We start from the raw sequence: 60,948 nt of genomic DNA on the forward strand, positions 1-60,948 counted from the left end.
GGCTTCTCTCGGAGGGTGGGGCCGGGGAGACTCGGACTCCGCTTGGCAGGGACGGACTCGGGGCCCCAGGGACGCCCCCTCGCCCCGCAGAGAGCAGGCCCCTCCCTTGGCGAGCATGCTGCACTTTATCTGAGTGTGGTGACTGCTGGGACAGCACAGAGGGGAGGCCCCCAGCCCTCCTTCCGCCTCCAGGTCCCTCCTGGGACTTGCTTTCCAGGCGCCTCCTGCTCGGCCGCTCTCGGTGCCCAGAGCCCAGGGAAGGGGCAGGTCATTCCGGGCAGCACGGGGCCCGTCCTGGCAGCGGACAAGGGCGAGCAGTCTGAGGGAGGTGGCGCCCGGCCAGACGGCAGCAGCCTAGCCCACCTGGCACCGTGCACCCCCGCGGGGCCACAAGCTCTGGGCACGAACCTGCGCCCACCCCCGGCCCACCCTCCTGCCATGCGAACCCCTGCCAGGCGCTCTCCTGGCCCCTCCACATGTGCCCCCAGGCTTGCTGGGCCCCCCAAGGCCCAGGACGCCCCCCACTGGTGTTTTCGTCCCACGCTGCTTCACCAGCTCCGGAAACCTCTGTCGCTGCCGCACCACCACCCCACAGCTGCCCCCCAGGAGCTCCCCTCCCCAAAGCGGGGGCTCACCCGTTCCTCCCCGGGGTCCTGGAGCCCGGCTCCCTTCCGGCCGAGGGCTGCTCATCGGACCAAGGGCTCCGGGCTCGCCTGAGCAGAAGGGGGTGCCAGAACCGGGGGTGTGTGTGGTAACGTTTCCCTTCTCGGGGGCCCTGCTCTAAGGGGAAGGTGGGCACCTGAGCCCCAAACAGGCTTGTGTTGTCGGGTCAGTGGCCAAGGTTAACTGTGGCGGGGGCCCTCACCATGACCTTGGCCAGCCTTATCCAGGTGCCTGGGCACAAAAAAGGGCATTTATCCCAAAGGCAGCGTCTGGGGGGCTCCGATGGGCCGCGGTGGGCAGGGTTCCCTGCAGGGGGCCCCCACTCCCCTGCCCGATGCCCTGCCCATGGCCGGCCTCCCCCCAGGCACTTGGCTCTGTCTCCCCCGATCAGCCTCCCATCCGGCTCAGCACCTGAGCCGTGCCCAGTGCCACAGCCCCAGTCAGATGGGGGGCGCGTGACAAGGTCAGTAGACCAGGCCTCCTGCTGAAGGAGGGAGGGGGCACGCGGGAGGGACAGGAGGGGGGGACACAGGGCAGGGGGCCCTGGTCTTGGGCTTCCGGGGAGAACGGGGCCCCTTGAGGACCCGGGGACCCCAGGCCGTGTCCGGACCTGCCCTGGTGGCCTCTGCGTCCCGGCCCCGGGGACGGGGAGCTGCAGTGCCCTCGCCAGGGGGCCAGTACCTCTGTCCTCAGGGTGGGGCCCATCTTGTCCTCCTCTTCCAGGGAGCCAGGCCTCACCGTGGGTGCTGGGGTGCAAGATGGGCCTGGGGGGCCTGGCGCTCTCATGGTGGAACTTCAGCACGTGAGCTGGGGGGAGGGGGGAGTCAGCAGGGCAGGGCGTGCTGGGGGGTCAGCAGGGCGGGGCGTGGGGCGGGGCTCCCTGCTTGTTACCCCCCCATTCACTGGTGCACAGCCAACGGGAAGGGCTCCATCCGGCTAGTGACGGGCACCCGCGGTTCCCTCCGGCCCGGCTGGGGTGGGACAGAGGCTGCACAGGGGTCCCGGGGCGAGGCGGGGCGGGGGTGGGGGGGCTCCGGGGCCCTCACAAGGAAGCCGCACCACTCACTCTGGATGGCCGACTCGCAGGCCTGGCTCACGAGCTGGTAGATGGTGGCCAGGGACTGGGGCTCCCCCTGCAGGGGAGATGGGCCACATGGCCAAGTGCTGTGCCCAGCGGCCTCCCGCACGCCCCCCAGGAGGCGCCTCACTCACCTTCTCTCCTCGCTCCCCTTTGGGCCCTGGCAGCCCCTGAAACGGAGGAAAAAAAGGAAAGTGGGTCAGCACAGAGAATCAACGTGCCTGGACCCTGTCCTGGGCCGGGTGAGGGCTGCATGCCTGGGGCGGCGGCAGAGGCTCCTGACTCTCAGAAGATGGGGGGCAGAGCCTGGTCCTGGGGTGCTGACAGCACCGAGTCCCCTGCAGCTGGGACTGGGCCTGCCCCCCACTCTCTCATGCCCGTAGCCCCTCCCCCTGTTCCCCGAAAACCTACAAAGGGGCCCTGATTGGGCGGGAAGGAGGTGGTTACTCACATTTGCTCCCCCCTCCCCCGCCTCCCGCCTTTGCCGTCTGGCTGGTAGGAGGGAAGGGGACTTACCGTGAGCCCCACAGCCCCCGGGGGTCCTCGCTGCCCTCCGGTGCCCCTGGCCCCCGCTGTACCCTGGAAGCCCTGCAGGGGTGCAGAGGGTGTGGCTCCTCCCCACCTGCCCTGGGGCTTGTCCAGGCCCCGTACCCAGGGCAGAGGCCCCTCCAGGCAGTGAGTCATCACTAAAGCGTCTCTTGCCCTGAGTGTGAACACTGTTGCCCCCTGAGCGGTGGCAGCTCCCAGCACTGAGCCCAGCATGGCCCCCGGGGAACCACAGGCCGGGGCTGGGAGGTGCTTCCGAGAGAGGCCGCAGGGAAGGAGAAGCTGGTCCCGATCCTGTCGCCAGCCTCACCCATCCACCCTCCCTCGGCTACCCGGACCCACAAGGATCGAGGTGCAGGGGTGACTGGGGCCGTGCCAGCATGGCGTTTCCAACCTGCCCAGCAGGGGTGAGGAAGACCCTCGCTTGGTGTAGCCTCACGCCCATGGGCACAGGGCACTCACACACTCCTGGGCACAGGGCACGCGCACGCCTGGAGGAGCCCCACCAGGTTCCAACCCAGGAGGGAGAGGCCTCCCCAGGTCGCCTGCAGGGGCGGGGCTGCAGCCACAGAGCAGAGCCTGGTCTGTTCAGCCCTAGGAGGTGGGGGGGCCTCTCAGGAGGACCTACCCTCGGGCCCGGAGGTCCAGGCAGGCCAGCACTCCCCTCCAGACCCCTCATTCCCTGAGGACAGAGGACGGGGTGGGCTGGCGTGGGGGGTGGCCTGGCACCCCCACACGCCCCTCCCCATGGTGGCCCATGTCACCCCCATGGGCAGAACTCAGCACCCAGCGACCCACACCCGTGAAGGGGGCCAAGGCCAGCCAAGCTCAGGGCCTCCCCTCCCGGCTGGCCAGGCCCCTGTCCCCCCAGCCTCTCAGACCCCCCCAGCCTCTCAGACCCCCCAGCCTCTCAGACCCCCTCAGCCTCTCAGACCCCCCAGCCTCTCAGATGCCCCCCCCCCCACCACAGGCTTCTCTCCCACCTTAGGTCCCTGGAGGCCGACCTTCCCAGGGGGGCCCTGGTGACCAGGATGGCCCTAGAAGAGAACAGAGACAGCTGGCCAGGCTGAGGCCCCTTCCCCGAGACCCAGGTCCCCAGCCCGTGCCCTCCCTGCGCACGCAACCCTGAGCGGCGCCTCATCCCTCTACCTGCAAGCCCGGGGGTCCGTGGTCCCCCTTCTCTCCTTTGACCCCTGGCGGACCCTGTAGAGGAAAAGGACTCAATCTGTCCCAGAGGAAGGGGGGATGCAGCCGGGGCAGGGGGAGGGGAGGCAGCACCTACCACAGGTCCTTGCACAGTTCGGCCCTGGGTCCCTGGCGACCCCTGCTGACCCCCAGGACCCTCAGGTCCCATCTGTCCCGGTGGCCCGGGCTCCCCCTGCAGACACAGGTGAGGGCGGGGCTGAGAAAGCCTCCATCCTGCCCTCAGGGGCCCCCCTGGCAGCGGACCCGGGGCCCCTACAGAGATGTCCTCATCTCACTGCCCACCCTGGGGGGGGGGGGAGGGGGTGTCCTGCTGGCACCTGCCCTACAGCCCGGGACTGACCGAGGCCACGTCTCCAGGTCACAGAGCCAGTGACCCGTTCTCCCTTCGCGACCGGGAGGGGGACAGAAAGCCCTGTGGCAGAGCCGACCTGGACAGGCCGGTCACAGCTCTGATGCCCCAGCACCAGGCTCCATCCCCGCTGGAGCGCACTACCCGGTCCCTAAGGGCCCGGGTCTCTCGCTCTTTCCACCGTCTGAGATTCCAGGGGAAAATCGATGCTTTCAAAGAATTTTTGTGATTTAAGCATATAATGTACCAAACTCCATAAAGGAAACTGCAGACATTCTCATGTATGAATATCAATGAGAAAATCCTAAGGCATCAGCAAATCGAACCCTGCAGCACGTTAACGGGTGATAGGTGCCTGGTTTACTGGGTTCAAGTATAGTTCAGTGCCAGGAACACACGAAAATCACCCCAAGTGAGCCCCAGGAAAAATAATTCTTTGGCTGGGTCCAGCTCAGGCAGCCCCAGAGCTTAATATGTGCCTTTGATTTTCGAATGTCCTAATAAAATAGGAATATGCACAGGTGACTATCAGACAGCAAAACGTATCTCTCTCCACGCCAGCGGGGGCAACCTGGTCACAGTGCAGGTCACAGACATGCGGCTAGCTTCCATAATCTATGGAGTGCTCCCAAGAACTAATATGAAAAATAACCCTGTGGCAAGGATTCCTGGGATATTTGTCCAACCAGAGAAGTCCAGCAAATTCCAGCAACTTCCACAGGGTATTGGAGCTGCTGTAGGAGAAATGCCAACGCATTCCACCTGTCCGATCGCTCAAGGTCAATGACGTTTGCGATTTCTGGGATCTGGGGTGGGAAGCTGGCCCCTCACTGGGCAGGGCACTTGGCTTCTGGTCGTGGGCCCCCACCCTCTGGCCCCATGGGACCCCCCACAACTCACCCTGGGGCCTGGGAAGCCCTGCTCTCCTGGGACCCCATTCCTTCCGGGGAGGCCCTGCAAGGTCACAGACCGGGCTGAGCCGCAGGGGCCGCCGAGGGCCTGGAAGCATTGCTCCCCAGGACCTCAGTCCCCCAGTTCAGGTGGAGGAGGGGAAGGGTCCAGGGCGGGGTCTGGCCCACCCTTCCCTGCCACAGCCTCCGGGTACAGCCGTCTCCAGTTCTGGCTGGTCTTCGTTCAAATCCCGGCCCCGTCTGGCGAGGTCTGCCGACGGCCAGGCCAGGGCCGCCGCGTGCTGAGCGACATTCCCACCGCACGGGCTCCGGAGCCTCGGGACTGGCAGAGGCGCCGGCCCCGCTCCATGGTGGGGGCCCCACAGCCACGGTACCCAGGACAGAGGCCGCCCACGTGGCTGTGACTCCCTGCCAGGCCACGTCACGCCCGCCAGCCACCACCAGCACGGTCCGGGGCCCCCACCAGCAGGGCTGGTTCAGGGGAGGGAAGCCGGAGGGAAGGAGAGGCTTCCGGGGGGGGTCTCACGAGGCAGGAGGGTGAGGCGGTGGGGGGGGCTTGCGAGCGCGTCCCGTCTTTGCGGCAGGCTGGGTCAGCTGCTCGGTGGTGCGAGGCAGCAGGATGTTGCCAGGAGCCCAGGTTGCCCCGGGGGAGCGGAGGATGGACTCACCGGAGGTCCTTGGGGGCCCGGGGGCCCCGGGGTCTGTGAGGAGCAGGCGCAGGAGGAGGAGAAGGCAGGGCAGGTGTCTCCAGCCTTCTGGGAGAAAGGGGACCCCACTCATTAAGTGGACCCTTACCTGTTCTTGTCTGACCTAGAGCTTGGACAGCCACAGACACTGGGGTTCCAGGGCCAGGGTGGCTGGGAGTGAGGGGCGGGGACCGGATCGTGGTGCCCACCCCCAGGTGCCCTGCGTGGGCCCTCTCCCAGTCCCTCCCAGTCCCCAGGCTGCCCAAGCGCAGTGTGGGCACAGTGTGAGGACCCCTGCCCACGGCTTCACGGTGCGGAGGCCGCCTGAGTCTCTGGCAGTCCCTCTGGCTTTGCTGGCTAAGCCCCTTCCTGGCCAGCCCTCTACACCCCAACTGTGCCCACAAAGAAGGGAAGTGGCCCCTTAGTACACGCCAGTGGCCACCCCTGCAGCTGTGGGCTTTCTGACACACTCCAGCCTGCCTTTGCCCCCAGGGTCTCCAGGACACTTGCATGCAGCTGCCCAGGGCTCTGGCTCTGGCCCAGAGGCAACCTCCTCCGGGAAGCCTGCCCTGATTTCTCCCTGCACCGTGCTGATGCACATCCTGTCTACTCCGGACTCTGCGCCCTTGGCAGGCACGGGCCCACCTACCGAGGCAGGGAGCTCACAGCATGTGTCCTCCTCTGCCCAGGAGTCACTGCACACAATCTGCAGCGTCTGGAGCTGGAACTACAATGCAGAGCGGGTCAGCCAGACGAGCTCGTGGCTGCTGCGGCGCCCCCTCCAGCCCGCTCCAGCAGGACTAGGCCCATGCTCACGGGGGCTGAGGTGCTCCGGGGGCCGCGGGCCTTGGCCAACCTCCCCAGCATGACGAAGCCGGCCACAGGTGGGCTGCCTGCCTCTCCCACGGGCCTCTCGGCCACCTTCCGGCAGTCCACGTAGAGCCTGACCTTGGAGCGGCCCACGGCCACGTGCACCTGCCAGACACCACCAGGGGTGGGCACCGGTCTGTGCCCGCAAGGCCAGGCCAGATGGGGGAAGAAAGGGCCCATTACCTGGGGGCCAGGATCCCGACTCCATCCCGGGTCTAGTGGGACACCCCCTCCCTGGGCCTCAGTTTCCCCTTTATAAAATGGAGCAGATTACACCTGTTGCAGACCCCTCCCAGGGATTCCTGGGGCCCGGGAAGGGCTGGGGCGCTCTCTGACCCAGATTAAGACATCTGTCAGAGGGGAGCAGAGGGGCAGAGGCCTGGACCGGACAACATGACGTCCAAGGAAAACGGGAGGGAGTGGGGGCACGAGGCAGCCTACAGTTGGGAGGCAGGCACGTCTTCTGGGACCTGTCGGGGGGGCCTGCTCCAGAGCCTGGGGAGCAGGGGACGGTCTCAGGGGAAGTACACTTCGGTCTTTCGGGAACCTTCCCGGACCTTGTGGAAGCTTCCAAAGAATATCCTCCTCACTTCAGGCTGGTCAAAGGTGACCTCTTGCAAGGTGGCCCTGGGGTCGTGGTTGAAGTAGGTCAGAGACTTCCTGCCGGCTGCAGGGGAGGGGTGAGGAGCCCATGAGGCCCCCAGGGCGGAACGGACAGCTGGTGCCAGGGCAGCACGGAGTCACATGCACCCCAGCCTCAGGGCCCCTGTTTGGGACTCCTGTCTCCCAGTGCGGGCGGCCCCCAGCCTGGCCTGGAGGCAGGGTTCCTCGGACCCGAAGCCGCAGGCCCCCACCCTGCCCCCGGGCTGACCGTCCAGCAGGACCCCCAGGACGGGCTGGAGGTCCTCGGCCGTCATCTGCCACAGCGCAAAGGGCTCGCGGGGCGTCTCGGGCAGCAGGCGCAGGAGGAAGACAACGGTGTGCTCCGGCGGGAGGGCGGCCAGCTGGGTGTCACTGTCGGGGCACAGGCGGGGGCCACTGCAGGCCTGGGAGGAGGCGGGGTCCCGCCGTCGCCCAGACCCGGGGCTGCAGAGAGGGGTCCGTGACCACGCTGGGCCCCTCCTGCCTCCATCCCCAGTAGTAACAAGTGGTACATAAGGGACAGAAGTGCCCCGGGCTGGTGGGGGTTCAACAAGACGTGCCCTGAGGACGCAGCCCACCGCCCCCTGCCCCCTGAGGCCTGGCCGGGACCCAAGGCTGCCCTGCCCCAGCCAGTGTTCACGACAGTCCTGGGCAGCGTCCCCCAAGACCGCATTCTCTAGGGTCTCTGCGTGGGGGCAGAGGGGACAGGTCAGGGAGGCTCAGCAGGCTGCGGTCAGGAGCCCATAGGCAGCCCTGCCCTCCGGAGTCGCTCCCACAGTCCCGAGCCTGTTGGAGTGCTCAGGGCTGGGCCCCCAGGGGGCGCTGAGGGCTGGGAAGGGCAGGGAGCAGGGTCTTCGATCACCCAGTGAAACTGCTGCTAGAGGCCTACGGCCGTGCTCTCTGCCCTTCATTTCCTCTTAAGATAAGCAAGAGACCCAGCCCTGCCCATTCCTGTGGTTCTTTAAACAGACTGACCCCAGGGCCTTGGTACAGGCTGCTCCTTCTTCCTGAGGTTCTTCCCTTCCCATCGTCTCCCTGCCCTTATTTGTCTGCCACTTTCTTGGGGAGCCTTCCTGACCCCATTACAGGGGGGGACGCTTTCTACTCTTAGGAGCCCCGAGCCCCATTTGCAGCAGCTATCATGGGGGGGAGCTGTGCTGGGTGACCTCACCTGGGGTGGACGATCACATCTGAAGTGGGGGCCACCCGGGCAGAGCCTCCTGCCCCCACCTCTTGGGCAGCGAGCACCAGAGGGCAGAGAAACATGAAGTGCCCAGTGCGGGGGCCCCGGGACAAGACTGTCACATGCAGAAAAGGGGTAATCCCGGGGGAGCGGCCCCCACAGCGATAACGACAGTGGTGGCATCCAGGTAGGGTTTGCCCTGAGAGTCGGAGCGTAAGCTGCGGGGCTTGAACCCCACGCTAGAGCTTGGATGAGAGGAGAGGCCACCGAGAAAGAGACAGGCTTCAGCCCCCCGCGCAAAAGTGAGACCTGCCCACCGCCTAAAGGAGAAGTTAACCCAGGAAGAGGCGCGGCCAGGACCCCTGAGGCCGGCGGTGAGGCTGCCCTGCTGTCTGCTGACCCGGAGGAGGTCCTGCATCTAAGCAGTGCTGGCTGCGTTCTGTAAAATTACCTATTTTGCATTTTTCAAATTTCCATTACAGGGCGTATGACTGCGTTGATAACTTACAACATATTAACTTAAGAAGAGGTTTTGCTGTGCATATCACAGTTCCAGTTTCGATTCACGATCTCCCCACAAACGGGGGGTGGGGGTGTCAGATGTGGTCACAGAGCAGCCGCTGGGGCAAACCAGGTATTTGCAGATTGGCCTGATCAGAGCCCACCCGGGAGACAGCGGGGGCCTCTGTGCGTAAGTCTGCAAGTCTGATCGGTGCTTGGGCCACATGGACACGGACCCACACGTGGCCTCGTTCCACCCATGCAAGATTTATTCCTCTGGAAAACCCTGCTCTCCGGGGAGGTCCGCCCGGTCGGCTCTGGGGGACAGAGCGGTGGGGCCTCCCCAGGAGCCACCCCCACTGCACAGCTGCCCCCTCTCGGGCCACGGTCCGTCCCCGGCCCTCCCACCTGGCCCGGCGTGTCAGCTGGGCGTCCTTGAAGAGCGTGAAGGTCTTGGAGCGGCCGAGCGCCGAGGGCTCCATGGCGACACCGCGGATGGACGCGTACTCCTTTTCCACCAGACCGAAGGCTGCCATGAGGTCAAAGCCTGGGACAGGCAGCAACGCCAGGGGATAATCAGCGACACGAGATGAGGGCCGGGGGCAGGACACGAAGAGACAGCAGGAGTCAGGGGACAGGAGAGGGGGTGCGTCGATGGGGAGAAGGTGAACGTGGGGACCACAGGGGATGCGTACTCGGGGCGCCCACCCGCCGGCCTCCCCCTCTGCTGCACAGCCCTCGGCCTCCCACACCCCTCCGTGTGCGACCCCACGCCTGGCAGAGGCCAGGGTGCTCAGCGGCCGGTCACAGCGTGCGCCCCGGCCCAGAGGGCTCAAAGCGTCTGCCCCCTTCTGTGACGCACAAAGCCAATGAGGAGTCCTATACTGGGCACCCAGCTGGGAGTGGCCCTGCCTCACCACCCGTGGGGGCCCGAGGGACACTGGGCCCCGGAGACTCAGGCCTGCGCACATCTGCCTGACCACGGGCGGCTCTCATATCAGCCCTGAGTCTGGGAGCGTCTCAGACCCACGAAGCCCTAAAGATGCTGGGTGAACCCTGTGCTGGGCCCCCCACCCGGCTGCCAGTCAGCAGGGAGCCTCGAGGAGGCCTTAGGGGGCCCAGGGCTTTGTCTCTGCTCTGCCGTGTCCAGCTGGGACCGTGGACAAGCCTCAGTAACCTCGACTGTGAGGCGAGAATAAAGCACTGGCAGCCTCATTCCACTCTCACCTCCTGCACAGGTGAGTCCTGACTGGTGCCTCCGACGACCACAGGACCTTGGTTCCCTGTCACTGCCCCTTCGCGGTGGGTGGGGGTCCCAGGGCACCCTCCCCAGAGGAGGGGGGGACAGGTGGGGGTGTGGGGTGGGCTCAGCTGTCACACAGGGCAGGCCTACCTGGGAGGGAGCCGTCTGGGCTGAGGGCGGGGCAGGCAGCTGGGAGGCCAGAGGGAGTCGGTCAGGGGCCCGGGCACGGGGCTGCGCCCCCACCCGGGAGCACCCTGCCCTGAAGTCTGCAGACGCACTGGAGCTGCTGGTCTTCGGCCTGCGGTCCCCACACCTCAGGGGAGGGACTGGCAGGGTGCCCTGCTCCCTCAGGGACCTCACTGCCACCTCCCGCAAGACAGCATGCACTCGGGGGTGCTCCCACTGGGTACCAAACCCCGAGGTTTCTGGCCACTCAATGTGCCCCAGGTGGCAGGGCCAGGGAGATGGACACCCTGACCTGGGGACACGCCGACCAGGTGTCTGGCTGTGCAGACCCCCCCCCCCCCCCCCCCCCCCCCCCCCCGTGCACTGCGAGTGCTTAGAAGTTGTTCACGGGCAGTAAAGGCACCACTGAGTAGGAAGACACCCATCCCCAGAGGCATTCAAGCCCAAACTAGGTGGCCCCAGGGAGGGGACACAGAGGGAGGCTGGAGTGGCTCAGCTGAGTGCCCTCGCGGGTCCCCTGCTCTTCCGTGTGTCCTCTCAGCGGGTCCCGCCTGTGGGTGGCCGTCCCCCAGGGCCGACTGAGGCCATGTCCCTGTCCCCGGGGCGTCGAGGGAAGCCAGGCTCCCTGTCTGTGGTGCACGTCCGGCTTGCCCAGGATGCCTGTCGGGCTGGACACTGCCTGCACCCCCTGAGCGCAGCTCGGAGAGCCGGGGCCCCAGACACACCAGCCTGCGCGCATCTCGCGGGCGGATACGGTCCGACCCCTCGGGTTGGTGGCGGTGCCGTACAACGGGGACGGTTTCCACGGAAACCCTGATTCCCTTCTGCTCGTTCTGCAGTGCTCCCCACAGCTGCCGGCAGGACCCCGGCGAGGGGCCCCCAGGCTCTAGGCTCCCGGGGGCCCGGCTGGGGCCTGGGGTCTCGGCGCCCTCACCTGTGTGGCCCACGGCAGACACAGCCTCGCTCTCGCCTCCTCTGTACACTGCGGACACCAGGACCCTGTACTTGCTGGCTGCCAGCAGGTTGGGGAGCGTCACGTGGCTACTGGGTCCTGGAACAGAAATCTGGGGGCGGGGGACGCGGTCACCTAAGCCGCCCCCTCTGGAGCATCTCTGCCTCCGTTTGTCTGCGTCGGGTCACAGAAGAGCTGTGTCTCCCCCGCTGTGCCCAGGGCCAGGGGCCCACAACGGGCCATGGCCACCCTGCCCCACGGACACCCACCGACTTCTCGAGTCCCAAGCCTGAGGCCAGCGCGTAGGTGAGCCGGTAGTGGAGGACGTGGCCACTAGGGGGCGTCCAGCTGACGCGCAGGCTGCCGGGTGAGTCAGACGCCAGGGCCAGGTCGGAGGGGGGGCTCCGGTGTGCTGTGAGGCGGGCACCACTCGGGGGGCTCAGGCTGGGGCTGGAGGATGGCCAGCCTGCCCCGCGGGGGTCTGCGCCTGCACCCGGCCCCCCCCCCCCCCGTCCTGTGGCACACGTGGGACCACTAGACACCAGCTCAGCTCCAGGACAGTCTGCCGTACCAGGTGACTGGAAACTTCGGCCGCCCCCAAACACCTGCCCGGAGGGCTCAGGGGCGCCGTGGACCCACGTGGTCAGGTCAGAGGGGCAGGGGCTCGGGGAGCTGCCTGTCAGTGGTTCTGGGGTTAGAGGCCCTGGGCCCCCGGAGCTGGGAGGGTCTGGGGTCCCTCTGGGCTGTTCTTGCTCCGCGCACAGCTGGGGGCAGAGCGGCGGTCACCTACAGGGGCTGTAGCGGAGGGACACAGGGTCGCTGCGGGCCCCACCCCTGTAGCAGGCCCGGACGGTGATCTCATACTCCAGGCGGCTTCGCAGGCCAGGCAGGACAGCCATGCGCCGGGTCCCTGGGACAGAGATCTGTGGAGAGGAGGGCCAGGCGTCCGCCCCGCGGAGAGGTGTCCTCTCCCCAGGGCTCGGCGCACAGGCCGCGGGCAGGCGGCTGCCCCTGGGAGGAAGCACCAGGGGCTGAGCCCTCCCGGAGCTGGGTTTTGGGGGTGGCCCTCCTCTCTCCAGCCCACACCTCGCGGGCCTTCCTGTCTCCCAGGGGCATCCACTTGATCTGGTAGACGAGCACGCCGGATGCCGCCGCGGCCGTCCACTCCAGCTGGACCTCGTCCCCAGGGAGCTCTGTCACCAAGAGCTGGCTCGGGCTGGGGACTTTCCCTGGAAGACGGGGTGGGGAGACTGAGGCTGGGGGGCAGCGCCTGGAGAGGCCGATGCCATGAGGAGTGGCCTCCGCACCCCAGTCCCTCGTGACTCGTGGGAATCATCCTAATGTGCTCGTGAAGGAGGTTTCACTGATGCAGGACCACACTTGGGAGTGACCGCCCCATGGGGGGCAGAAGGGACCCCCGACCCCACCCAGCAGCCATGCCCACATTTCCCCCCTTTTCCCAGGACCCGGCTGCAGGCTGGGCACGAGCCCTGCTCCTAGAGGTGCCCTGAGCCGTGCCCTCGAGGGCCTACACCCCGTCATCACACCTGTCTGGGCACATGGGCCCCTGGCTCAGCACTGCTTGGAGCAGCTACGTGCTACTGTGAACCATCCACTGGGCAGAGGCATGGAGCCGGCCTGGGGACCCCGCCGCAACGTCTGCCCACTCACGTGTGGTCAGGCGGCCGGTCAGCGTGGAGGAGCTGCCCCCGGGGTAGAGGCAGGTGACGCGGACGGAGTATGCAGTGGCGGAGGACAGAGCGCTCAGGGTGGCCGAGGTGGCGCTGCCAGGAGCCTCCACCTGCAAGCCGGCAGGTGCGTGGCTGGAGGCCTGGAGCCAACCCCCCAAGCCAGGGAGGGGCCAGCCCCCCCCAGGAAGGAGGCACCCGCCAGCGGGCCGGCCCACGACCTCTCCCGAGTAGGCGAGTGAGCATGCACTGGGAGCAGGGAGCCCAGCACACACGCGGGCCCCCCGGGGCCTCCCCCCACTGCCCCCAGGGAGCCCAGCCAGCCTGTCCCGACAGCACGAGCCCCGCACACTTCGTCACGGGTGTCATTTATGTGTATTGGTCGGATTCCTTGCCTCCCCCCACCCCGGTCTCTCCCCCCGACCCCTTCAGACTGGGCCCCCCAGGAAGTGATGGTCAGTGCTGCTCCACAGCCTGGGGGCCCAGCCGACACCCAACAACTGTGAATGCGCTGAGGTGCTGGGACCCCCCCATACCCTGTTCACCTTGCTCCCGCTGGACACCACGCCCCCCAGTGGCCCCTGGCAGGTGCTGTTCTCACCTGCCCTGAGTGGCTGCCCTCGCTGGAGATGAAGCTGATCCTGAACAGACGCACAGGCTTTGAGATGCCCTCCCAGAAAACACGGGCTGAGTCGTGACTCACATCCGAGAAGCCAAGGTGTCGGGGGGGCGTCAGGGTGGCTGTGGGGCGTGTCACGGCCTCAGGGGCCAGTCAGCGCCCTGTCCCCAAGTGTACGGGGGGGGGGGCCAGTGGCTACGCCTGCTGGGGATCCCCCCACCCCCCATGGAAGGCTAGGGGGGAGCCAGAGCGGGGTAGGCGGGCGCTCACAGGTCCTGGCTCGGATGCCACGTGCCTCGCTGGCCTCGGGCCCTCGCAGGCTCTGCACCCAGACGTCATAGTCCCTGCCAGGCTCCAGGCCGTCCAGAAGCACCTCGGGCTGCTCCACCCGCACCTGCAGGGACGTGGCGCTCGTGCTGGGCCCTGCCCGCCACCCTCCCCACCCCATCTGCCCCCACCCCTGGTCACCCTTCTCCGCCACAAACCTCTCTCCCCTCCTCTTGGCCCTTGGCGGAGGCTGACAGGCACCGCACCAGGTACTGAGTGGCCCCGGCCGATGGCTGCCAGGCAAGGCGGATGGTCCTGGGTGTCACTGCACCCAGGGTCAGCTCCTGGGGCGGAGGCAGAGGCGCTGGGGGAAGGCAGACACTTTAGGAAAGCAGCACTTTGCAGAAAGCGTACACGCAACCCAGGGCCTCTTGTTCAAATGGCAGCGGGGCCGGGTCCGAGCAGACCCTGTGGCGGGGCTCCGAGCAGCCTGTCTCGGGCAGACGCAGGTGGGAGGAAAGGCCACAGACCATCCTGCCTCCGTGCCCGCACTTCACTTGGGGCCAGGTTTCCAGCTCACAGCTCTGGGGAATCCCAGCCGCCTGTGGGTTTCTGTCTAAGGCAGGGCCCCTAGGGTAGCGGCACCTTGAAGACGCCACGCACCTCCACGGAAGGTCCAGAAATGGCCAGTGCGTGAGCCAGAAAGCAGCCTAGAGGCTGCCAGGGGCTGGGGGCAGCGGCCAGGGGCACGCGTCTTCCTCTAGGTGAGGACAAGGTCTGCGGTAGACTGTGGTGACCCTCAGGGGCCAGACTAACAACCACAGTCTCACACTTGCGAGCTGCACGTGCAAATATCCCAGTAAAGTGTTAAGAGGGCTCGTGGCAGGCCAGGTAGGCGTGAGCTCCAGAAAAGGCTTGAGCAGCTCAGAAGAGGGTCAGAGACTGGGCTGAGGCCGGGCCTGCCTGCCGCCCCGCCCTTGCTGAGGCTCCAAGGGGAGGCTGCAGGTGGGGTACCCCTGAACCCCCAGCCCAGCCGGCTCTGCCCCACCCACCTGTGGTCACGAGGTGCCGCAGGCCCTCCCCGAGCCCAGCCTTGAGGACAGGGAACACAGACACCAAGTACTCCGTGCCGGCTGTCAGGTTGTGAAGCTCCACGGACGAGGTGGGCCCCTCCACCACCGCCTGCAACAGGAGCCTCAGTGGAGCCAGGGGTGGGCACAGGGGGTGCACGGGGGGTGCGCTACAGGGGGTGCAGGGGTGGACACGGGGGTGCACGGGGGTTACAGGGGGTGCAGGGGGTGGGCACAGAGGGTGCACAGGGGTACAGGGGGTGGGCACAGGGGGTGCACGGGGGTGCAGGGGTGCAGGGATACAGGGGGTGCAGGGGGTGCAGGCGGTGCAGGGGGTGGGCACAGGGGTGCAGGGCAGGGAGACAGCTCTGGTGGGGGCTGCGGTCAGTCTTTGCTTCCCACACGGCTGCACCCCTGGCTACGGCCACCAAGCAGCCATCAAAGGCGTGAGCGTGCCCAGGCGCTCCATCTTCCGCACCGGCCACCTGAGCGTGCCCTTGGGGCTCCGGCTCAGGGGCCGCTGAGGGTCTGGCGGGGCCACCCTCACCGTGCTCTTCTGTCTCCACACGGCCGCGTCATGAGCGGCCCTGGCTGTGCGCCGGCAGGTAGGGGCCACGTCTCACCTCCCTGGGGGCGCCACCCCTGGAAGGCTGCCACACGATCCGATACTTGAGAGGCAGCTGGGGGCCTGGGGTCCAGGACAGGTGGATGCTGGAGGAGGTCACCTGGGTCACAACCAAGCTGGTGGGAGTGAAGAGGGCGTCCGCTGTCGGCGTACCTGTGGGGCAGGGGGGAGAACGGTCGACCCTTAGCAGCTCCCCCTGCTCTCCCTGGCTGCCACTTCTGGAAGGGGCGGGCGTCGCCCAGGCTGCAGACACCCTCAGAGCGCTGGGACCCGGGGAGAGAGGGAGGGCAAGGCGTACCACGGAGGTGCCACGACTGCCCTGTCCCTTTGCCCAAAGTGGCCGGGCAGCGCCGCAGCCAGCAAGGGGGGCCCTGCCCGGCCTCCCCCACCCGCCGCTCACCTGGGGCCCTGCTCCTGCCCTGCACCTTCTGGCAGATGAGGCAGCTGAGCAGGCCGGCCAAGGTGCCGAGCTGGGGGAAGTCCTGCACGTTGTGGACGGTGAGGTCCAGCGGCTGGGACGCCAGGAGCTGCAGCTCCGCCTCGTCCGCGTTCTTCACGCCTGTTCACAGGGCACGGCCGTGAGGACGCCCCCGGCCCTGCCCCCTGGGCGCCGCTGCCCATCTTACAGCCAAGACGCCCGGGCCCCTTGCCTAAGTCACCCTGCAGTTCGAGGGGCCTTAGCAAGCTCCGTGCCCAAGATCCTGGAGGCCCCAGAGCCGGTCACCTGCCAGGCCCCCCGAGAGGCCGCAGCTGGGCGCTGCTGCGGGTGGGGCTGGACCCCCGAAGGCCCCTTGCAGGCTCTGCCCTGCCTGCCTGATCTCTATGGGGTTTGGGGCCGGGGGGAGGCCGGTGTGCTTTCCTCAGAGTCCCACAAATGCCCAGGCCTTCCCATGAACCTGGGACCTGGGACACACCAGCACTGGGGGTCTGGGGCACCAAGGAGGCCCCCATATCCACAGTTCCCTGCTCAAGGGGCGGAGGTGATAACCAGCCAGCGGCGCAAGCACAGTGAGGTGGGTGGGGGCTGGTGCCTGTGGCACAGAGCATGGCACACACAGCAGGCAGGTCCACATACGCTGCGTGAGCAGGGAGCCCCACGAGCCCCCGGCCCGGGGTAGACAGCCAGGGGTGCAAGCTGAGCCTGCGGCTGGGCTGTGAGGACCCCAGCAGGGGCCCGGGGGTCACTCACCCACAGCAAAGATGTCGACACCCAGGTCCTTGAGGACGCGGCCAGCGGCAGGGGCATCATCCTGGGACTTGCCGTCTGTCACTAGAATGACCACCGTGGCCGCCTCTGGACGGGGCCCCACTCCTGGCTTCAGGTTCTGCTCCAGCACATGTGTCAGGGCCAGGCCTTGGGCACAGCGAGGGTGAAGGGCGTGTGGCGCCAGCGCCCCTCCTGGGGAGCTGGTGCCCTCCCTGCCCGGTGCTCCCCACTGGCCGCTGACCCCAGCACAGTGCCCACCGAGTCAGTCCTGGCCCCTCCAGGCGGGGGGGGGGGGGGTCACCCAGAGGCAGAGATGAGACCCAGGTTCTGCCAGTGGGAGACGGAAGCCCACGTTTTCATCAAAGGTCAATAAGGAGACATTTGCCTTCTACAAAGGAGCACATCAGGCTCAGCACCCACATAGCTGGATTTACACGCAAGTTTCCATCTGGGAGGCTGACCCGCGGGACAGAGACCCAGAAACAGACCCTCAAGGGTGGGGTCTCTGGGGGCCCAGGCTGACCTGTGAACGTGTTTCCCCCTTTGTAGCGGAGGCTGCGGACAGCTGTCAGCACATCTTCCTTGGTGCCGAAGGTATTGAGATCCCACTCAGTCTGGGGGTCTCCACTGTACTGAGTCAGGCCTGCAGCAGGGGTGGGGCGGGTGAGCGGAGGCAGGTGTGCGTCTGCGAGCCGCCTGACCTATGCACAGCCTCACCAGGACGCCAGGGAGGCCCTGTGTTCCACAGAGAGGTCACCAGAACGTGCCCCCAAGGAGCCAGCTGTCCTGCCTGCCCCCATGGGGACCCCTGCCTGGGGGTCCCGCCTGCCCCTTTGGGGACCCCCTGCCTGGCCTGTCGGGTGACACTGACTGCTGGGGCTCTCCTTCTGTTTCTCCAGGAGGCTCTGGGTCTCCGCCCCGACTTCCAGCCCCTCAGAGCCGGGCATCCCCTGCGTGCTGGTAGATGGGGACGCTCACAGCGGGGGCGGGGGGGCAGGATGCAAGGTAGGCAGGGCCTGGTACCCACCAACTTGGACTTTATCAGGCCCGATGTCAAAGGGCTCGATGACACTGGCCAGGAAATCTTTGACCTGCTGGAAGTGGCTGTGGCCGATACTCCAGGACCCATCCACCAGGAAGATCATGTCCACAGGCATGGTGGGTGTGCAGCGGAACTGGGGGCTGGCTGGGCAGGGAGGGAGGGCGGGGAGGAAGGGCAGTGAGGAGCTGGGCGCAGCCCATACCCCACAGGCCCCCCCAGCTGCTCCAGGCTGGGTTTCAGCCCCCCAGGATCTCCTTCCCTGGGGCTGGGGGAGGGGGTGGGGCCATGGGGCTCTGGCCTCCAGTGAGGGGCCGACCGAGTCCCTGCGTGAATGCTGGTCCCTGTGTCAGCCCTCCGACTCCCCCCAGAGAGGGCTAATGAGGTCCCTGGGTGCTCCTGTGTGTGTTGTCCATGTGGGGGCCAGCGGGCAGAGGCTAGGCAAGGGGGTGCCCCCTGGGGGGGCTAGGGGTCAGCATGGCTGGCAGCCCCGGGCTGGTCTCACCGGCTTGTCCCATGTCTGGGTTGGGGGCTCCCTGAGAGCCCGCATGGACAGGCCCTCCAGGCTGAGCCCCACACCAGGACAGACCTCTCGTGAAGACTCCCGGGTAGGCCAAGCACAAGGAGACCCCCATCTAACGGGGGCACAGCCCTGCCTGCCCTGCGCTGGGTCACACGGGAGCCGGCGCCCCGGTTGTTTACCCGGCGGCTCTGTCTTGCCCTTGGAGGCCCTGGCGTGGTCTACGGTGGGCTGAGAAGGGGCCTTGCCCCCGGGGTCCCTGGGTGAGTGCCGCTCCTCGCCGAGCAGTCCTGGGGGAGGGCACAGCTGTGTCACCACTCATCTGCCACACACAGGCAGAAAGCAAGGTGCACTGGAGCCCAACGTACCCCCAGTGCGGACCTGTGCCCCGTGATCTGCGTGAGGCCAGGGCAGCAGCAGGCACACTCCAGGTCAAGATAGGGTGTGGGGTCCCGTGGGAGGAAGAGCCTGGGCCGCGTGAAGAGAAACTGGCAGAAGCAGAAGGTTGCTCCCTCCCCAGTGACTTACCCTTATCCTGCTCAGAGCCACCAGGAGTGGGTGGGTCTTGGCTTGGGGACAAGGCGACTGGGGGCTCGGGGGCTGGGCTCCCCACGTGGGCGGGCGTGGGCTCCAGGGCTGCCCCAGCTGGCCTCCGGCTGCTCCTGCTCACAGAGTGGCTCTTCAACTCCTCAACTGCAGAGAGGCGGCTGTCAGGATCCCCCAGGGTGGGAGCAGGGCGGGGGGGGAGGGGCTGCGTGGGGAGCCACAGCAGCAGCCAGAGCAAGGCTAGGGTGCAGCTCCTTCCCACACGCACCCGCTCGGCGGCTGCGCTCCACACCGGATGACGGACTTACTCACAAACTCCCTCTGTGCCAGTAGGGTGGTCCCAGAGCTGGTGAGCACGAAGATCTGTAGGGTGTAGCCCTTGGAGGGGCTCAGGCCCCCCACCGTGGCCTTGGGGGCCTTCGTGGTCAGCATGACGTCCTGCTCCGCGTCCCCTGGGGTGGGGAGAGAGATCGAGGCCCCCGAGGTGGGCCGGTGTGTGTTGGGGAGGGAGAAATTCCCTGCCCTGAGCACAGGGGTGGGACTGCGTGGCGCCGGCGCGCCTGTCAACACCTGCATAGTCTGAGGTGGAGGCTGTTTCAAGTATTGGAAACAAGTCCAGTCCCAAAGGGGACGTGGCCGTCTGCTCAGAGGCAAAGCTGGAGACACTGCAGCCGGGTGTCAGGGAGCAGCAGGTGCCTCCCCGCCTCAGGGGCCGGCGGGGTGGGGGGGGCCGGCCCCCTGCAGGTGGAGAGAAGGCCTACCCTGCCCTCCTGTGTGGCTGGCGGAGGCCCCGTGCTGGGGGTACCGTGGCTCTCAGGGAGCTCCAAGAGCCGCTGGTATAATTAAGAGCCACTTTCTCAGGCAGTCACTGTATGTGTGTCGCGTTCATCAAGCTGCATGATTTTTTTTTTTTTTAATTTATTTCTAGGAGAGAGAGAGAGACAGCGTGAGCAGAGGAGGGTCAGAGAGAAAGAGGGAGTCACAGACTGAAACAGGCTCCAGGCTCTGAGCTGGCAGTCAGCACAGAGCCCGATGCGGGGCTCGAACCCACGAACCGCGAGATCATGACCTGAGCCGAAGTCGGACGCTTAACCGACTGAGCCACCCAGGCGCCCCTAAGCTGCATGATTTTTAATTTTTTGAATGTTTACTTATTTTTGAGAAAGAGACAGAGTATGAGCAGGGGAGGGGCTGAGAGGGGGAGACACAGAATCTGAAGCAGGCTCCAGGCTCTGAGCTGTCAGCACAGGGCCTGACACGGGGCTCGAACTCACGAACGGTAAGATCATGACCTGAGCCGAAGTCGGCCACTTAACCAACTGAGCCACCCAGGCGCCCCTCAAGCTGCATGATTTTCACAAACCCACTGCCCCTACTTTGTAGGTGGGAAAACCGAGGCCTCAGGGACCAAGCAACACAGTTACTCCGTGGTGGAATCAGTATTTAATGCCGTCTGGCAGATCCTGAGCCCGCCTGCACAGATGTGTGATAAGCAATCAGTCGATGGTGGGATTCGTGTGTGTGTGTGTGTGTGTGTGTGTGTGTGTGCATGTGCACACGTGCACATGGACACACGGACACACACACTGCCCTGCTCTGGTGCCACACCACACAACACAGCCTGGGGATTCTGGACTCCTGGTTTCTTGGGGTCAGCTCTGCTCACACTCACCCCATCCCAGGGGCTGGCATTTCTCTCCTCCGAGCCCGCTCAGGTCCCCCCACCTGCCCCTCACCCCCACCCCCGCTGGCTAGGGAGCTGGCTTCACATAGCCAGGGCCTCACGCATACAGAGTCCTAATCCCATATCCCCACAAACTCTTACAGGCTTATCAGTTTTAGAAGAAGCCAAGCAGTTTTTAAAGGCAGAGCCCTGACCAGATCGCAGGCGAGCAGCTCTGATGCGTGAGCTCCGCCAGCGCGCTGGCTGAGGCTGCCTTTGTTCCCGGCTGTGCTGCAAGGTGCCTGCCCACCCCCCATCCACCCCAGCGCGCAGACCACGGGCTATGGCGCACTGGGCAGGCCACACGGCCCTCCCTCCGAGAGCTGGGAAAGCTGGGCGGAGGGCCTTTAAAGAAGCCGCTTGCTGAGAGCTGGCAAGGCGGGGAGAAGTGGCGAGGCCACGGTCGACACGCCGAGCAGGGGCGCAGCCACCGGGGCGCCTTACTCAGGGCTGCCTGGGGCTGCGCTACAGGAGTGCCGGCATTCACATGCTGACATCCTGCCCCCTAAGGCGACCGTGCTACGAGGTGAGGCCTCTGGGGGGTGAGTGGTCATGAAGGCCGGGCCCCCATGGTGGGGTCAGCGTCCCTCTGAAGAGGCCCCAGGAGCTTCCTTGCTCTCTATGGCGCGTGAGGAAGACACAGTGAGAAGACAGCCATCTGTAAACCAGGAAGCACGTCCTTACCGAGAACCCAGCCGTGCCAGCGTCCTGACCTCGGGTGTCCAGCCCCCCAAACCACAAGGACCAAGTGTTGTTTAGGCCGCCCAGTCTGTAGTCATTTGTCAGAAGAGCCTGAACGAGCAACGCAGGGTGCCTGGAGGAGAGGCCATGAGGCCCCGGGTCACAGGGGCTTGCGCGGCAAGAACAGGAGCTCCGGGCCCCGTGAGGAAGTGGATCCTCGGCACATGCCCCCTCTCCGATTTTTTGGGTTGAAACTGTAAAGATCTACCCTTAGGAGCAAAAGTCAATGGGAATAGACCAGGCCTTAAAAGGACGGAGGCCCAGCTTCAAATACTCTCAACTTCTAAAACTTAACAAAGATCACCCAAAATTGCTAGTTCCCATTGCCTCTGTCAGAAACAAACACAATTTTTTTCTGAAGGAAGACAATGTTACAGAAAGTCACAGATAATTTCTGTAAGTTTTCACAATGGCCGGCACTCGATGAAAAGTAACCAGGAGTACAAGGAACAAGAGGAAGCGACAGAAAATTAAGAGAAACAATAGACAATAGGGAGAGACCCACTGATTCTCTGGACGATGGAGTTATGGGGCTTTTAAATAATTATGCAAACTAGTTAGAAAATTTAGGGATAAGCCTATGAAGTTCAGTGTCAAACTAGAAACAGTAAAAAAGAAATCCGAATATAAAAACCAAATGGATATTTTCCAAATGGAAATTTTAGGATACAAAAGCAAAAACTTGAAGTTAGGAATTCTAAAAATGATTTAACAGCTTCTTACCCACAAACAAAGAGATAAACAGTGGAGTATAGGTCAGAACAAAAACAGAACATTAAGAAGGGAGAAACAAAGGAATTAAAATATAAAAGAAAGTAAGAGGCACAGATACAGGAGAGGGCCCACACGTGTGTAATGAGAATCCCACAAGGAGAAAGGAGAGGAAACAGGGCACAAATGGTATTTGAAGAGACTCAGCTGAAGAATTTTCCAGAACCGTACAACCGTAAGACCCAGACCCAACAAGCCCTGTGAATCTGAAGTGAGGTAAGAAGAGACCCATACCAAGAACATCAGCTTGAACGTGCTCAAAACTAAACAGAGGGAAAAACATAAGGCAGTCAGGAGGGAGGGGAGAGAGGACTCACGTCTCAGGGGCAACAGTCAGGCTGGAGCTCAAGGACAACAACAGAAGCCAGAAGACGGAAAAGGACTGTACAGAAAGAAAGTGCCCACTCCAAATTCTATACCCAGCAACAGTATCTTTCAAGAACAAAGAATGAAGACATTTTCAGGCAAACAACAAAAGCCCAGAGAATTTGCATCTGGCAGACCTGTACTATAGGAAACACCAAGGAGTATTTTCAGGCAGGGAAAAAAAAATCCCAGATTGGAAGACTCTGGAAGGAATAAAGAAAAGGGCTGTGTATGTGAGTTGGTCTAAATTAATGATGAACCAGTACAACTACAGTAATTAAATGTGTTTTGTGATTTAATATAGATACAGAATTAACGTGCATAGAAAGGGGATGAACACGGTCGTGATGATCAGAGGCCTTATCTCTACGTGGGGAAAGGTGGTGTAGTGGCCGCGTACAGGACGCGCTGACGAGTTAACGTGCTGGTGGTCACCTCCAGGGTGACTGCTACAAGAGTAAAGGATCCACAGCTCCCAAGATGATAGGGACACAGAATAGTAATGAACAGGGCTCAATAATCTCATACCTACTGATCAATCTTAACTTCACCAAAAAAGAGACACCAGACACTGTGTACTCCATTGGTGGCACAGCGGAAACTGCACAGAATCACTTATAAGGATTTCTGTCGACAAAATACAATCAAATCGGAATCTGACCAACTTCTGGGACAGAAGTGCCAGCCTATGGGAGATACGGGGAGAGAGGAACAGTCTACGCGGCACCATGGAGGTGCCGCCAGCAAAACAGAATGTCAGGTGTTCCACACGACAAGTGATCTTCTTTCTTCAACAAATAAATGTCAAAGAAAAGGGGAGAGAGGAAACAGTTGTAAAGTAAAGATACTTGAGACACAGGAGCCACATAGAATGTGTGGATTCTGTTGGGATACCAATGGAAAGTCAAGTATAAATAGTATTTATCAGACAAACTGGAAGATGAGAACACAACAAAATATTTAATGGCAGCTCTGAAATATTTTTACTGTTTAGGCATGCTAGTACTGGAGTTATTTCCGAGTCCTTCCTTTTAGAGAAAACTACTAACCTATTCATAGACAGGATTATATGATTACATGATGTCTTGCATTTGCTTTAAGATAACACAGTGTATAGAAGGAGTTGGAGAGAGATCACGCAATATTGGCCACAGATGGACAACTGTTGATGCTGCCATGGGAACATGAAGTTCATTATACTACGCTCTCTTCTTTTGCAGGTGTTTCATCTTTTCCATAAAAATTCAGTTTCACAGAGGACAAGGAGAGAAAAAATTATAACAAGTATAACAAAAGGTAAATAGGAAAATAAAGATTTAGACCCAAATACATCAGTAATTTCGTTAAATGTAAATGGAAAAAAGTCTCAGTTAAAAGGCAAAGATTGTCACGTTGGACAAAAACAGCACCAATTATGTGCTGCTTGGAAGGCGCATCTATGGTGACAGGTGACAGAAGCCTGAGTAGATGATGTAGTGCAGACAGCGCCTGGCGGAGCCGGCGGCTCTGGCGCAGACGGAAACCCGAGAGAGGTGCTGGGCGGCACTCCACAGCGAGATGGAGTCATTCCAGACTCACGTGCACCCCAACATACAAAGTCCGCTGAGACAAGCAGAGGACATTTCTACAACGAGCAGGGGGCTAAAGTGCTGCGCTCGGTGACTAATAAGGTAAGTAGACCAAAAGCAGTAACAAAAATAGAAAAGATTTGATAAATAGGATGAGCAAACTTGGCTTAATTAAAATATTAGAAAACTACCCCTAAGTCAGAAAGGGGGTTATTCTTGGGAGAGAGACAGGATGGAGACAGGGGAGGGGCCTGAGCGGGGCTGGGGGTGCCCCCTTCCCACTCTGGGGTGGGAGCGTGGGCTCATCACCTGGTGCCAGTTCCTGCAATTATACACTCATGTTTGGTGTCAAACCTCAATTTTTGAAAAGTTTTCAAGACCAGCAGCCGACATCACGCTGGGGGTGCTCTGTGGCTGTCCCTCTGCAGGGGTCTTGGCACCCCTCCTGTAAAATGTGGGTTAACACTGTCCATGAGGTTGGCATGCAGAATTCTGGGTGGGATCTAAGCTTGAGGACACACCCCTTGTTTCTTTGAGACACTGGCTGAGCTCCTTCTGATGTGCCAGATGTGGGGGGACAGCGGTGGGACCTTTGAGGGCCTTTCTCCAACCACACATTCCCCATCAGTGGGGCAGACACACGGGTGCGGGACGAAGGGCTGGGCACAGACCACACCGCTGGCCGCTGGCCCTCCTCCCAGGGGCGCCTTACCTGCCATGGGCTTCACCTGCACCAGGTAGCCAAGGCTGTTCCCCTCCGACTCCCACCACTTCATCTGCAACCGGTCTTCAGGCAGCACGGCCAGCCTCAGGCGGCTGCTCTCTGGGGAGACAGCACCCGGTGGTCAGGACTGACCCGAGGAGGCAGGCCTGGCCGGCTCTGCTGAACAGGCCGGGCCAGCATCCAGGGTCGGTGGGAATAGCCCCGTTGACAGTGTGGAGCCCACATGGCGGCGGCTGCCCTGGGGCCTGGAGCTGCCTGATTTCCCCACCAGAGTCCACACAGCCCTGGAGGGGAGGCGAGGCCATCCTGGGAAGAGAAGGGCAGTGGAGGACTGGGCCCTGGGACACAGCCTGGCCTCCCGGGGAAGCTTCTGGGAGCCCTGTGGCGGGGGTGGCTATTTTTGGAGAACAGGGACAGAGATGGGCCTCTTCTGGATGCCCCAGCCAAGAGCTGGGGTGTGGGGGGCAGGGCAGGGGTGGGGGGCGCCCAGGGCAGGCACAATGACCAGTGGTTCAGAGTGGGAAGCAGCTGGACTGGGCCCCCGGATGGGAGCACCAGGGAATGTCTGATGTGGCAGCTATAATAAGCCACTTGTGAGCGGGGACCCCCACCCCCACTCCTGCTCATGAAGAGCCCTCTGTCTTGCTGCGCTGCTCACTCCCTGCAGGAAGCATCCCAGCTGCCTCTGGGGTCTGCGTGTCAGGGGCCCCGGTCCCCTCAGCAGGGCCATCCTCGGGGCGGGCAGCCCAAACACATGGGCCCCCAGCCACCCTGCCCTCCTAGGGGCCAGGAGACCACCCATCGTACTGAATGAATCCCGACCTCAAGGTGTCTGTGGGCTCACGAGTGACTTGGCCCCACCAGGGACCCGGGCACGTGGCCGGCGGCAGTGCGGCAGCCGCCAGTGCGCAGCACCAGAACTATGGGGACGCGCCACAGAAGAGTGGCTGGCGGAGTCCACTTAGGTGTCGCCGCGTGGTGTGCCCCGCTGCCGCGACCGCGTCAACAGCAAGGAGAGGGCTCTTGACAGAGACCCTGAGTCAGACACAACGGGGCTTGGCAGTAATCCAGGCCGTGACGTGTGGCCTCTCCCCTCGCTCGACTCGGGGCGGGGGGGTCCCGCCTCGGCTGGGGGCACAGCCAGTGCGCTGGCGGCCAGAGTGGCCCTCCCAGGACCTGTTCACACCAGCACCCCCGCGGGGAGCTCGGCAAGGATGTCCGCCCAGCTCCTCAGCTTGGGGTGTCCCCAAACACATTCCTCCAGCTTGAAGAGTCCCCTGGCTGGCCACACGGGCGCCGTGCAGAGAGGCTGGGCCGCCCCGCGTTCTTCCTGTGCCTGAAAGTGCCAGAAGCAGGCAGCAGACAGACAGCAGAGAACGGTGCTGTCCTCCGGGGGGACAGGAAGAAGACGAGTTTTCACTCCCTACTCTGGATTTGCGCTGTCTGGAAACTTTACACTGAGGAGGGGTCCCAAATAACCCAAAATAAAACACGACTCTAAGAGAATTAGATGCAAAATGTGTGAATAACTGTGATAAAAACAAACTAAAAAACACACAACAGCATCCCCAAGCTAGGCTGAAAAATGGCAAGGCCGAAGGTCCCGCAAAAAGCGGAGCGCGTCACTCTGGGCAGAGGGGCACAGGTGGCCTCGGGGTCCGTCCTTCCTCGCTTGCAGCGTGGGACGGGGCTCCCGGGAGGGCAGAGGCAGAGGCTCCGGCAGTGGGGCCTGCGGCCTGGGCAGGTGTGGCCTGGGCTGGGGCTGGGCGCTGACTGGGGCCACGCTCCCAGGAAGCACCCCCCACCGCGTCCTTACCTCGTCCCTGGCTGAGTCCCACAGCAACAGCCAGCCACAGCCAGAGGCCGATCCCGAGGTGGGGGCACGCGAGGGCGCTCATGATGCACGGCCTGCGGGAGGAGAGGCCGTGGGCCATCTTCCGGCTGTCCATCCAGCCAACCCCTCCTGACCACCCCACACGCAGTGATCTGGGGACTGCCATACTTCACAGCCGCCCACGCCCTGCCCACAGCGGACCCGCGTCCTGCATGAGCCTCCTTTGTGAAGAGCTCAGCCGCCCTTCCCCTGCCCGCCCCAGATGCGCCTGGCCCAGTCACAGCGTCTGGGCCTGCATCCCATCCTCAGGACACTCTCACAGGCGGGCCTGGGGCCCTGACTGCTGGCCCGGTCACTCACTTGTTATTAGAACAGACTGCTGTCAGGCCCAAGGGGCCTGGGGAGGGAGCCGAGGCCAGGCAGGAGCAGCCGGTGGTGTCAGAGTGGGGAAGAGCACAACCCCAGGATCACACAGACGCCCCTCTGCCGGCCCCAGGACCAGCTTCTCAGGAAGTGCAGGTCCTTGGAGGTGGGGAAGGGGAGCCCTCCCGTCTGTGAGCTGCACACAGCCTGGGGGCTGCCTCTGCTGACAGTGCAGAGGGGACATACAGCACAGACTCGCAGCACCCCCCACCCAGTCCAGCCACACCCAGGGGCGGTGGTAGCCACGACGGTGTCACAGAACGGAGGAGGGCCAGAGAGCAGCGCACAGGCTGTCTGCACACTCCAGGCCCCGGGCCCTGCGTGATCCGCATCCTGAAGCCAGACCCCTCCGCTCCCCAGAAGCCTGGCTGGATCCAGTGGGACTGTGAACAGGACCTTCTGTAGAGTCTGCCCTCCCCGCCCCGGACTTGGTGAAAAGGCAAGACCGTCTGCACATCACAGACCCAACAGGCTGCTGGTGGCCCTCCTTGTCCACCCAGCCCCCAAGACCACAGGCGAGTCACCAACCTTCCCCCGGGTGCGGGTGGCATCGCTCGGTCCCCGTGCACTCGCATCCACTCCAGTCCTGCTGCGGCCACAGAGGCCAAGAGCTTATGAAGGCCCTTTTGCTCAGACGTCACTGCCCCTGCCCGCCCCCGCCCGCCCCCAGCCTCCTCCTCTCCCCAGGCTCTCCACCCTCCCCACCTACAGCCCCAGATGGGGGTAGAGTCCCAGCGTGTAGGACCCCATCACCGCAGGGCAGGGGTCCCACAGGGGTGGGGGAGGGTACACCAGCCAGACGCCTTTATCCCTCACTCCACAGGGTCTGCCCCCAAGCGGGGCTCACGGGGGAGGCACCTCAGGGACAAGGCCACCCCATGGGGCCCTGGGCACCAGGCTAGGGATGATGGGCATGGGTGCCTCTGGCAGGCTGGCAGGGCGGGGTGGAGGGCGGGCCAGCCAAGCACAGCTCCTCCCTTCCAGTGTGGACAGCCCAGGACCAGTGCTTGCGCAGGGACGCAGACCAGACCCCACCTCACCCCCGCCTCACGCGGGACCGTCCCCACCAGGTAGCTGACGGGTGAGCAGAGCCGACTAGCGGCCGCTCTCCGTCCAGCTTGCTGAGACAGAGGCACTTTGGGGGGGGGGGGCACAGCTTGGGGCTCCTGGGCGGGGAGGCCGTGGTCTGAGACCTGGTACGCACTGCAGGCTGGGAGCATTTGGGGGACGAAGGGCGGGGGCTAGATGCTTTGCGGGGGGGGGCCTCGCCCTACTTCATGGGGGCTCATCCTCTCCCTGAACTCCTGGCTACGGGGAGGACCCTGCAGGAGCCGGCCAGCACCACGGCCTCACGCCGGCTGCCCTGCTGGCCCCGAACCGGGGACACCGCAGGTGCTGGGGGCCTTGGTCCAGGAAAGCCAGGCAGCTGTGCCCCAGGCAGCTAAGTGCCCCTCTCCCCCGTCCCGACTGCAGGGTGGGCCCAGCTGCAGTCAGTACCCTGTGGCCAGGGCAGGCCTCCGACCCTGGGCCACACGGAGCTGACAGCCTGGGAACCACCTGTGCCTGAGGACCCAAGGCTGGACAGGACACTGCGGGGCTGAAGGCTATGGCCCCCTGGGAGCTGGCCCTGCTCGGTCCTGGGACCCACACCCTAGCCAAGCCCTGCACACCTCAGGGGGGCCCACAGCCGCGGACAACTGTGCCCTGAACCTACCATGTCTGTCCAGGGCTCATGGGCCCTCGGGACACATGTCTGCACTCACACACACCCCATCGAGGCGCGACCCTGCACACACACAAGCGGGTCAGCTCCTCAGTGCCCTTGGCTGGACCCTGTCCACCCCTCACCCACGTGCCTGCCCTGGAGTCCTGCGCAGGACTGTGACGCCCCTGAAGCCCCCCAAACCCGTGGGCAGTAGCCAGGGCAGCCCAGGGCCACTGAGAGAGGACAGGGCAGCACCAGATGCTGGCCCCCTGCTGAGCAGAGTCCTGTCCCCCGTCCAGAAACAGCACGGCAGCCAGCCTCCGGGCTGGCACGTCACCGCCATCATGGGCCCTCACTCCACACGCAGAGGTCTTCCTACAGTCCTGACCTCGGGGGGAACTGAGCCCTGACATCCGTCTTCAGCGGTGTGGGGGCCGGGCCACCCCCGACTGTATCCGGTGGGTCAGACGCAGCAGACACACCAGCGGGCAGGGCCCCCACCGCCTGGTCCCCCTGACCCAGACGGCCCCCGGGAAGGCCGCGGCTCCAGGTGTGAGGGGTCAGGAGGCACGGAGGCAGCTGAACTGCACAACCGCAAAGCAGTGCCTGTGACGCTGCCGGCCACGCGGGGGCCAGAGGGCGGTGAGCCGGGGCCCGGCCCCCACGCGCGCCTGCTCATCCATCCTAGCGCCTTCCCGGAGGCGTCTGCAGCGGACCGTGGAGCCAACCGGGCCTCAGCAGCCAGTGTCCTGCGGTGCCCGGTCGGCCTGGTGTCCTGTGCCGGTACCAGGGTGGGGGGCAGAGGGCAGCTCCACGGCCACAGGCCCCACCTCTCAGCAGGCTGGCCTGGGGGCAGAGAGGGCTGGCCACCAGCCCAGGTGGGGGAGGCCCACTGCGATTCAGCCGAGAACCGGCCCCAGGACTGCCCCACGTCCCCTCAGGGCCCGTGCCTCCTGGCTTCACCCAGACCTGCCTTCCCGCCTGGGCCCCACTGCCTTCTGCCCTGGACAGGATGGCGCACGGAACACCAGCCAGGAAGAAAGCTCCAGTTCTGGAAAGTCTGCTGGGCATCCCCTGGCTATGCCTCCCTCTGGCCCCATTTCCCGTAGGGGCTTCAAGATGAAGGCACAGACGGAGAGCAAGCAGCTTTAGGCCATTTCTACCTGCAGCCAGGTGCGCCGCCGTGGGCCCGGGTCCCAGGCTGACACCCACTGGAGACCTTCCTGCCCCCCCGCTCTGCAAGCACACACTGGAAGTGGCCTTTGGGGCTCTCACCCGGATCACTCTGCGTTCCCACGTGCCAGCGACCCCTGCACAGGAGAGCACCAGACCACCGCTCCCGCCCTCAGCCAGCAGGGCCGGCGGCCCCGGGACCCCCCCGCTGCACAGCACCAAGGGCATCAGCCTGTCACTGAGGGTCTTGGGCCACTGCACCCCAGCACCACAAGAGGCGTGAGGGGACGCCCTCTCTGGCGGGACACACCTAAAATCTGAACGCAGGTCTAACTACCGCACCTGGGGGGCGGGGACAGTCTCACTGCGGCAAACAGCCACATGAAGATCAGGAGGCGGGTGTGGGGACAGAGGAAGAACCACAGCTTCGGGTCACGTGTCAACGTGTCGGACTGGCGGGGGAAGAGCACCCCGTTAGTGCTAGGCCGTGACCACGGAGACGGGGGGCCACGTGGTAGCTGCCAGCCAGGTGGGCTCCGGGTGGACAAGGGGACACAAAGGGCCCCGCAGGCCAGGCTGCGGGAGGCCAGACACAGGCAGGACACTGCCGCGCGCACAGAACGTGCTGGCAGGGACAGGGCGCTGGCGGCCCAGCCCGATGAGAACCCCTGCTCGCTGCAGACCACCAGGGAGGCCCGGACACCCTGCTTCTGACCGTGGAGACAAACCCGGGCCAGGGCTGTGCTGCCCCTCGAGGCCCGGGAAGGGCAACGCAGCCCCCTGCCACGCACCCCCGGACGGGACGGCGCTGGCCTCCCTGCCGCTGCTCTCGCGCGCCTTCTCGGCCGTCTGGGCCACCCCAGGAGCGCGGCCCCCGGCCGGGGCTGGCGTACGTGGCCGCGCATGGAGGCCTGGACGAATGACATGGGAAAGACGCACAGGCGGTGACCGAAGGCCAGGAGGGTGAGGTGGGCAGACGGCAGCGCCAGCCCTGGCGTCCCCTCTGCGAAGCCGGGGCGGGTTCCCCGGCAGAAGCCCCTCCTAGAAGAGGCTTAGACTGAGGCGCTTCAGAGCAGGCACACCCCGCGTCACGACGCTGCACGGGCTGCGGAGTGGCCACTCGGGTTTATTAGAGAGGGCGCTACGGGAGCGATGGCGCCGCCTGCCTGCTGCGGGAGCGGGGACCCTGCCCTCCTCGCCGCCCGGCCACCACAGGAGGGCCAGAGCCCAAGGGAGCGGGCGGCACCGCCCGCGGCTCCCACGCGAGGAGCCATCTTCGTGCCACAGCCGGCCTCCTGGGTCGAACGGAAGGAACGTGAGGACGGGAGGGCCACGCGGCCGCGGGGGCCGGGGCGCAGCGCGGCCTACCAGCCCTGGTCGCCCCAGCCCTCGTCCACGGGCGCCGCCGGCGCCGCCGCCTTCCTGGCCTTGGCTCTGCCCTCCCCGCTGCCCCCCCAGGCCTCCCCGAGGTCGCTGTTGTCGCTGTTCCTGTTAGTAGACGCGGAGCCCGAGCCCCACACGTCCCAGCTGTCCGAGCTCCTCTTCTCGGCCGAGGCGTCCGCGCACGTCCAGCTGTCGCTGCTCGGGGACCTGTGGCCCCTGGCAGGGTCGGCGCTCCCGAAAGTCTCCCAGAAGCTCTGGTCGACAGTGTTCTGGGGGTTGTCCCCGCCGCTGCTCCGGTAGCTCTGGCCCTCCGGGGGCCTTGGGGGGAGAGAGGGAGGCTGAGGGCCGGGCGGAGCCGCCGGGCCCTCCCTGGCGTCCTCCCCGAGATGGGGCTCAGGGCCCGGAGCCAACGCCCACACCAAGCACGGGGCAGCTCTGCCTTGGAGCCGGGGGCGTGGAAACCTCTGGAAGGACTCAAGTGGGCCTCCTGCGGCCAGAACCCACTCAGTCAGTCCCACCCCCACAAGGAAGGTGTCCTGAAGCTAAGAGGTACAACGGGGACGTCCCCACGACCGAGGGAACGAGGAGACTGAGCGCTCGAGCCTCTCCCCACGGCCCAGGCAGAGGGCAGCACCACCGAGCCCCCGGTGCGGTCACACTGCCCGAACCTCCAGGCGGCGTCCGGAACACGTGCGGGGCGTGTTCTCCGCAGCCGGGCCCGAGCAGATGGTGAGTGAGGGGACAGCGTCCACCCACTGCACCCGACGCCGTGCGCCAGGGCTCAGCGCCCACCTCCAGGCGGAGCCTCTGCGCCTGTCCCTCGGGGGCCCGGCTGCAGCCGCACTGCCCGCAGGGGCCACATCAGGAGGTCGGGCTTCCAGCCGGCCTTCCTGTGCCCCTAGAGTTCTGGGGGCGATGTGCACCCCCCCAAGATCTTGCAGGAAGACACCCAGGGGAAAGGGGCCCCTGCCTTCAAGACGGGGGACGGGGGAAGCAGCGCACCTGTCCGAGGGCTCCTCTGCTCTCCCAGAGAAAAAGGTGGTGACGTCCCGCCAGCCCCTACTGCCAGCGCCCTGGACCTGGGAGGGACGGAAGAAGCAGGTGAGCAGGGGTCCTCGGCCTTTCCCTCCAAGTCCCCGAGAGGCTCAGAGCAAGCGGCATGCCAGGGCTCGGGCCCCGCAGTCCCACACATGCCCCCAGGGACGCCCGCGGGCAGACTCCCCAGTGCTCAGCAGCTCCAGGAGACGGCGAGCGGGCGAAGGCCCCTGCGGGCCCCCGGGAGAGTCAAGGAGATGGGCACTCACCAGGGAAAGGGCAGCGGCAGCGAAAGGGCAGAAGAAAAAGAAGCAACGGGTCAGTGGGCGGGACAGAAGCCGCGTCCGGCTGTCTCCACAGTCCGTGGCGGCCGGCACCGCAGCGCCCATCTGACGCTCCTCCGGCGCCAGCGGGCACTCAGCCCCTTCCACACTCAGTGCTGGCTGCCCTGGACTGTGGAGACTGGCTTCTGGCGGCGCCCAGCGGGGCCTGCCCTACCTTGGATGCCAACTGAGAGACCCCACTGGATACATCATCAAAAATCTTTCCCTCCTTCACCTGCGTGGGTTAAAACAGCACTTTTAATGGAGCGGCAGGAGCCGCACGGTCGCCCATTTCTGACAAAGGACCGATGCAAACTGAAGGGCACTGTGGCAGCAGCTGCGTGTGACCCTATCTCGCCCCTGGGTGGCCCCCTCCCCAGACATGAGGGCACCAGGGCCGCCAACTCCAGCCCGGGCTGGTTTAATGCAGCGCCCTCCTCGGGTTGGGGTGGGGGGGTGGCGCTGTGTCACCCGCAACCTCCTGAAGACAGGCCGACACTGCCTCCGAAGTTCCCAGCCCACGAGAGCTTCCCACGGTCAGGCGGGTCCCCACAGGAGGGCAGTACTCGCGCCCCGAGGACCAGAGTCAGAGCTGCGGGACGAAGCCCCCCTGGACAAGGGCCTACTGGGGGTGGGGGGTACGCACTCGGCCAGGGGCCCATTACCTTCTCCTGGGCGGGTTTGAGGACGTTCTCATTCAGACTGTGGCCCAGCTCCGAGGCCTGTAAGAACGGGGGGGGGGAGTCTGGTGAGCTCCCCCGGCAGCACGCCGCCCGGGGCACAGGTCGGCACGGTGGCCACAAGCCTCGGGACAGAGGGCAGGCGGGAGATGGCCCGGCAGCACACAGACGCCGCCTGCTCCTGGCAGCTGCGGCATGCTGGCTGTGGGGTCCCCAGAGACCACTGCCCCCCACGCCCCGCGCCAGAGGGGAGAGGCTCAGAGGGGTGGTAAGTCCTCAGGAGTCCGCCCCAGCCGGTGGCCGCACGGTGTTCCCTCCGGAGGCCCCGAATCCTGGCCCGTGAAGACCACCGGCATGCTGGCTGCGGGTCCCCCGCTGCCCTCTCCACTGGGACGCAGGCAGGCCCACCCAGTCACCAGAGGGGATGTAACCCCACCTGGCCTGCAGAGGGCACGTGGCTCAGAGGAGGGGGCGGAGCCAGAGGAGCCAAGGCGGGCGGCAGGCAGGGGCGGCAGGCAGGGGCAGCGGGGCGGGGCAGAGGCGGCCTCGCGCACAGAGCAGCCACGGGGGTGTAGCAACCCCGCCGCCAGGATTCGCTCCTTCCAGTGACTTGGCGGGAAATGAAGATCCTGCCAAGCAGCGCCTGGCGCCCCGGCAGCAGCAGCGTCCCTGGTTCCGGACTCTGGAGGCCACACAAGGCCAGACAGGCCCAGCGGGCTGGCGAGCAGCGCCCAGGGCACACACAGGTAAGCGAGGACACGGGGCCGGCCAGGACAGCTCAGGGCAAAGCAGGTGATAAGCACAGATTGGGGGGGGGGGGGGGCAGGGGGGGGGGGGGGGGCATGCACGAGACAGACTCGGGCCTTACCGGCTCTGACTGCTGCTTGGAGCCCCAGAACTTTACCCAGACAGCAAGGGAGCGGGTTGGGGGGCGGGGGCGGTGGGGGATAGAGAGAGAGAGAGAGAGAACGCGCGCGGGCGGAAGGAGCATTTGGCATCAACTAGGAAGCACATCCAGACATGTTAATAGCCTCGTGTTCTCACGGCATCACCCCAGCAGGTACCCCAAAAGTGACTTCAAGTGCCCGCTTATTGCCACCAGACCTCACTGCTTTCCACTCCCAACACGCAACTCGCGGAACCCCAGAAGCAAGCGAGTCAGGAGCCCGGGAGGGGGCTGGGTGAGCAGTCACCCTCAGGCAGACCCGCCTGAAAGGCCACCACCCTCCCACTGGGACCGCCTCTGGGACTACTGCCCTTGTGCAGTGCTGACCCCCAGCGTTGGAGACGGGCGGCCCGGAGCTCCAGCACCCCCTGGGGACTGCGAGGGCTACCAACCAAATCTGAAGGGCAAGGGCAAGGGCAAGGCCCAAGGCCCCCAAACCACCACCCATGAACGAGAGAAGGCACTCACCGGGGAAGGAGGAGGGCTGTTTCCGCAGAACCCAGATCCACCACCCCAGCCTGCGTGCGGCCACCCCCCCACAACGCCCAGCTTCCCTCCACCAACCGCGCGGGGCCCCTGGCTGTGCAGGGGTCTGCAGGGCAGAGGGGGCGCAGACCCCACGCAGATGCAGCTTCTTACCCCATCTGCACATGGACGTGGGAGCCCGGGCTAAGAGCCCATGAGCACAAGCCCTGCAATCTGAGGGGCACATGGAATCGTCCCCTCCCCCAAGCACGTGGCCCAAGGAGGGCAGACTAGGCAGCATCCAAACACCGACAGGACGTCAAACTAGGAATTTTAACAGCGCAGCACAGAAGCTTCCTTTGTTACCTTCTGACTTGCCTGCGATCCAAATTTCGTTGCCTGAAAAGAAAAATGGACACAGCTGTGGATCTGCTGTCCTGACGCCAGACCTCAGGGCTCATAGTTCAGGCCTAAGCCTGTCTCCTGGCAGCCACCCACTGGGGCACGGGGCCAGCTCCCTGCTGGAGGGGGGCCATCAGGGGAGGGACACCCACACAGCACACGGGCCCAGGGAGCAGGCCCTCCGGTAGGCGGCGGCCACCCCAGTCTCGTCACCTAGGGGCTTTCCCATGGCCCGGACCACGGCTGCCTACTTGGCACCCAGGGCAGGGAGTCACATAGCTGCACCCCCAACCACTAAGGAAGACACCAGCTGAAAGGCACCCGCACCCCTGTGCTGCGTCCTCCAGAGACAAGGCCGCGGAAACCACCAGCAGAGGCCGAAGCGCCAGGGCAACAGGGCCTGGGACCCTCAATGCTGAGTCCCTCCCAGGCAGGGCGGGCCGGATGCAGAGCACAGTGGCCCATGGGGACCACTGACAAGTGTCCACTGGACTTCAGTCCAGAGCCTGCCTGGGGCTCTCCCTTCTCGGGGTCACCCTCCGCAGCACGGCCGCACTGGCCGGGGAACCTGCTGGACCCCACCCACAGCCTCCCCTCCAGGCTGACACCCCCAGAGAGGTTTCTGGGCTGTTCCTGAGCACATGCCCACTCTCCACGTGTCCTGACAAGATCCCCAAATGTGTCACTTGGGCAGAGGAGCAGACGAGGCTGAGGAAAGTCGGCCTGCACAAACTCCGCTGTGCCCAGCAGCAGAAACCGAAGGCTGGCAGGGCCACTCAGCCTGCAGGGGTCACACGTGCCCCCACCTCAAGACGGCACGGTCTCTTCTAGAGCCGCTGGCCCTCTGTAAACAGCGCCTCCCTGACACAGAGCAGAGAACAGTGTGTCCCTGAGGTCTGCCGGGGCCTCAGGGGTCCGGGCCAATGGCGCACGGCCTGGGCCCGGCGGGGAGCCCTGGGCCTGGGAATGCCCTCCCACCGCCGCCAGTTAGAGCCCCTTCAAACCCTTCTGCACTCCCAGAGCCCAGAGCGGCACAGCCTGCGGGGTCCCAAGGGCTACTCACACCCTCCTTGGCAGCCGAGGCAAACTTGCTGGCTCCAGTGGTGAAACTGCTCCAGCCCTGAAAGGAGAGGCTGCGGTTAGGGTCCGCCTGGCGGCGCCCCCATCAGCCATGCCGTCCACCTCTCAGCAGAGGAGCTGACCAGGAAGGCCGCCCCCACAGGGCCCGTCCGTCAGGTTGCAGCCCCACCTCCACGAAGAACGGGGGTTCCTGCCGTGGGCACACCTGGACGCCACGCACTGGACGGTGCCCGGGTCCCTGCAGCGCTGCCGGGGCCCTGACCGCCCAGACCTGCGTCTCGAGCAAGCGCCTGTGCTTTCCTTTGCTCTCCGCCCCATCAGGTCCCCTCAAAGGGGCAGAGGCCCAGCACCCGGTCTGCAAACAGACCTGTTCTCTTTGTCTGAATTCGAGGCTTCCCCCTGAACCTCCAAAACCAACTGAAGCTACTTAAAAATACAAACGTCTCACTTGAACCTCAAACTACCAACAGCCTCTCCCCCCGAAAGGAGGAGACAAACGAGTTCAGCTTCTTGTGTGCGAACTAAAACGCAGGCAGAGGGGACGTGGAAACGCCAACGTGCCCTGTGCGGGCGGGAGGCTGTGTCTTCGCAGAGGAACCCTGGAGGCGTGCCTTTCGGCCCCAGAGCAGCGACCTCGGCTGCCTGGTGGCCCGGGAGGCCTTCGCCACGCTGCCACAGCTCGGGGCTCTGGGCACACCGTAACTTCTGAGAAGGTCCGTCCCTCTTGGGAACGACACATATTTGCAGTTGACGGGGCGGCGTGCAGGGGCACCAGGCAAAGCTGCCGCCGCACCGAGGACTTGGGACCCTAAAGGGACGGCTGGAACGTGGCCGGCCACCCGTGGGCCTTTCTGTGCCTCCTGCCACACACGCTCAGCAAGGACGGTCCCAGTTTGCAGCTGTCACGTGTGACAGCACTGCGTCCCCCAGTGCCCGAGGAACCTGTCCTGACAGCATGAACGATGTCTCCGATGACACGCTGCCGTCAGCCGCCCTGGCCACAGCCCCGGGGGCTCGCAGCACAAGAGACCTGCTGCGATGACTGAAAAGCGTCTAGAAACACAGTAAGTTTCCCTGGAAAATGATGGTTGGCCCTGAAGGGGCTGAGGGCAGGCAGAGACAAGAGCTCGGGGCAGCGGGCACACTTCCGAGGAAGCCGGAGCCCACAGGGCTGGGCTGCCCCGTGCCCAGCGCGCTGCCAGGACGAGGCGGGGAGGGCACCACACAGGAAGTCGTGCTCTGAGGAAACACGCCTGGTTAACTGGAAACGAGTATCCCGTAGTCACAGCGAGGAAAGCTCTCCACGCGTGGGGACCTGAACGCACCACCCGGATGAACCTGGCTGTACAGAAAACCAGTGAAGGAAGGGGCGAGGCCTCCCGGAGACAGCGGGCCAAGGGTCCCCAGGGCAGGACGCGGTCCTCACCGAGCACAGGGACGACACAGCGCTGCTGAGGAAGTCGTCTTCCCTCTTCGGAGGCGGCACCGTGTTCCCAAACCCGACGTAGCGGTTCTCCTGGGCCCTGACAGGGAGACAGCCGTAGCCCACCGCTCTCAACAGTCTCCGGACAAGAGGTGCCCAGATCCCAGACAGAGGCGGGGGGACCCCGGAGGACGTGTGTCTGCAGCAAGGGGGCCCGTGGGGCAGGCTGTCCTCTGCTCGCTGAAAAAGACCCTCTGGCTGCATTCAGCCAGGGACCCTGGCCAGACCCACGCCAACAGCTGGTTTCAGCAAGAAGCGTTGAAACGATTTAATCCGATGGCTCCAGCGACAAAAACTCGTTTACCAATCAGGCTGTATTCTTTCTTCTTTCTAAACAGTAAGCTCTCTCTCCACTCAGAACTGCCCAGAACAGCCGCGGTCAGGACCTGGGACCGCGTGCGGACTCTGCACACAGATGGCAACAGGCCCAGCCCACGGCCAGAGGACAGTCCTGCCCCGAGGGACCCTACCCAGAGTCGTCCGGCCACCAAACCCCCTGCTGCCCGCGGACTCACCCCTGATAGGAGCCAAGGTCGCCATTCAGCCAGTCTTCAAACGCCTTGTCTGAGGAGCCAGTCGAGGTCTGTGGGTGGCCAGAGGCTCTGAAAAGGGAGAGTCAACGGTCAGTGAGGCCCAGAAAGACCGGGCAGCTGCCCGAGAGAAGCACGCAGGTGTCCGGGAGGTGCTGTCTCTGCACCGGGTCACACTGGGCTAAGAGGAGCAGCTGAGGCCAGCTGGCCTCCAGCCCTGTCCCAAAAGCGGCTCAGGCCGGGTGGCCGAAGCCGGCGACAGGCAAGCAGACACACTCTAGCCCCAGACAGGGTCGCAAAGGGACCCTGACAGCAGCTCTACGCCTGCCCATACTGGCAGGGAGGAGGCTCAGAGGCTGGGAGACAGAGGCTGAAGCAGGTACACCAGCCGTGGTCTGGGGACCTTGCGGGGGGCGGGGGGGGAAGGGGCACTGGACGCCCACATGCAAACAGGGAGCCTTCTCTAGACCGGTCACCCCAGATCCACCGCCTGGGCCATGCAGGACACAGGATGCACCACAGGACCAGCCTGACCATAGCACAGCTGCACCCTGGGGACGCGGGCCACCCTCCGAGAGGATAAAGGACGAGAGCACCAACTAGGCCGCTTCCCAGAGAAGCACACGTGTCATGGGCACCCATCTGGAAGGGCCTGCACTGGACACAGCCTTGAGAAACGGGAAGAACCACCTTCTACCTTAGGCACAACTTTATCGCTTACGCCTCTACTGAAAGCCTGCACTGCTTCAGCAACCCCCAGGTTCGCTCTCCCGCTGACTTTTGGGAGCTTCTCACAACATTACAACAGTGTGGGGATCCTGAGCTATGGCCAAGTTCAGGGCCAGGCCAAAAACAGCGCGGAGCCAGACAAGAGGCCAGAGGAGTAGCTACCGGTGGGCAGTGGACGCCAGCGCCTTAGGCTGGGGGGGGGTCCAGTTCTGGGCAGGCGAGGACTCTAGAGACCATTCTCTGCCTTCAGCCAGGGTGGCCACCTGCCAAGGGGACACTGGGATTAGAGAGCCTGGGACTGTCGGGAGAGACCGGCTTCGAAATCTGCCCCAGCGTATCCTGCTCCCAGGCCCTCCGGGGCTCAGCGGCCGTGGGCTGGGGTCACTCTGCCACACGTCAACAGCGAGACTAACTGGGACCATGCTGACGGCAGCGAACAGTGCTGCTGGCGGGCCCTCGGTCAGCAGCTCCAAGCCCAAGCGACCTGCTTCCTTCAGCAGGCGTGGCCGGCCCCGGGGCTGCCGGGCCACCACGTACAGGTGAGGGGACAGGCCTCTCCCCCAGAGGGCGGGAGGAAGGCCCATCCCTCACCCCCCGCCCCCCGCGTGGGCTGAGGCGGCCCTCGGGTCCCGCCCGCAGGAGAGCGCCCGGCTGGCCAGCCGCCCCACCTTGTCCCGGAAGAGGGCCGCGGCCCTGCTGCTGTACTTCTCCTGCAGGGACCAGCACGGCTCATAGTCCTCCTGCGACTCCAGGAACTCTCGGAACTTAGCATTCCCGCCAACTTTCATCTTCTCGAGCTCCACATCCTTCCACTTGTCCATGGTGACAGAGCGCACGAAGCTGGAAACCAGGGCACAATCTAGTTAGCAGCACCGGGTATCCAAGAGCCCCCTCCTTGACCCCAAACAGGGCGTGAGCGTGACATTCATGCTTTCCCATGATGGAAGGCCTGGCCGAGGTACCTCCGAGGGCGCAAAGAACCGCCAAGGTGGCAAATGTTAGCCCGTCACCCCGCACCCAACAGTGGGACTGTGGCTGAGGATCCCCGTGAAGCCTGGGACGCGGGGGGAGCAGGGCACTGACCTGAGGTGCACCCCGAGCCCACGGTGTTTCCCTGAGCACTCCAGGCAGATCCAGATGCCATAGGTCACACTCACCCACTGAGGGTTGAATGCTCCACACTCAAAACACACCTGCAGACAGGGCCACATGCAACTCACCCAGGTATTCGGGTCAGGGCCCAGGGACCCCAAGGGCCCAACAGGTGCCCCTAAGAGGGAGCAGAGGAGAGGCTGACGCCTGGGTGGCTCAGTCGCTTGAGCGTCCGACTTCAGCTCAGGTCATGATCTCCTGGGTTCGGGCCCCGCATCGGGCTCTGTGCTGACAGCTCGGAACCTGGACCCTGCTTTAGATTCTGTGTCTCCCTCTCTCTCTGACCCTCCCCCGCTCATGCTCTGTTTCTTTCTCTCTCAATAATAAATTAAAAAAAAAAAAAAAAAAAAAAGACCAACAGCAACAGGGAGAGCTCTGAAACTACAAGCTGCTTCCGAGAGGTTTGCTAACCCTCAAAGCACCAAGGCAAAGGAGACGCTCACATTGTTTTCATCCTGCACTCTGACTTCTTTGAGAACTTTCCTGGTTCTTGGGCTGGCCATGGTGCTGAAAGAAGAAAAACAAACTTTTAAAACTTACAAACAGGCTGTTTTACAAGAAAACCAATTAATGCAAAGACACTGTAACACTCAGCTTCAGAGAAATCCCGCTACGCTGCGCGGAAGCTACAGGGCAACACTGCTGCTCACTGCAGGCAGCACTGGGGCCACCTGCACGACGGCATCTGTCGTCCACGCTCTTAAGGGAAACCTGCAGCAGTCCGTGTGCTCCCAGGCCAGAGGCTACGCGATCATAAGAACATAATTATTGGCCTCCGCTTTGCTCAAGTATCATGTACCACCAAGACTGCACAACCTATAGAACGTCCCGTCTTGAGATAGTCCCTATCGAGGGGTGGTCTTTACAAAACGTGCACAGGCTGGCTGCTAAATCTGACTGCCTGCCCGAAGGCCAGCGCACCAGACTTGGGCCAATAACCACAGAAGACGGGAGTCCCGGGTTCTCTGCACCTCCCGCTCCCCAGCCTGGAGTGTGGGGCAGGGGTGGGAGCCCTAACTGATGTGTGGAGAGGCTGGCCTGTGGGGGGGGTCTACAGGCAAGTCCTCTGTGGGGCCATCGTGATGGACGTGACAGGTGGCATGCTTCATGGGGACACTGCTGGGAACAAGAGCCACATAACTCAGGCTCAAGAGAAGAACCACTTCTGACTTTACAATTCCCTAGCTTTGACAAAGTTCAAGTTCAACCCCTGGCTGACTGAATTCACGAGCAGGACAACGACACAGTAAGATTCGAGCCGGGAGCCGGCATTAGTGCTGGACATAAAACACTACGGTCCTGCACACACCACCGTCACCCGCCTCTCCGCAGCCTGGCCAGCTTCGCTGCTGACCGTGTGGCTGCCGCCTTCTATCAACGTGCAGCTTACAACACAATCCAGAACGTTCTCTGCCCTGTACCTCGCCTTTAACCTTAGCACACAGAAATAAGTCACGGACAAGAACCCCAACTCTCCACACAACCAAACTTTCTAAATCTGGAAGGCCACAAATTCGACGTTCACCAGTGCCCACTCTGAGGCTCGTTGAAGAAAGAAATGAATGGTCGTTCCCTATTTCCTATCGTTGACGGAAGCAAAACCCAGAGTTCACCCAAGGTTCCTCTGTGCTCTGCGGCTTTCTGTGCTGTGTGTCACAATCAAAAGCATCAGATCTGGAGGGCAAATACCTGAATCCATAATCTGGACCAGATTCACTTAAATGGGTACTTCAGTCACACTGAGCACCTAGGCCACAGCACGGCACAGACAGGTAAGGGCAGACACATAAGCACACGCACTTGAAGAGAGACAGCCTGCCGGGTCTGAGTTCACAAAGCCCCTCTGCACACATCTGTCTGTCTCCTGGCGGCCACCAGGGAAGCCCATGCAGGCTGGGGTGCGGGGCTGACATGCATCCCTGCCCAATCAGGTCTCCATACTGAGCCTTGTGCTCTCTCCAGAGGACTGTGCCTTCCCTCAGGGGTTCACATTCTGGTCAAGAGGGCATAGGCAAACAAAAGCGAGAACGGGACTGAACGTGCTCTGAATTGTAATTGTGTAAAATAAAATTAGGCAAAGCAAATGTTTGCAGAACTAGTAGAAAGGTAACAAGCAGAACGTAAAAGACTTGACTTGGGTTTAAAAGGAACTCCCCTTGGTGACCCGATTGGAGGCGAGCACCCTTTAACCCTCTGAAATGCTAACTCTGATAGGTAAAAACACCTCCTAACTTTCAAAACTGTAAATACAGTTTGTCCTGAAAAATAACCCAAGACCTCGTCAACGCCTGAAATCAAGATGGTAAAACGTAGCTTTCTGCAAGTGGACATAACTTCAGTAAACGTTTAACCAAATGAGGGCGCTTTCTCTGGGTTTGTCAGGTAAGCCATTTGCTGACTGGCAAAGCTGAGTCCTTCAGCGGGGACTTTCTCCACATCTGCCGTTACAAGGGATGGCTGAGGACGCGGTGCTCGGGCCCCAGGGCGGCTACACAGGTGACCGGGAGAAACAGAAAGCGCCGGAAGCAGCCAAGTGGAAGCAAAGACGATCTCTGAACCCCGGCCGGTAACGTCAGAGGTAAGCACCCCCGGGGCCGCCGTCACCGGCCGCTCCCGCACGACCCTAACCAGAACGTGGCAGAAGTGCTGCGCCCGCACTTGGCGGGCACGACTACTCCCTGACACGGGCCGTTCACCGGGGCAGACAGGACGCTTCCGCTTCTACCTAAATCCACGCGAACCGAAAACGGACGGGCTGCTTCTCCCTCCCCGCGGGGGTCGTCCACGGCCAAGGGGCGGGAGCACGGGTGGCAAAGGGAGACCCGCCTGCCCGCCCCGCAGCGCCGGACCCCCACCCCCACCCGCTGGACGGCACCCGTACTTGCCCAGGTGGAAGGCGCCCAGTCCCCAGCCCCGGCCCGACTGGGCGCCCGTCCCGGCCGGCGCCAGCGCCCGAGGGAGGGAAGGCACGGGCCGCGCCGGGGGCCGCGGCTGCGGGAGGGGCCCAGCCCCCGAAGTGGGGGCGGCGGGCCGGGGGCGCCCGCCGAAGAGGGCCGGGGAGCGAGCGCCGGGCGCGTCGGGCCACGCGCTTACCGGGCGGGGTCCGGGCTCGGTCGTGCGCGCCGGGGTCGACGGGGGTCGACGGGGGTCGACCGGGCTCGGGCGCGCCGCAAGCTGCTCCGAGGACGCGCGCCGGCCGCCCACCCCGTCGCCACCAGCTTCCGGCTACGTTGCGCCTCTCAAGGCATCACGGGAAGCCGGGGGGCGGGCGCGCTGGGCCGGACTTCCGCCTCCGCCCGCAGGCCCGGGCAAGGCTCCGCCCCTGTCGCCATGGGGACGCGGCGCGGCCCGGGTGGGGCAGCTGAGCGTCCCGAGCGGGCCGGTCGCCCGCCCTCCCGCACGGCGGGCCCGGGAACCGCGTTCCCGCCCGCTCTCGTCGGGACGATTCTGGGAGGGTTCCGGGACAGCTTCCTCAGCGCGGCCGACGGGGAAGCCGCGGCGGGGGCGGGCGGGCGGCGGGGGCACGCGGGCCCCGGGGACGCCGAGCTCCGGACCCCGCCCTCCGTCGGCCGGGCCCACCCGGAAGCCTCGGGCCCGAGCCCTTCGCGGCGGTCCGACGCGGCCGCGGGCGGGCGCGCGGGTCCTGAGCAGGTGCCGATGCGGCTGCAGCAAAGACAACCCTGAAAAGAGACTGGGGGGGGGGGGGGGGGGGGATTGCAAGCGATTTTTTATTTGGTTTGTACTTGCTCCTTTCTGTGCATGTTGTGCTCTTTGTGCATATGCTTTATCCCTGTAACTGTTGGAATGACCACGTGCAAACATCGTCAGTGAGGTATAATGTGCAGTCAGTAACGGGTGCAGTTGAACCACTTGACGAGTGCATACCCCAGTGTAACCTCCACGGTCGGTTAAATCAGTTATGGAACATTCCCACCCAGGAAACCACTGTTTGCATTTCATCCTCACACCAGAGTTTCATCCGTCCCAGATTCTGTGTAAACACAGCCATGCGGTAAGTACGTTTCAAATGGCTTCTTTCAGTTAACATGTTTTGAGGGCCCACCCATGTAGTCGTGCGGGTCTGCCTCAGGGGTTTCATACGAGTGGGACCCGTCCATTCGTGATCTGCCGTGTCTGGTATGATGCCTTCAGCGTCATCCATGCTGTAGCTGTGTCAGCACTTCCTGCCTTTTTATTACTGAAGAATATTCCACTAAATGCAATAGCGGGGCGCCTGGGTGGCTTAGTTCAGGGTCAGACTCTTGATTTTGGCTCAGGTCATGATCTCACAGTTCGTGAGACTGAGCCCCGCATGGGTTCAGGCTCTGGACATCGAGCCTGCTGAAGATTCTCTCTCTTCCTCTACCCCCCCGCCTCAAAAAAATGCAGTATCAGTTTGTTTATCCATTCACATATTCGACACCAGAGTCATTTAAAATTTTTTGATATTATGAATAAAACTGCCTCATTCATGCACAAGTTTTTTCTGAAGGCATATTTTTAAATTTATCTTGTTTAACCTAGAAGCAAAATTGCGGAGGATGGGTGGGTATACTTTGAACTTTATGTGAAATTGCCCAGTAGTCTTCCAAAGTGGTCGTGCCATTTTGTACTTCCACCTGCAGTAGAAGAGTTCCACATCTTTGTTAATGTTGTGCCCGATTCGCGAGTCCCTGAGACCCCCAAGGAGCTGACACCGATGCAAGTACAAAAGCGTCTTTATTACAAGCTGGAGCAGGGGCTCACCCGCCTACCGGTGTCATGGCAGAAGGTGACGCCCCGAACAATAGCGAGCAGGGTTTTTAAGAGGTAAGGGACGGGGGTGTTACAGTACGTGTAGCGCCATCACATAAGCACCAATGACAATTGTACGGCAGCACCCATGGTAACAGCTTTGACCATTCAGTATCTGTGAGGTGTTCGTTACTTTTGGTGGGACCCAATCATGACTTTTGAGAATCCTTTGAAAAAGACCAATTATGAGGTGAGTTCAAAGGGCCCTCATGGGGTTCAGGCAAGCGGCGAGCAATTGGCTAGTTTGCACAGAGTAACTGTCTACAGTTCCCAGCCCTGACTCAGACCACAGGGATGTTTTTTTGATTAGCTGACCTGAGGGCGGTCCGAGGATGGCTTCAGCCTTGAGCAGTCTGAGGAACTGGGGCTCCATGCAGCCCGAGGTTGCTCTTAATGGAGGCCTTAATCTCAAAATGATGTTACTTAGGCTCTTCATTAACACTTGGGATAGTCAGTCCTCACACTGCAGCCATTCTAGGGGGCACACAGTGGGGTTTCCCTCTGCTGTCAGCTGAGAGCTACTGTGGGTGCTTAGATCAACTTTCCAGAACCGCCAGCCTGCCTTGCGATGGCAGAGCAGGAGCACCCTCCCACAGCTGCAGGAAGCCCTCAGGGAGGAGCCACTGGCATTCACGGGAATAATGGTACCAGCAGGGTCTACATGGCGGCACTATGAGCCTGGGTCGCAGCACAAGAGGCTGTGGCTGAAACTGTAGGCTCCATGAGTTCAGAGAGTGAGAGCCGCGGGCCATATTAGTTACAGTGGGCTCCTTGGAGGAGGTGGGCTGGGAAGGGTGAGCAGCTGTTGAAAAGGAAGAGAGGAACAGGGAAGGCACTCCTGGGCAGGCCAGAACAGGGGCCGTCATTGGCACCAGCTAGCCCAGACAACCAGCAGAGGCTTCCTGCTTCCAAGCACAGGGCAAACCTACTGCCTCATGGCATCCGGACACGTTTCGCTGCTTTCTGTGATCTCAAGGCTCTCACAGCGTCTAAATAGCAGGAGAAAGCGCTCATTGACAACAGCAGAATCTGGGCAATAAAGTGGTGAATGGTGCAGCATGTATAGCTACAAAGGGAAAATGTTTTATTACAACGTCTGAGGTATTTAGATAATTTGTTTCTTTTTGAGAGCCACGGGCAGTCCACTAATTGTCAATTATGGTGCTATGATCAATTTGTGGTTTCCTGGTGGCGGAGGGCGCACTTGAAGTTCTTGATGTGAATAGACCTGAAGAGAACGCCAAGGGCAGCAAAACGAAAGCCTCAGGAAACGGCCGCACAACGTCGCAGAGCCCTCGCACCAGCCAGGCCATACCAGGCGAGCGGAAGCGAGGCTGCCGCGTGCCGGGTGGGCGTGCAGGGCGCCAGTGAAGTTGCTGTGGGAGCTGCGGCAAATCACCGCTTTGTCCTGGACTCGGGCTTTCCGTTGGTTTAGAGGAGTCTTCAGTTTCCTTTCAGACCAGGAGCCCGTACTTCCGGAGCATTTTCCAGAAGTCAGGCCTGGGCTTGATGAGGAAGATCTTGTTAAGCTGCACATCCACCATGCATGCTCTGATATGAATCCATTGTTCAGATGAAGAAACTGAGGTGCAGGACAAATAAGCAATTTTCACAAGATGGAAAGGCAGTTTAATGGAGCCAAGGTTTGCACCCAACTTCTGTAACATCCTCTTCAGAGTAGAAGGCAGGGGTGTGGAGCTGGCCATCCATGGGGGTAACCAGGTGTGTCGTCGGATGGGGACACCCAGCACCAGCCTCTGGCCTTGTCTGGGCCCCACAGTGAGATCAGCTGGATCCAGGGGGTTCAGCCAGCTGCCAGCAGGGATGGCAGAGCCTAAGGAAACAGCTGGAGCTACACAGGGCTAGCGAGGGCCATGTGTGTGCGTGTGTGTATGTGTACACATCTGTGAAGGTGTTTGGGTTTGCGCGTGTGTGCATCATGCACGTGTACGCATGTGATGTATGTGTGCTTGTGCATGTAGGGGTGTGCATTCAAGTATATGATGTGCATGTGTGCATGTGGCTGGCACATATGTGTACACAGGTATTGTGAGTTTGGGTGCACGTGTGCATGTAGCTGGTGCATACGTGCGCACAGGTATTGTCATAATGTGTGCATGACCCCAGGGCGGTGGCAGCAGCACAAGAATGCGGTCTGAGGCCACTCTGGGGTCAGCCTCATTGGAACGTTGCCTGATGAGTGCGAGCAAGGGTGTGGCCACCACCCAGAGGTGCCCCCCAGCAGCGGCTGGCCCAGGGTTCCAGGACAAGGCTAGACGTAAAGGCTGCCTCACCCTCCCTCAGAGCGCTCCTCTGACTCCCGTACCCCGGCCTGACCCACGGACCCATGCTTCATCCTCACGGTTTACTGGATGTCCGGCTGCAATAATCTCCCTATACTGTGTGTTTTTATGGCCTCGGTCTCTGAGTGGAAGCCAGGGGTAGGCTCTGGGAGATTCTCCCCAATCATTCTCTGAACCTACTTACCAAGTGCCCGGCATCGAGCCTATTTCTCACTGCCTCTCCCTGCTGTGCCACCCAGGCCGCTCCCACTGCTCTCCCCCCAGGCCCCTCCCCCTGCTGTGCCCTCAGGCTGCTGGTCTTCATCGGTGGTCCGTAAACACACACAGGGCCCTGCCACACGGGGATTCACTTCCTTGCCGGTGGCTCAGCCAAGCACAGGCGCGCTGGGCGGTGTGCTTCCCCCGTGAGGGTCCCCGTGTGTTCTCTGTGGTTCTCCCCACCAGGTCCTTCCTGCACCCGGAGGGGAGGCCGTGAGAGGGTTTGGGTTTCTCTGGCCGGCCCGGCTCCGTCTGATTCTCTGACACGCCTCTGAAGGATGGGGCAGAAGGCAACGGAAGGGATGCCGCAGCACGTGCCTCGCTGATCCTAGGGGCTGCGCCTGGCTGTGCAGAGGCGACTGGTCCCGAAAGCCCTGAGCAGTCGCTCTGCTCTCAGAACCAAGGAACTTGCAGCTGTGCCACGTGACGCCTGTCCCCGCTGTCCCTGCCGGCCAGCTGATCCCACTGCAGGCCGGATGGCTCAGGGCCCGGGGCTCCACGGTGAGGACAGCACTGCCTCAGCCCCTCCCACGCTCATCTCAGGAATGCTTCTAGATTCAGGCTGCTAGACACAGAAAATCAACCCCAAGTGGCTTAAACAACAAAGCAAAGCTATTGACTCATGTGATGAAAGGCCCAGTGGTAAATTGGTTTTCAGGCAAGACTTGATCCAGCAGCTCAGCAGTGTTGTCGAGAACCAGGCTTCTTTCTTTTTTTTTTTTTTTAATATTTTATTTATTTCTAGGAGAGAGAGAGACAGCGTGAGCAGGGGAGGGTCAGAGAGAGGGGGAGTCACAGACTGAAACAGGCTCCAGGCTCAGAGCTGGCAGTCAGCACAGAGCCCGACGAGGGGCTCGAACCCACAAACCGAAAGATCATGACCTAAGCGAAAGTCGGACGCTTAACCGACTAAGCCACCCAGGCGCCCCGAACCAGGCTTCTTTCTGTGTCTCTGCTCTGCAGTTGCTTCTTTCTCCGAAGCCCAAGATGCAGCTTCTGAGGTTTCAAACTCCCTGGTTCGCGTCCAGCTTTGTACCAGCATCCCTGGCACTCCCTGCGATGGGGCCGGCTCGAGTCACATGTCCACTTCTAATCCCACCACAGGCCCGGAGGATGGTCTGTGCTGACTTAGGGTGTCTGCGCCCCACGCTCTGGCCCTGGAGCCCCAGCGCCTGGACACCCAGACGGAAGTCTGAGGAGCTGGGGAGCGACCGGTCCATAGACCTGCACTGCCGCGCGGCCCAGCTCGGTGCCCTCTGTCCCCAGGGCCCAGCGAGGAGCCACTCAGTGACGGCTCGTGTGGTACAGATGCTGGTGACAGCGGGCAGGGAGGAAAGGGGTGTAGGCCCAGGTGTGGGCACATCCAGTTTGGGGCTCCCGGGAAGGTCAGAGGGGCTGGTGTGCAGACAGGAACAGCACCAGGCACCTGGAAGGGAGACGAGGCACGGGGCGGGCGGCGACCCTCCAGGAGAGACGAACAGCCGCTGACTCGCACTGACCTCCAGGCCGACGTGGCCAGTGGGGTGCAGAACCGTAAATGCAGCCCGGTCAGGACCAGGGGCGGGGGGCGCTCCTGACCCGCGGGGAGGCCTGAGGTCCTCTGCAGCCTGCACCAGCCTCCTGACGGCAGATACCCTCTCGGTTCCTGGCCATCCTCTTCCCGCCGCCACGGGACCTTCGGCCGCGGCTCCAGTCCCTGAAGCTCAGCCTTCTCACCTCGGATGAGGCGCCACCACGGAGGCCCACAGAGAGCACGTCAGAGGAAGCAGACGGCAGTGTGCTGGGCCCCAACTTGTGGCTGAGGTGGTCCGTGTGAGCCTGTACAAGCTGCACCGCAGCAACGGCCCATGACAGACGGTGTGAGATGTGACGATGGCACTCAGCCCGCGGCGGGGCTGGGGCCATGCTGGAGGGCAGACGAGGCTGACCCTGGGGTCTGAGCTCCAGACTCGGGTCCCCTGGCCAAGGTGTGGGGGGAGCACCCAGAGCCCCAGCCACTCCCACCGTGCAAGCGGCTCAGCAAAAGCCCCTCCAAGTTTGTTCAGGTTATGTTCCCCTCTTTCAGGAGGGTGAGAGCTGGAGGGCAGGGAGGTGCTGGCCCAGCCGGGGAGAGGCCGCCCAGGACCCTAGGGGCCAGAAAGCACCAGAAATGGAGGCCCGGCAGCTCCAGGCCTCGGCTTGCTGCTGTCTGTCAGCAGAACGGTGAGGGACACGGGCTGGGCCGGCCCAAGGAGCAGAGAACGCAGGCCGGGACCACAGAGGGCCCAGCCGGGACCGGAGCCACAGTGCCCCCCACACCTGGTGCCCGGGAACCACTCTGGACCGCCGGGGGCTGGAGAGGGAGGGGCCCCACAGCAAGACCAGGGGTCGGGGCATGGAGGTGGAGGAGGAGGTCGTGAAGGTGCGATGGGGAGGGGCGGGCATGTGCAAGGGGGCTTCCTGGCTTGACAGCCACTTCGGGGGAGAGACGCCCCGTCTGTTCGTGCAGTCCTCTGTGATCTAGTTAGTCAAGGGCCCGAGTAAGGCCCGGGAACTCAGAGTCTCTGGAGGGCGAGAGATGTGCTCGGGTCCATGGGGCCCCAGCTCTTGCCTCTGAGGCTCAGGCAGGGACCCACTGACGGGGACGGCAGAAGAGCTGGGCTGGAAGCCCATTTAGCCGCCTGAAGCTCAGAGGGGTTTCCAGGAAAGACAAGGGAGCCCGGGGACCAGGCTCAGTGGACAGACCAGCAGCCGTTGGCCATGAGGTCCTTGTACCTGACCGGCCACACACTGAGTGCCGATCTGTGTCTGAAGCAGCCTGGATGGGAATGTCCGAACTGCAGTCCCAGGGCCCCTTCGATGTCTCACCCTCTGTGCTGGCATCCCGAGGTGGTGTGTCCACAGCTGTGTGGCTTCATAAAGGACCCCATCAGTGTGACCCCTGTGAGGAGAGGTGACCCCCCAAAAGGAAATGGGTGCTGTTGGGAAAGCAGGTCCCAGAACCAAAGTGCACCTGCCTCAGAGAGTGAGAAGGCAGGGGCGAGAAGTGGGGTTTCAGGCTGAAGAACAGTCAGAAGTGGGGAGGGGGCGCAGCATGTGCCATTGGGGGTAGGGAGGGGGCATGGCGTGTGCTTTGGGGGTGGGCAGGGGGCCACACTGATTTGGGGGTGGTGGGGTCTAGATGGATCCAGAATGCCAAGGACCCTTGGTTTGGAGAGAACAAGACTGCATCTACTCTAAGGGACCAGGGAGTGAGAACCTGGCCGGGGGACAAGGGGTAAAGCCCCCGGGGAGAGCCTTTGGCGACCTGAGGCACCCCTACAAGACGAGGAGCCCCCGGGCCCCCCCCCGAGGTGCAGGTGCACAAGCCCGTCCCCACGGGGAAACACCCCCAGTGCTGCCGCTGAGGGTACTTTCCCTTCAGGTAGGAGATGCTGGGTCTGGAAAGAACCCAAAAGGGCTCCTTCCCTTTGCTCCTGTGCAGGAGACTGGAAACCACCGAAACTATTTTCTTTCAAAGAGAGAAAAATCGAGAATGCCACCCGTTGGGCTGCCCTTTATCAGGTGCAGAGGGAGGGGCCAAGCCGCCCCTCGGTACGGCTCTGGGGATCGGTGTCGTCTTCTGGGAGTGCTTGTTGACAGTTAGAAATTTCTCCCAGTTTCCTCTGAAAACATCCATCCCTCTTGGTGTGCAGGAACGTCCAACGTTTTGGAAGTGAAGGGGGTCCTCCAGCTGCGGTGGGCCGACCGCACACAGGCCCCGCCCAGGACCCCAGCATGGGGCTTCTGCTGTCTGTGGTGCGGGGAGGGGTACGCCAGGCCATCCCAGGAGCTCCATCAGCCTCTCCAAGTGGAGCAGTGGAATGGTAGCTTCTAGAAGATACGTCCTAATCCCTGGAGCTTGTGAACGTGACCTTTTCTGGAAGAAAAATCTTTGTAGATGTGATTGAATTAAGGATCCCACTATGAGATTGTCTTGTGTAACCTGGGCAGGGCCTAAATGGAATCACAAGTGTCCTTATGGCAGATGCAGGAGACACACAGAGAAAAGATGCCGTCGGAGACAGACAGAGGCCACGGCCACCAGCCCGGGGACGCCGGGAGCCGGGAGCTGGAACTCAAGGATGGACCCCCCAGAGCTTCTGGAGGGAGGACAACCTACCAACACCTTGGTAGTTTGGACGTTCAGCCGCAGATCTGTGTGGGAACAAATTTCTGCTCCTTTGAGCCTTCAAGTTTGTAGTAAACAGTTGCAACTACTATAGCAAATTAATACGCCATGTTTATCCAGGAAGGAAATGAAAGAGCACACGTGGCCCTGGCCCGCAGAGCTCTGGCGTCCTGCAGCCGCCACCCGCCGGCCTTCCGAGCGTGACAGCTCCTCCCCAGGAAGAAACAGCCCCACACGCATTGGAGCATCGGGCTTCTATGCCCTGGAGACGGGCATCTGCCCCCACCCCGGCTGTTCCGCCATCCTGCTCCCTCCTCACCCCCTGTTCGCCTAAGCCCGTGGGCAGTGCTCGCGGCCCCAGCCCATTCTGATGACTGCCCTTTGCTGAGTGTGACCTGGGCAAGCCCACGCCTGCCCATCTATAGATGGGGATTCTGCACCCTGGGGGTCCCGCTGCCTTGCCCTAGCTGCGTGCACCCCGCCCTGGCTGACGCCATCGGCCCTGTGCAGACCCCCCGTGTCAGCGGTCAATGTCAGAGTGGCTCTGGAGGCCCCAACCCCTCCAGCAGCACTCGAACTTCTGGAACAAGTGATGGCTACCAGCTGCTCCGGGCGAGGATGGAACGGCCGGCCTCCGATTTCAAGAGGAAGAGCAGACGGTCCCTGGGACTTACTGCACTCGATGCGACGCTTTCAACGTTCATCCACAGCAGAGTCTGGGTCAGTACTCGATTTCTGTTTATACCCGAAGACTATTCTATTCTTCTGGATAGACCACATTGCAAAAGATCTATTCATCTGTTGAGGGACCCTTAGGCGTTTCCTCTCTGGGCTATTACAAATAACGGTGCTACAAACGTTTGGGCACGAGCCTTTGTGTGGGTGTTTCATTTCTTCTGGGCGTGCCTAGAAGGAGAATTGCCGGTTCCTATGGAAACCGTTCGGTTTGCCAGACAGTTCTCCACTCCCACAGCCCCACCTGCATGCGTGAGGACTCTGGTTTGGGGCTTGAGCCTCCTTGGCGGGTGTGAAGTCGTGTCTCATGTGCTTGTGACTCGCATTTTCCTTCCCGGGTGCTTGCGGGGGACACAGATGTTCAGTCGGTCTCCTGTGGGGGCCTTGCGCTGTCCTGTCTTCTGTGTGCAGACAGCGCGGTGACACCTGTCACCCACGGGTCCTGGCGCACATGGGAGAAGGTATCCGGAGCAGATATTCCTGGAACCCGAGGAACCCACGGGCTACATACTGTCCCCTGGTGACCAGGCCTGCCCTCCCGCCCCCAGACCCCTGATCTATGTCATCCAGCAGCGAACGTGGCGCTTTCCTTTTGAGAAAATTGAGACCACATTTTACAGCAGGAGGGAGTCCCAGGGGACATTTGTCCATGCCTGGAGACACGTTTGATTGTTATGGCAGGTGGGGATGCCGCTGGCATCTGGCAGGGAGAGCCCAGGGATGGTGCTGGTCCCCCATAGCGCCCTGGACCCCTGCAGCAGAGCGCTGCTGCCCCACAATGCCCACGATGCTCACTTTGAGACCCCCATTGTGTGTAACATTTCCCCACCTATTGTTTTCACTGGACAACAGATTTTTGTGAACCTCTTTCTAGGAAGCCCCTTCACTCACTGTGTTTTAATGTTTTTTTAAACATTTATTCATTTTTGGCAGAGAGAGAGAGACAGAGTGTGAGCAGGGGAGGGGCAGAGAGAGAGGGAGACACAGAATCCGAAGCAGCTCCAGGCTCTGAGCTGTCAGCACAGAGCCCGACGCGGGGCTCGAACCCACGAACAGTGAGATCATGCCCAAGTCAGCCACTTAACTGACTGAGCCACCCAGGCGCCCCCCACTCGCTGTGTTTTAAAGTGTCAAGACTCGCAAAGAAGGTCAAAGACCTTGGGCGGTGAGTCCAAGCTTCCCATGTGTGCTGGTGTCCCCCACAGAGCCCCACCCCCCACCCCAAGTCAGCTGAGTCCTCGCCTCAGGAACTGGACTTCATGGTGGGGGAGGGCTCCGGAGGCCCCGTCTGCTCCGAAGCCTGCCTGGTCCATCAGCAAGTACCTCCCTCCACCAGACCTGTCCCCCCAACCTTTCCTATTCTGGGGTCTGGGAGCTGCACCCCTCAATGGAGCCTGGGTTCCGGATCTGCAGTGGCTTTGTCCCCAGGTTGCTGGAGACCTTAGGAGAACTTGACCTTGCTCTTTTGTTAAACTGACTGGTAACCTTTGCCCCACATGCTTTCAGGGACAGTCGACTGTCAACCAAAATCATGTAGGTGAAAACTCCTGGTGCTTTGTAAATCCCGTGGGGGGGGGGTCAGGAATTTATTTCGGTTTGCCCCCCTCCCCCCGTGAAGAGGCTGCGGACAATGGGGCGCTCAGAGCCCCTAGGAGCAGGTGTTCAGGGCGCGCTCTCGAAGGGGCCCCTCGGCCTGGTGGTGCTGCCCAGCCTTGCAAGGCCTTTCCTGTCCCTGCCGTCACCAGGGAGCTGGGAGCTCGGGCCCTGGGCCACCGGAGAGCAAGTCAATGGCCCCAGGCCGAAGCATCCCTTGCGGTGCTGCCCTGGAGGAGGGCCCTCCTCCCCACCTCCCCCATGCGCACCTCTGTTCAGGAGGCTCCTCTCTGGGACCCCGTCAGGACCACCTCCTGGCTTCCAGCCCAAGATTCACTTCCTGAGGAAGGCTGATCACGGCTCACACGGGCCGGTGGCTCCCTATGGCTGAGCGATGAAATCCAGCCCGGGGTGTGTGCGAAGCCTCTGGATCGCACCTTGCCTGCATCCCTCTCCCCGCCATGCCAAACATTGCTCATTGCTGGGTCCCACCTCCGCAGCTCTGCACAGCAGGGTGGCCCCCAGCCCTCCCTCCAACACATGTGCTTCAAGGCTGCCCGCAGTGCTGGGGGCTCCCCAGCGCCCCTGCCCTGGCCCTGACACAGTTTGACCAGACCCCACCTCCAGGTCTCCCCATGTTCTGTGGGCTGGTGTGCCCTTGGCGGACTAGCCCCACCCCCACCCTGAGGAGGGGGACCGCCAGTTCTTGACCCTGCCCAGGAGCCTGGGGGCTGGGGTGAACCTGGGGCCCCGGCGAGGGGGGCTGATGGGGAGGGCACATTGCACACTGCGGGGCGGGAAGCGCTGCTGGTTTTCCGGGGACTTGTCTGGGGCCTGGAATCTGGTGGCTGCTCCAACCTCCTGGGGAGCTGTCACCATTCCTTTAAGAAGGGGGTCCCTGTCCCCCCCCCAACTGGAGAGAGGCTCCCGAGGGACCAAAGTGCAGCCGAGCTGGGTGGTGGGGTTGGGGTGGGGGCGGGGGGAACCGGGGTTGAGGGGTGGGGCCAGGCCTTGGACATCTTGGGGGTGGGTGGGGGGACCATGCAGCTGGGGCCACGAGAGGGCAGAGGGATTGCAGGGGCGTGGCAGGGCTGGGGCCCGGGTGGGTGCCCCCCGCCCCGCACAGCGCGGGGCCCAGGCTCCTGGAGGTGCACCAGGGGCTGCTCCGGGCGCTGCACTCTCATCTTCCTCTTCATCTTACAACTGGTGAGTGGACACTCGCCTTCTGGTCGGGGGTCCCAGCACTTCGGTGGGGTGGGCGCCGTGCGCCTCCCAGAGCCCTGCAGGCTGGTCCGCCCCAGCCTCCGGCGTCGGCGTCGGGAGCAGGGCCTCGGCCTTGGGGGGTGGGGGTCCCGCGCTTCTGGGGTCGAGTTCGCCGCCGTCCAGGAGAGGTAGGGAGACAGGGTCCTGTGGGCGACCCTGATGCCCCTACGCGGACCTCCCGGGCCCCGCGGCCGAGTGGCTGGAAGGGGCGGGTTGGAAGGGGCGGGTGAGGAACAAAAGCCGGGGGCGGGGCGCCTGGGGCCGGGGGTGTCCTTCCCTCCTCTGGACTGGAGAAGGGGAGAGAGAAGAGGGTGGGGGCTGGTGCCCCGGGTTGCGCTGGAAGAGAGCCTTTTGTGTTGAGGGTCAGCTGGTCCCCCATCCAGAGCTTTGAGAACTGGGGCGGCCCTCAGCCCGGTTCTGCCCTCGGAGCTGCCTGGGTTTCCATTCCCGGAGCCCTGGCTGGGGTGGGGGGCGCTAAACAAAGGTCCTTGGCCACTGGGCTGGCAGGGGGGAGGGGAGATGCTGATGGGGCCCATCTTAAAAAGGAAATATTAGACGTTCTTTTTTTTTTTTTAAATATTTTTTATTTATTTCTAGGAGAGAGTGAGAGAGACAGCGTGAGCAGGGGAGGGTCAGAGAGAGAGGGAGTCACAGACTGAAACAGGCTCCAGGCTCTGAGCTGGCAGTCAGCACAGAGCCCGACGCGGGGCTCGAACCCACGAACCGCGAGATCATGACCTGAGCGAAAGTCGGACGCTTAACCGACTAAGCCACCCGGGCGCCCCTTAAAAAGGAAATATTGCTTTGTTGAGGCCAGGCTGGGTGGGCTTCTGGCTCAGCAGGGCAGGGGGCTTCTTCCCCTTGGGGCTCAAAGACCCAGGAGGATGGAGTTTTAAGCAGCAAGTCCTCCTGCCCCCATGGGGCGCTGTCCTTGGCCTGGGGGCCAAGGTCGCTGGCAGAGCTGGCGGGGCTGAGGTGCAAGGCTGGTGTGTTTCACGTGGGGGTTCCCTGTGGGCGCACACTTAGTGCTTCGGAAGCCTGAGGGGGTGGGAGTGAAGGGCAGCGTGGAGGAGGTGGATGGTTTGTGCAGGACGGGTAAGCCTGGGAGATAGCTCCGGGCTTCGCAAAAGGCCAGAGGCCCAAGGGCTGCTCCACCAGCAGTAGGGAGCTACAGCCAGCCCAGGGCAGAAGTGTCCCCAGTATCTTTTGGTGGGAGGCTCCCTCAGTGGCAGGAATTTCTTAGGAGGCTTCTGGGTGGGGGTGAGGCAGGAAAGGGGAAGGCAAGGTCTACGGGGTGAAGGACGATGAGGACCCCAGGCTGAGCAGGAGGTGTGCAGTCTGGTCCTGTCCGGATGTCAGAAAGCAGGGCGGCTTTGGGGTAGTGTGACTTTGGTTTCCATGTGCTGAGTTTGGTGTGAGGGATGCGGTCAGGGTTGGCACGTGGCCTGGGGTTCAGGGCAGCAGAAATAGATGTACTAGGCAAAGGATGTGGCCTCGGGGCTCGGACGGGGGGGGTCGTGTTGCCTGCTTCACCTCTGCAGTGGACAGTGCACAGTGGGGTGCCCCAGAGAGGTCGCCTGCATGTAGGGAGAAATGTTATCCTGGCCCGAGGGCAGCAGGTTCCCCTGGAGGGGGCGGGGCAAGGGGGTGTTTTTTGAAGACGCTGGGTCTCAGCCAGGTGCATCTAGAGCTGGGACAGAGCTGTGTCCCCACATGGCTGGTGGGGCCCCAGCTAAAGAGCCTTTTGTCCTGGCCGCCCCTGTGCTTCCTCTGTGGGATGGAGGGGGAGGCAGAGGGGAAGAGCTGGTCACTGCATGTGGGGTAGGGGTGCCTAGGGGGGAGTCCTATAGCTTTTCTTTTCTCTTTTTGACAAGCGTGAGAGTTTTCTCGTTACGAAGCTACTGGACGAAGGCCCAAGCATCTCTTCTGAGCCTTCCCCTCAAGAATAGCATGAACTTTGGCCGCTCTGACAGCCAGGGTGCGCCCGCAGGTTTCCTAGGCTGTGCTCACCCCGTGGACAGGAGCGGGGCCTGGACTCCGCAGGCGGCCGAGCTAAATGGCTCATCTTCTCCCTGCCTCCAGGATGTGGCGACAGCACCATGCGGCCCCCCCCTCCCCACACCTCCCCCGGCCACCACCAGGGTGCTGGGCCCCCTGCCCGAGCTACAGGGAGCACACCCGGTCCAGGCTCAGAGAACAGTGCTGGCGCTGCCCCGGCTCAGGGAGGTGGGGGCGGGGGGAGACTTGGGGGCCGTCCTCATTCTGCCCCTCCCTCTCCACCCCCCTCCCCCCGCATGGCACTGTCAGGGGCACTGAGGCAGGGCCGACATCCCGGCCCATTGGTTAGGGTCTCCTGGGCGGAAGAGGAGGCCTGGACTCAGAAGTAATTTCATTCTGTGTCGGGAGCAGATGGTGCCGGCCAGCTGTGCCCATGGAGGCTGTGCGTGTGCACGAGCACGCGTGTGCATTATACATGTGTGCGCCTTTCTCTGTCTCCTTGCCCCGTGGGGTCACCCATCACGGCGTAGGCCCTTCGTGCTTGGCCCCCTACCCCGTCCCCAGCCACCCCCAGAGCTTAGCCAGTCCCTCCATGCACCCCCTCCCCGCCCACCACACCCCTCTGGGCCTGGCCAGGGCTTCCTCTCCCCTCATGTGTGGGAAGGCCCCGTCCCTGACCCCCCAGTGGCCAAGGGTCCACGTGTCCGTCCTCCGGGGGGCTGACCGGGAGCTCCAGGCCTGAATCCACCGCTCTCAGCTGCCTGGCCAGGCTGGATGGGGCTCTGGTGAGGCAGGGGTGCAGGAGCCCCGCCCTCAGAGGCCTGTCTCTGTGACTGCCTGTGTGTAACTGAGGAAGGCCCGCAGGCCCCCTCCGGACACTGGGCACCAGGGCACGAGCGAGAGGGAGGCAGTCTGCAGACAGACTGAAGGAGTGTCTCCCTGCCGTGGGTCAGCCCTGCTACCACCCGAAGGGCTGGTGGGGTGAGCTGGGAGCTGGGCATCCTGGGGAGACCCGGGTGGAAGGCTGCGGCTGCGTGTGGGTGTGAAGAAGGCAGCTACGGCGCGGAAGGGAGGAGGGCGGTCGGCTCCAGGAATTCGGACATGCAGCTGTGTGCAGGGCGCCTGTGGGCGCACTGAAGGCCTGTAGAAACCCCCCCCCCCCCACGGGAGGGGCTCACACTGGGTCTGAGGGGCATGGGGCGTCCCTGAAATGCCCCCTTTGGGGCAGTGGGCTTCCCTGGCCGCAGCCAGGAGCAGACAGGGGAGGGCATGTAATTTCTGCTCGGCTCTGTCCCCTGAAAACTGGGCCCGGCGCGCTGTGTGGTCTCCGTTCTATACCGGGATCCACAGCCCTTCTGGTGCCCCCTCTCCGTGAGGGGCCTCTCGGGGCTCCTCTCCTGGCCCTCGCCTTGGACAGGTCCCTCACCTCGCTCCACCTGTGCCCGCTCTGGGTTCAGGCCGGGGGGGAGGAAGCCCCAAGCCAGAGGCTTTCTTTCCCGTTTTCGTGGGGATGCGATGTGGGTCCCAGCTCCCGTCTGCGTGAGCTTGCGTTAAGAATTCCTGGGCTGGGGTGCCTGGGGGGCTCAGTCGGTTAAGCGTCTGACTTCAGCTCAGGTCCTGATCTCACGGTTCATGGGTTCAAGTCCCGCATCGGGCTCTGTGCTGACAGCTCGGAGCCTGGAGCCTGCTGCGGATTCTGTGTCTCCCTCTTTCTCTGCCACTCCTTTGCTCATGTGCTGTCTCTGTTTCTCTCAAAAATAAACATTAAAAAAAAAAAGAGGGGTACCTGGGTGGCTCAGTTGGTTAAGCGTCTGACTTCGGCTCAAGTCATGATCTCACGGTTCCTGAGTTCCAGCCCCGCGTCGGGCTCTGTGCTGACAGCTCGGAGCCTGGAGCCTGTTTCGGATTCTGTGTCCCCCTCTCTCTGTCCCTCCCCTGCTCACGCTCTGTCTCTCTGTGTCTCAAAAATAAATAAAAATTAAAAAAAAAAAAAGAACTTCTGGGCAGAGACAGAGCTGGTATATCTGATCCGTTCCGTGTACCGTGCTGGGTGGTCCCAGGCTGTTCTGTGCCGAGAGCCTGTGTTTTCAAGCTACGGTGATCCAGACACGTGGGTGATGGAGTCGATGAGACTTGGGTCAAGGCGGAGGCGGTAGCCCTCTGTGTGGGTGCCGTGCTGGCCAGTGTGAGTGTCCTGGGGCAGTTCTCTGTCCTAACCCAGCCTTGACCTGAAGCCCAGACATCCTGCCCCGTGGAAGGCGGAGCTATGCAGCTGGCTTCCAAGGACAGGGCTGACTGTCCCATGTGACCTCGAGGTCCCAGTGGGGGGGGGGAGGGACCTTTGAGAGCAAGAGGTTCAGCAAGCAGAGGGTGAGCACAGGTACACAGAGCTGGGAAAGCCAGGCCGGGGCGGGGGGACCCCCAGACTCTCCCCAGCAGCTCTGGGAGCAGGGAAGGGGGGCTGGAGTGTTCCCGGGGGGAGGGCTGGCAGTCTGGGGGTGCTGTGCACAGGTGTGTGCACGTTGGCAGAGTGCGGGCTATAGGCTTTGGGGCCCCATGAGGCATTAGTGTTTTCTCTTTCCCAATTGGAAAGAGAGATGAGGGAAGGGTGGGGAGGCGGGAGGCGAGGGAGCAGTGGGTAAGTGGCCTCCTGGGCTCTGTCTGAAGGGAGGGGGTGGCTCGGAGGCCTCGGTGCCCACGCTCTGCCCATGACAGGTGTCCCCTTGCCGTGGGCTCGTGTGGGGGTGGGTCCCCCGGGAAAGGGCGGACACACTGACTGCCTAGCAGAGAGCTCGTGGTGACGATACCGTGAAGGCAGAGTCCGGGTGGCAGAGGTGGGCTGTCCCGCGGGCGCTGAGTCACCCCCCCGGCCCGTTCGTGTCCTCTGACCCCTGTCCTGGTCCTGGCCCTCCCAGTGCCAACGGAGCGCCGGCACGCAGTGGGCCTGCAGCTAAATCGCGGAATGCACCACGCGCCCCGTCGGGATGCTGTTCCTTCTCTGCCACTGTCCTTCCAGGACGTGGCCCGGCCCCCGTGGCCGCCCTTGATGGACGCACCTTCCTTGTCTTGAACACGGACGCAAGGTGTCTGCGGTGTGGCGGATTTGGCCGTATTTTCTCCAGTACACGATCCTGGTTTCTCCTGGTGAAGCCCAGGTCCACAGACCGCCCGCCCGACCGCCCGACTGAACAAATGGACGAATGAATGAGTGAATGATTGTATGTGCTCCGAAGTCATGACTGAGCTCAGAGCCAGTAGGTTCCATCTCTGTATTAAACATCAAATTTCTGGGGCACCTGGAAGAACACGTGACTATTGATCCCAGGTCATGAGTTCACCCCCCACGTTGGGTGTAGTGATTACTAAGAAAGGAAGGAAGCAAGGAAGGAAGGGAGGGAGGGAGGAAAAGCTTAGAAAAACGTCAGATTCCTCGGCTCTGTCCCATCGCCTCCCGTTGGTTCTCTGCCTGCAGGGCTGGAGGGGAAGGAACGTCCTCCGGGCTGGGGGCCACAGTCCCCAGAGCGAGGAGGGAGCTTGGCCCGCGGGTGGGGTGCTGACCTGGAGGCCACGGAGCCTCAGCGCCCCTCCCTGCCGAGAGGCCTCGCGAGCCCGGTGGCCTGCAGGCCCGTGACAGCAGCGCTCCCACTCTCCAGATGAGGAAACTGAGGGTGGAGGGAGGGCGCTTGCCCAAAGCGGAAGGAGCACCCCAAGCTGAGCTGTCGGGGCCAGACTCATTTGGAGACTTTTGCTGGAAGCCCCCAGACCACAGCAGGTGCTCGATGCTGAAGCTGAGGCAGGAGAGGCGGGCCCGGGGCTCCCTCGGGGGGCTGCTGCCCCTCAGGTGCCCCCGCTGCTCCTGGGTCACCGCCCCGGAACGGCAGGTGTTCGCCATCCGGGCACCCAGCGGGCACCCGTCCGGGCCACCCTCGTCCACACTGTTGCGGTCGTCCCAAGGCTCGTTGGCACCATCCAGCACCGGGCTTGCTGTGTCGTGGTGGTGAGCGCATGGCGCTGCTGCAGC

At 63.1% G+C, this 60,948-nt stretch overlaps 2 protein-coding genes across 10 annotated transcripts; both read right to left on the reverse strand.

Annotated features, from left to right (window-relative positions):
• Positions 1–141: 141 nt before the first annotated feature.
• Positions 142–26,388, reverse strand: COL20A1 (collagen type XX alpha 1 chain). The gene is made up of 37 exons (XM_039236938.1): positions 26,307–26,388; positions 25,335–25,410; positions 24,759–24,796; positions 24,479–24,589; positions 18,906–19,049; positions 18,601–18,744; positions 17,520–17,678; positions 17,016–17,135; positions 16,475–16,639; positions 15,647–15,844; positions 15,284–15,438; positions 14,643–14,772; positions 13,809–13,954; positions 13,594–13,717; positions 13,306–13,445; positions 12,688–12,817; positions 12,103–12,245; positions 11,807–11,939; positions 11,286–11,428; positions 10,999–11,128; positions 10,029–10,067; positions 9,044–9,182; positions 7,181–7,323; positions 6,867–6,976; positions 6,256–6,414; positions 6,089–6,166; positions 5,422–5,508; positions 4,743–4,796; positions 3,437–3,490; positions 3,271–3,324; positions 2,916–2,969; positions 2,258–2,329; positions 1,876–1,911; positions 1,748–1,796; positions 1,345–1,470; positions 636–713; positions 142–294 (listed from the first exon to the last, which is right to left on the reverse strand). Exons 1-37 carry the CDS (start codon positions 26,386–26,388, stop codon positions 269–271), a joined length of 3,969 nt encoding a protein of 1,322 aa, XP_039092869.1. The 3' UTR covers positions 142–268.
• Positions 26,389–30,731: 4,343 nt separating this feature from the next.
• Positions 30,732–43,067, reverse strand: ARFGAP1 (ADP ribosylation factor GTPase activating protein 1). Of its 9 annotated transcripts, none has more exons than XM_039237036.1 (14): positions 42,927–43,067; positions 40,277–40,340; positions 39,765–39,874; positions 39,350–39,521; positions 38,844–38,944; positions 37,938–38,024; positions 37,366–37,462; positions 35,923–35,979; positions 34,824–34,856; positions 33,915–33,944; positions 33,032–33,088; positions 32,542–32,601; positions 32,011–32,087; positions 30,732–31,326 (listed from the first exon to the last, which is right to left on the reverse strand). In XM_039237036.1, exons 2-14 carry the CDS (start codon positions 40,334–40,336, stop codon positions 30,990–30,992), a joined length of 1,278 nt encoding a protein of 425 aa, XP_039092967.1. In that variant the 5' UTR covers positions 40,337–40,340; positions 42,927–43,067; the 3' UTR covers positions 30,732–30,989. The 9 variants fall into 9 exon arrangements, with proteins under 9 accessions (XP_039092967.1, XP_039092968.1, XP_039092973.1 ...); XM_039237037.1 differs by lacking the exon at positions 42,927–43,067 and adding an exon at positions 42,719–42,829; XM_039237042.1 differs by lacking the exons at positions 32,542–32,601; positions 42,927–43,067 and adding an exon at positions 40,505–40,523 and having other exon boundaries at positions 32,011–32,081.
• Positions 43,068–60,948: the final 17,881 nt, after the last annotated feature.

The sequence above is a fragment of the Hyaena hyaena genome, unplaced genomic scaffold (assembly GCF_003009895.1).
Source record: "Hyaena hyaena isolate Hyena2069 unplaced genomic scaffold, ASM300989v1 scaffold_118, whole genome shotgun sequence".
In the NCBI taxonomy this organism is placed as follows: Eukaryota; Metazoa; Chordata; class Mammalia; order Carnivora; family Hyaenidae; genus Hyaena; species Hyaena hyaena.

Coding starts and splice junctions, on each gene's coding strand:
- COL20A1 (XM_039236938.1), bottom strand. CDS start 26,388: ATGAGCGCCCTCGCGTGCCCCCACCTCGGGATCGGCCTCTGGCTGTGG. Junction 13,955..14,642: donor GCGGCACCTCGTGACCACAG/GTGGGTGGGGCA, acceptor GCCTTCCCCCAG/CGCCTCTGCCTCCGCCCCAG. Junction 714..1,344: donor GCCCCACCCTGAGGACAGAG/GTACTGGCCCCC, acceptor CCTTCTGCTCAG/GCGAGCCCGGAGCCCTTGGT.
- ARFGAP1 (XM_039237036.1), bottom strand. CDS start 40,336: ATGGCCAGCCCAAGAACCAGGAAAGTTCTCAAAGAAGTCAGAGTGCAG. Junction 38,025..38,843: donor CTGGCGTCCACTGCCCACCG/GTAGCTACTCCT, acceptor CTCCCTTTTCAG/AGCCTCTGGCCACCCACAGA. Junction 34,857..35,922: donor CCTCGGCTGCCAAGGAGGGT/GTGAGTAGCCCT, acceptor TTTTCTTTTCAG/GCAACGAAATTTGGATCGCA.